At 35.3% G+C, this 72,089-nt stretch overlaps 5 protein-coding genes and 1 non-coding gene across 7 annotated transcripts; 3 read left to right on the top strand and 3 right to left on the bottom strand.

Annotated features, from left to right (window-relative positions):
• The first annotated feature begins 3,875 nt into the window (after positions 1–3,875).
• On the top strand, positions 3,876–4,924 carry LOC120126312 (E3 ubiquitin-protein ligase RZF1-like). Its single transcript, XM_039144534.1, has one exon. It carries the CDS (start codon positions 3,933–3,935, stop codon positions 4,911–4,913), a length of 981 nt encoding a protein of 326 aa, XP_039000465.1. The 5' UTR covers positions 3,876–3,932; the 3' UTR covers positions 4,914–4,924.
• Positions 4,925–7,350: 2,426 nt separating this feature from the next.
• Positions 7,351–8,013, bottom strand: LOC120126286 (ethylene-responsive transcription factor ERF014-like). The gene has a single exon (XM_039144509.1). The coding sequence runs from the start codon at positions 7,996–7,998 to the stop codon at positions 7,366–7,368; it is 633 nt and encodes a 210-aa protein (XP_039000440.1). The 5' UTR covers positions 7,999–8,013; the 3' UTR covers positions 7,351–7,365.
• Positions 8,014–22,024: 14,011 nt separating this feature from the next.
• On the bottom strand, positions 22,025–43,503 carry LOC120126330 (aminoacylase-1-like). The gene is made up of 6 exons (XM_039144546.1): positions 43,489–43,503; positions 28,216–29,088; positions 27,980–28,117; positions 22,836–23,075; positions 22,619–22,755; positions 22,025–22,122 (listed from the first exon to the last, which is right to left on the bottom strand). Exons 2-5 carry the CDS (start codon positions 29,044–29,046, stop codon positions 22,666–22,668), a joined length of 1,299 nt encoding a protein of 432 aa, XP_039000477.1. The 5' UTR covers positions 29,047–29,088; positions 43,489–43,503; the 3' UTR covers positions 22,025–22,122; positions 22,619–22,665.
• TRNAS-AGA lies at positions 29,906–29,987 on the top strand. The gene has a single exon. It is a non-coding gene; the product is annotated as a tRNA-Ser (tRNA).
• LOC120126270 lies at positions 32,807–39,380 on the top strand. The gene is made up of 7 exons (XM_039144498.1): positions 32,807–32,926; positions 37,103–37,283; positions 37,351–37,459; positions 37,791–38,002; positions 38,083–38,110; positions 38,563–38,670; positions 39,262–39,380. Exons 1-7 carry the CDS (start codon positions 32,841–32,843, stop codon positions 39,285–39,287), a joined length of 750 nt encoding a protein of 249 aa, XP_039000429.1. The 5' UTR covers positions 32,807–32,840; the 3' UTR covers positions 39,288–39,380.
• Positions 40,210–42,952, bottom strand: LOC120126331 (lysM domain-containing GPI-anchored protein 1-like). 2 transcript variants are annotated; one of them, XM_039144547.1, is made up of 5 exons: positions 41,920–42,952; positions 41,451–41,568; positions 41,163–41,324; positions 41,025–41,056; positions 40,210–40,560 (listed from the first exon to the last, which is right to left on the bottom strand). In XM_039144547.1, exons 1-5 carry the CDS (start codon positions 42,587–42,589, stop codon positions 40,280–40,282), a joined length of 1,263 nt encoding a protein of 420 aa, XP_039000478.1. In that variant the 5' UTR covers positions 42,590–42,952; the 3' UTR covers positions 40,210–40,279. The 2 variants fall into 2 exon arrangements, with proteins under 2 accessions (XP_039000478.1, XP_039000479.1); XM_039144548.1 differs by having other exon boundaries at positions 40,211–40,557; positions 41,920–42,951.
• Positions 43,504–72,089: the final 28,586 nt, after the last annotated feature.

Genomic DNA, 72,089 nt, shown 5'->3' with positions numbered 1-72,089 from the left:
TTTCATAGGTGTTTTGGTCGTTAGGTGGATGTGAGGTCGAGTGGAACTTCGTAAACGGCAAAGGGTGGCGACCGACGTGAATTTAATGGTTGAAATAAGGGTTTCAAAGTTTTATGGTTATGTCAAAATTTCTATGTGTTTTTAAAATAGTTTTATTTTTTAAAATTTTAAACAAAATTTTTAAATTTATTAGATTGTGACAAGCATCACTTAACGAAGTAAATTAACGCCATTGATGGTCCAAACACCTAGTGATAGCATTTATAACATTAGATATCAGAATGATTCAAAAAATAGATTAAACACCTATTCATAAAAATCGCTATAGTTTGGACAGTTATTTTATAATTAAGTCATATTCCTATCGTACATGTTTAAGATAACATGCTTGAAAGAACAGCTCAAAAGTTCTATTCATCGTGAATGCACACTTAACAGACACAGAATAAATGATTGAGACTTTGAAAGGAAAAGAAAGCAACTTAACATGAGAGAAAAAGAGAATAATGAGAGTGAACCACAGCATTATAAGTGTGGCAGAGAGTAGAGCTTGCAAAAACAAACAAGAGATGGTGGAAATTTGGGAAAGGAAGCTGTGGCGTTCACAAGCCTGAGCCTGTTAGAACTTGGGAGTTGGGAACCCACCCATGATGTGTTGTTAGAAGAGTGGGTCCATGGTTGGACCATCTCATCTTAATTAATGTGCTGTCCTCTCAGAGAAGGATATTTCCTCAAGTTCTGCATTTTCATACGGCATTTTAGTTTAGAGTAAACAGCATGCAAAGATGGTCAGTTTTCATTAAACTTGTCATAATGGCAAAAATGAAAGCTGCTCATTTGTTTCTTGTCTATATTCATATCACAAAGTATTGCAGGATTTTTTATTTTCATTGCCTTTCAATGGGAAATAAACAGCAGCAGCTCTCACAAGCCTCTTTTCCCACAATCTGACTGAATGGTCCACCAAACCCATTTCAAGTTCAATCTGGAGTAAAATAGTTTCCGCAAACATGTCATTGTTTAAAATAACAAAAATTACATTAATATTTATATTAAATTAAATTAAATTATTTTAATACATTAAACAAGAGTTAATTGCACCACTCATTTTCAAACTATGACTCTCATTCTAAATTGATACTCAAACTTTTAAACATTCTAATTTCATCCTTAAACTATGACTCTTCTTCTAAACTGGAACCCAAATTTTTTAACATTCCAATTTTATCTTCAAATTATGACCCTATTCTATATTGGTCCCCAAAATTTTGAATATTCTAATTGCATCTTCAAACTTTTGAATGATTTTGGGGAGGTTATTAGAATGTTTAAAAGTTTGAGGACCAATTTACAATGAGAGTCATAGTTTGGGGATGGATTTGAAATGTTCAAAATTTGATTTTCAATAGGAGTCATAGTTTAGAGATGAAATTAGAAAGTTCATAAGTTTGGGAACCAATTTAGAATAAGACTCATAGTTTTGGGGTGTATGGTACAATTAGCTCTTTAAACAATAATCCAAAACTCAAATCATCAAGAAAAAAAAATTACTAGATGCAAAAGCGTATATAAATCTATTGGCATATTGAAATCCTTGAGTCTCTTAGTTTCGACCTCTAAAAAGATAGATTTTTCTCTTGTCGTAAAACTCTCTTATGGGATTGAAAGAAATATAAATTAATATATTTCTTGAGAACCATTACATATATATAATTAATTAGGGTTAACTACACAAATAATCACTTACGTTTGTGTTTTGTCCACTTTTGGTCATTGATTTCAAAAAACATATTGTCACTTTCATTTTTATTTAATTAAGATATAGTCACCTCGAGTTAACTGTATTTAACAATAGTTAAATATTTTGATATAATCTCACATTTGGTCCCTATTTTCTACATATTATCTCAATTTAGTTATACTTTTAATAAATTAAAATAAATTTAATCTTCCAATCGAATGATGTCACATGTCATGCCATGTGACACCATTCGGTTGGAGGACTAACTTTATTTTAATTTAATATATTTGTTTTCACGAATCAAAGAGTGATATGTGTCACCCTCATGTTGAAAGAAAACAAAGGAAAGCAAATTGGGGCAAAAAATATTCAAACCTTGGTCACTTAGTCTAAAGTAGACAACATTGTGTATATATTATGTATATTCGTGTATAAATACTTAAATTCATAATATTTTATATATATTAACTTAAAAATATTTTTATATTAACGTATTAAATATATTTTATTATTAACTTAATATAATAATTTTTATTTTTATTTTTATTTAAAAATATGTACTTTATGTTAAAATTTATTTAAAATTATGACTAAATTGAGATAATATGTAAATAACATGGACCAAATGTGTGATTATACCAACTATCACATCACATATTATGTTACTTGTTAAGAGGAATTAACTTGTGATGATCACATCTTAATTAAATAGAAACGAAAATGATCATATCTTATGTTTTCTGAAATTAGTGACCAAAAGTGGACAAAACACAAACATAAGTGATTATTCGTGTAGTTAACCCATTAATTATTCAATTATTTTTTTAGTGTTTATAATTATGTCTCCCATTAAATTATAAGTACAACTTATGATATCTATATTTTATTTTCTTTACACTTTACCATCTATGACACGTTTAATAATTGAAGATTTAATTTTACATCATATTTTATAATAACATTATACATATATGCACATAATTATGAATTTTAAACCAACGTTATTTTCTCAAGTAAATTGGTTTAATTGTGTAGTTATTCTTCATGGTATTTTAGTTGTTATTGGTTATAGTTGTTTAGGTAGTGCTCTGATTTTTCATAATAATATCCTTAAGATTATGGTATTGCTTTCTATTATGAGTGTAGTTTTAAATTTAAAAAATACACATTAATAAATAAAACTTCTTTATGATTTTTTTTTGGAGAAAATACAAATTAATATTGACAATTAAAATATTAGCATGATGTTAAAAAATATCTCTAACATTTAACTAAACAGATATTTTTGTCTTTATTATTTTTTTGGAACATTTTGACTCACAATATTTCATTTTGAGGCTAAAATGCTCATTATGAATGAAAATTGTTAGTTAACAAACGATTAATGGTCTAAAATAAGGGTTTTCACCCTAAATTAAAATGTTAAAGGTCAAAATGCTCCAAGAAAATAAAAAGGACCAAAGTGAGTATTCGACTAAACGTTAGAGGTATTTTTCTCCAAAAATAAAATATTGGGACAAAATACTCTAAAAAATATGTTTCAATGTGACCGTTTTACTAAATGTTAGAGGCTAATTTTAACACTATGGATTAAATATTATAGCAATTACGTCCAAAATAAAAATTCGTAGAATTTAATCATGAAACCAAAAGATTCTTGGAGTGTCCATAGACCCAAAAACAATTGATTCCAAATTTATTTTTACCTGGGGGCTGCTGCAACCATGTTAGGCTTAATTAACCATGGTGATCCTCTTTGCTCCATTTATGATTCTTATGAAGCGACGCTATCCATGGCTAGTGCCGGAATAAAATGCATCACATTGAGAATGGTTACCGATGAAGCGTATGGGAATCAGATTAATATGATTTGATGGCAGCGTCTCTTTCCAACCGTTAGATTCCTTGGAAATTCAAAATATTCGCAACAACAAACATCCCTTTGCCAAAAACTTTTCTCATCCTTTCCTTTGCATGTACGATAACGGTGTGCACATAGCCAAACCTAACATTGATAAAAGAAAGCCGAATTCCCAAATACAGGATTGCTTCATGCACAACTACAAAGCCATGCTTTTCTGCTATCTCGGTACATGTACATGTATGATAATATATCTAGTTTCCAATTTCATAATTTCTTAAACCTCAACCAAATTGATCAAAAACACGAAAGAAAAACATCCGGAAGACCATGTCTCAAAGCCCACCAGCAGCAAGATTCAGTGGCATCAATGCTACCAATGGGGCCAATGGTGCAGTCCCTGTGAAGAACTACCGGCTTTACTGGTGTTACCACTGCCGTCAATCGGTCCGTATTGCCTCTACGGATCGTCATGAGATCATCTGCCCTCGATGTCACGGGCAGTTTGTTTGCGAGATGGAAATCCCCAGACCAAGGATGGTTGTTGATTTCTTGGCTTTCGATCCATCCCCTGAAGCGCGTTGGTTGGAAGCACTCTCTCTTTTTATGGATCCTCCCATCAGGCTATTCAATACTGGCGATTCAGATAACCAAGTACCTCGAGGCATGCCTCGGTTCAGACGTTCGAACAATTTACTTCACTCCGAAGGTCAAACTTTGCCCATGGAGCATCTTCGCAGGCGCAGGAGCCATAGTGCTGATGAAACTGATGAACCTGAATCTCTCCGTGTTCCTAGGGCTTGGGATATCATACAACTAGCAGGTTCATTTGGCCAAGATGAAGGTGCTGCACGCCCTGGTCTTGATCCTAGGAACTTCTTTTTCGGACTGGGACTGAATGAGTTGATAGAACAACTTACACAAAATGACAGGCCAGGACTACCCCCGGCTCCAGAGTCAACAATCGATGCAATCCCAACCGTGAAGGTTTCAGAATTACATCTACGCCATGATTTGCAGTGTCCAGTTTGTAAGGAGGAATTCAAGATCGGTGGGGAGGCAAGTGAGTTGCCTTGTAACCATATATACCACAGCGATTGCATCGTGCCTTGGTTAAGGCTTCACAATTCTTGCCCCGTTTGCCGCTACGAGTTGCCGGTAAGCAGCGCCAATGAACAATCTAGCTGTGACTATTTATCCGAACCGGAGGTTTCGTCCAGCAACGGAAGAAGATGTTGGAGGCTTAGGCAATTGGCTAGTAATTTGTGGCCCTGCCGCCGAAGGCGACATAGAATTATGCCCAGAGACTGATAGAATCTGTACATCCGCTGGAAATGAAAATTAATTCTCAGTGATTTCATTGTAATGCATCCAACACGTACTGTATTCCTATCAATAAGATGGCCTTCAACAAAGATAATCACAGTTTAATGCACAGCTAACAATACAAAAGCATAAAACTGAACATAAATAGAGTTTTGTCATGCAGCAATTCATGTAAATTGTAAAGCTCATAAAGGCCAGCAGCTGCTACAATGGCTTTTCACCATGAAACCGATTCCATTGTAAAGTTTAAAGACATGTAAAATCTCTAAATGCTGCCAAAAAAAAAAGAGTTTCATTTTCTAAAACCAATGACCGGTCTGGTCAAATATGTGTATGAAAGCAAGAAAGACCTTCAATCAATTTCATCTAATCCTAAAAACAGAGCATGTATTAGTAGTATCTATTAAGGGGTCTTGCAGAAGATTACAGTATAAGCAAGCAAATGTAAAGGGCAAAATTATACCTTTTGATTTTCGACAAGCATTGTTAAAGTTGTGTTGATTGATGTATTTACCGGCATGAGACCGTTTCTGCATGTTGTCTTCTGGAATATTGTCAGAGGTGTGTGATCTGAATTGCTGTTAATTTTATGTAATTTAGATTTTGAATTTTTTAATGATAATTTATTTTCACATATTAAAATTTTATAAATTTATCCTCTAAACATAAAATTTTGTGTCGTGTCTAGAAGATAAGAGAAGGGGTCCTTTCAACAAACAGTCAAAAGTGTGCAGATTAGAGATGAAAGCAATGAACCTGAAGGGAGTACCAAATACAATTTAGAAGGAACAATAGGGGATGGCAACCCATTCCGCACAGGACACGGCATATGCAATTTTGGCTTCCCCCACATGGTTCGATCATGTTTCTAAATAATTTGGCCCTCATAATTTACTTTCATTTCCGAAAAATGAATTCCGTAAAATTAACTATATTTTCTGAAAAATATTTTTTAGAAATCATTTTATGGTATTTAGATGATATTGTGTAATTCATTTTTCATAAACATCAAATACAAAAAATAATATTATTTACTAATAAATTAATCATAATATTTTTAAAATATTAGAATATTTATTTAATATTATTTATGTAAATATTATTATTAGTATATTATATCTATAATTTTATAAATAAAAAGTATTAAGGTTATTATATTTTATTAACATAAAATTCTTATAAATTATATTAATTATTTATTACAATGAGAATAATATATTACTAACTATATTAATTACTTATTAAAATTATAATATTAAAATAAAAATATTATATTACATTTTAAAGAGTATATTTTACATATTCAATAATTCTATAATATCATTTTATGAAATTAATAAATAAAATTAATTTTATTAAGAATTTATTATATATTATTAAAACAAAAGTATAATATATATATATATATTATAATAATATAATTATAACAATAAAAATATTATATTATATTATTAAAATTATTAATAAATATAATTTAATAATTAATATTCTTATTTAAATGATACTAAAATAATATATTAATGTTAAATATATAAAATAATAATGTTTTGAGTGTTTATACTTTCAAGTGAAAAATTCGTAAAATGACTTACGAAAAATCAAACCGTAATTCATTTTTCAAAAAAAGCAAAGGAAATTCAGTCGACTAGGAAAATGAATTACATTGACCATATATTTTCCGCCAACCAAACACTGAAAAATTAGAAAAATATTTTTCAAAAACTAATTACATGGAAACAAATAAACCCTAAATCTAGCAAAGATTTAGAAGTTGGAGTGCATTAATGAAAATTATTAAGGTTGTTTATGGGGAGGGTAAGTGGCGAATGCACTCATGGTTGAGGGTGGGTACTAAAATTCAGATTTTTTCGATTAGTCAATTATTTTATTGATGGTGTTCACTCTGAAATTTTATTGTGCCCACCCTGAAATTTCAATTTTCTTCTATTAGTGACTCATTTTCTTGATGGTTCCACCCTGAAATTTTATTTATTATTACCTCATTCAAAAATTTTATACTATTAACATATATGTATTTATCCTAAAAATATTTCTAGATCCGTCACCAGTGGAGTGGCGTAAGAAATTTTGATTAAGGAAAACAGCAACTACATATATGTCCCAGTTGACGGTCATTTTTAACAATGATAAACAGGGTACTCCCTCAAAGTTTCCAGAGTCCTGTTGAAAATAAATGGAAAGAACCCTAACATTGAACAAGTAAGGATTTAATAACAAAAAATACTTATTCCCCATTACAAAGGTAACATGCCCTTTAATTTATACATAAATTGAATACGTAGAAATCCCCATTTGAGATTCCAAAAAAATGTTTTCATCTCCATGTGGATTTCTTCTCCCTGACTAAAACGTAATCTTTAAATATGAATTTGATCATCAATGAATACAAGAAGACGAAAAAGAATGGTGCCGTGCCTTAGCAGAAACTCCATAGACGAATATCGCCTAGTTCCTCATAAAAATCATTATTCGACACTGCCGGTGGATCAAATGGGGCTAAGTTGAACATCTGATCAACGTACTTTTGAGATTGCAGGCTGTCAAAGGAGCTGTACCATGATGGTTCCATCATGGATACAGGCTCAAGCGGTGGATCAAACGGGGAAGAGGACATTGATGGGGGAGAAACTGATGATGATGATGATGATGATGATGATGGTGTTGGAGATATTGGTGGCGTGGTGGTGCTGCTGCTGCCATTGTCAACGAAACTATTAGCGGCGGCGGCGGCGGCAACTCTTTGGATTGACTTAGGAGACATAATGGTATCGGGGATGTAACGATGAGCGGATGTGAGTGGGAAGTTGAGATTTGCAGAGGAACCTTTGAGGCATAGCAGTGCAGCATCATAGGCTCTAGCGGCTGCTTCTGCTGTTGAATAAGACCCTAACCAAATCCTGGTTTTCTGATTGGGTGCCCTAATCTCGGACACCCAAGAACCCCAGCTCCTCATTCTCACACCCTTATACTTCTTGCATGACGATGATGATAACGGTGTTGGAGATGTCATTGGCTCTGCTTGTATCTCTTGCCGACCATTCTTCACCATTGGCAAGCTAAGCAATCAATGAACAATTTACAATGTGTAGTCGTTGAAGGATCAAACGGAGGAGTGCAATGAGGGAAAGAGGTGAAAGTGGGGAGTATTTGTAGATGTGGGGAAGGCTTCAAATTTTTAAAGTGGGAAGAAGAACCCATGGTCAAATCCGTATGGTTCCACATGAAAACAAAATACAGAGAAATGGCTGACTGACAGATATATCAATGGCTGGTGGTATATAGTAAATATTTTGCACCAAACATGTGGATGACACATGCAGTGGAGAAATGTCAATCTGAAAACCTCATGCGCTCTCATCCTACTTGTTCATGAGGGATCAAATAGTTTTGTTCATTGACAAATTTACAGCTATAAATCATTTTTGAATGGTTCATCCTATATCTGCTCTGGAAATGGCAGTTGAATATCATCTTGTTGCAGCACTAAATTTATTGAACGATATCAATAATGAAAGAGAGTATTATTTTTTTCTGCATATCTTTAAGTTTGAACAATTAAGCTTGCAGGGTGTGTTCGTTAACTATTAATTAATTAAAAAAAATTAAATAACTAAAAAAAGTTAGAATGGGCGTTTCTAGAGTCACCCCTGCAATTCACATTAGAAAGATGTAGACAATGGTAAACCACAAAACTTTCATATCGGTTTCTTTTTATCATTTTGTGTTTTCACTGTCCATGTAAGTTCAGATTATTAGATACCCTTTTGTCCATTTGATATGCTAAGGTGGAAAAATTATTTGTTAGATCCATTTTACTACTGCACATGTGGCCTCAACCAATAATAATTTTTCATTTCATTTTTTAAAGGTGAATCTTCTCATCTTTCTTTACTTTTTTTTTTAGCAATTATTTGAAAATTATTTTAAAATTAATGGATGTGATTCAGTAATAAAATAATTTCTCGCTAATGTGAGCTTGAAAAGAAAAAGAGAGAGAAACATAGGATTCTTCGTTGACAACTTGATTGAAAGATCTACATGCTTTTGTGGGTTTTGGAAGTATTGTGATCATGTTACTCCAAATGTGAGTGTTGAATCTATATATATAAATAAATTTTTAAAAGATCACATCACATATCTATATTTGCAAATAAATAGAATATAACTATCATATTAGAGTTTAATTTAGATTTGATTTAATTTAAATTGATCGAAGAAAATAGAAAATCTTAACTTGATTGAAAGCAAAAATTCTATTTCTTTTTATGTTGACTAATAGTAAAAAAAATTATTTGGACAGATTTATGTTAAATAAAATTCTTTTGTAATCAAATAATTATCTCTATAAATAGATATTAAATATTAAAATTAAGCATTAAGTTGTGAATGATAATTTTTCTTGTATTATTTTATTCTTGATAGTAAAAAAATTCTCATTTTTTCTATATGATTTTTTCATAAAAAAACGTCAAAATTAGTGTTTATCTTATGATGTATCTTAAAAAGGAAAAACATTACTTGAGAGAGCCAATGGCAATGAAAAAGAAACAATAAGAGGAAAAGGCCAGCTGTTGCTGCACCGTGGGGCAGGTCTAAAACCGCGTCTCTTGGGCATCCATCAGCCTCATGCACTCTTTTTATCTTTTAAAGTATATTAACATTAATAAATCACAAAAGCCTCAATGCACACATCATCCTTCCTCTGTTTCATCACTTTCATGCTATTTTGCTTGGCTGCTTTCGCATGCATGCCTTGACTTCCTCCCCAACTTCTCTTCACTCGCTCCTGCATAACCAAACTACAATGCCTGCGGATGGAATAGTCTTTAAAATTTTAAATTATTATATATTTTAAAAAATTTTATTTTTCATACTTTATAATATATTTTTCGTCTCTTAAAATTTTATAAAATCACGTCTACTAAAAAGTTTAAAAATAATTTCATCGATATAAAATTTTATGTTTGTCCCTACATGTAATCTTTCTACTCGGGGAAATGGGCTTTTGTATGCCTGGAAACGTGCAAAGACATTACAAGACAGCACCCCTTGCATATTCTTCAGCTATATTATCTGAACTCGAAAATAAATATTTCAAATATTCAAAAAAAATTATATATTTACATTTATGCTGGTGGTGTAAATGATTTAAACATACATCGGACACAAATACTTTTAACGAAATTAAAATACCGAGTCTGATAGGTCACAAAAGGCAGGCCTTTCGGCAGAAGATGATGTGGAAAAAGACATAATCTGTACATGCAATAATTTTTCACAATGGAAAAGAAAAGGGAAATGTTGAAAGTCAAATGCACTCTCGGTGCATTGTGAAAAAACAAATGGAAGCTTAAATTAGTCAAAAAAATGGAAGCTTAATGGGCGACAAAATTGATCAAATTTGGCCACCAAATTATTGAAAATTTTGGATGGTAAAACTATGCAATTAGTCATTAAACTTTAGGGTATTTATAAGATTAGTCCTTAAGCTTCAACTATAAATACCCTAATCCATTTAGCTTCAAAACCATCCCAAAGTATTCTAGCTTTCTCCCAATACTAGAGAATTTAGAGAGTTTCTTGAGAGTTGTTTTCTCCTTTTTATCAAGGGAGAATTATCATTGTTTTCTCCTTGGTAGATCGAGAGAAGTTGTAATTCTTATTTTCTCATAGTGAAATTCTTCTACCATTGCCCGTAGTTTTTTATCCTATATTATTTAGGGGTTTTCCACGTAAATTTTGTGTCTCTTTTATCTTCATTTTTATTTTCTCAAATTATTAGTTGCGATTTTGCTCTATGCGATAGCCGTCTTCCACAACAATTGATATCAGAGCCAGATTAGAGTGTGTAATATCTGCTTATTGTCTTTGTGGTTGCCACCAAAAGGTGGATCCTCCAACATAAGAAAGTAAGAAGTTATTACCCATTCTTTGAAAGTTCTAGAGAATTATTCACGATAGTGAAATAATGAGAGCTATCCGTAAAAGAAGCTATGACAACAAAATTTGATATTGAAAAATTCAATAGGAGAAATTTCTCATTGTGGAAATTGAAGATGAAGGTCATCCTGAGAAAAGACGGTTGTCTAGCATCTATTAGTGAAAGGTCGGTGGATTTCACAGATGACAACAAATGGATCGAAATGGACGGGAATGCTATGGCAAACTTTCATCTAGCATTAGCAGATGAAGTATTGTCAAGCATCGAGGAGAAGAAGACAACTAAGGAGATATGGGATCATCTCACCAAATTGTACGAGGCCACATCGCTGCACAATAAAATTTTCCTTAAGAGGAAATTGTACACTCTCCGTATGTCATAATCTACTTCAGTGACGGAGCACTTAAACACACTGAACACGTTATTTTCTCAGCTTACATCCTTAAGATGTACAATAGGAGAACAAGAACGTGCTAAACTTCTACTTCAAAGTTTACTTGATTCGTACGATCAACTCATCTTCAACTTAACAAACAGTAATGTCACCAGTCTAGTCTTCGATGACGTTGCAGCTGCTGTTCTCCAAGAAGAAAATCGGCGCAAGAACAAGGAAGACAGACAAGTAAATCTACAATGAACAGAAGCGTTGACAACGATGAGAGGGAGATCAACAGAACGTGGCCAAAGCAGCAGTCACAAAGATGGTAGATCGAAGTCGAGAAGCAAAAAGAATTTAAAGTGCTACAACTGTAGAAAGAAGGGTCACTTGAAGAATGATTGTTGGAGTATAAATAAAAACTCCAATCCACAAGGCAATACTGTAAACACTTCAGATGATGGAGATCCTCTATGCTGTGAAGCATCAACCACCGTGGAAGGTAGAAAAAGATTTGCAGATATATAGCTCATTGATTCGGGAACAACATATCACATGACCTCAAGAAGAGAATGGTTTCATCAGTCTGAACCTGTCTCAGGAGGATCTGTGTATAGTTGCAATGATCATGTCTTAGAGATCATTGGCATGGGAACCATCAAATTGAAGATGTATGATGGAACAATTAAAGTTGTTCGAGATGTGCGACATGTGAAAAGCCTGAAGAAAAATTTATTATCCTACGGATTGTTGAATAATAATGCAAGCAAGATTGAAACACGAAAAGGAATCATGAAGATGTTTCGTGGAGCGCTTGTGGTGTTGAAAGGCGAAAAGATTGCAGCAAACTTGTACATGTTGAAGGGAGAAACTTTAATAGAAGTAGAAGCCTCTGTTGCCTCATGTATTTCAGATTCTGCAATGCTATGGCATCAGAAACTTGGACATATGTCAGAACAAGGAATGAAAGTCCTTATAGAGCAAAAGCTACTTCCAGGCTTAACAAATGTATCACTTACTTTGTATGAGCATTGCATAACAAGTAAGCAGCACCGATTGAAATTCAACACATTAAATTCTAGAGGCAAGAGTGTTCTAGAATTGGTTCACTCTGACGTATGGCAAGCACCAGTTACATCCCTAGGCAGAGCAAAATACTTTGTCTCATTTATTGATGACTACTCCAAGAGATGTTGGGTGTACTTTATTAAAAGGAAGTTAGACTTGTTTTCAACTTTCAAAAACTTCAAAGCACGGATGAAACTTAATTCTGGAAATAAGATCAAGTGTTTCAGAACAGATAATGGAGGAGAATACATATGCGAAGAATTTGATGACTTTTGCAGGAAATAAGGCATCAAAAGGCAATTCACAGTGGCGAACACTCCTCAACAAAATGGAGTGGCAGAGCGGATGAACAAAACCTTGTTAGAAAGAACAAGAGCAATGTTGAGGGATACAGACCTAGAAAAATCATTCTGGGCAGAAGCAGTCAATACCGCCTATTATTTGGTGAATTGAGCTCCATTAACTGTAATAGAGCTAAAGACACCAATGGAGATGTGGACTGGAAAACCAGTTGATTATTCAAACCTCCATGTATTTGGAAGTATAGTGTACGTGATGTACAACTCCCAAGAAACTTCAAAGCTGGATCCAAAATCCAAGAAATGCAAATTCTTGGGGTATGCTGATGGAGTAAAGGGGTATCGCTTGTGGGATTCCACTGCCCACAAAGTGATCATTAGCAGAGATGTTATCTTTGTAGAAGATAAACTAAAAAGAAAAGAAGATGATGATAGCACTGAAAAGTCAGAGACTACACAGATACATATGAAAAATGAGCTTGAACAAAGAGATTCTTCTGAAGCAGAACCAACACATGATGAACAAGGACCAGAGAGTTCTGAAGCTCCAACAACTCGACAATCAGATCGTGTGAGAAGACGTCCCAATTGGCACTCAGATTATGTTATAGAAGGAAATGTTGCATACTGCCTTTTAACAGATGACGGTGAGCCATCAACATACTATGAGGCAATAAACAACTCAGATGCTTTATTGTGGATGATGGCGATGCAAGAAGAAATCGAAGCCCTTCATAAAAATAATACATGGGATCTTGTGCCACTACCACAAGGAATGAAGCCAATTGGTAACAAATGGGTCTTCAAAATCAAGCAAAATGGTGACGATCAAGTTGAGAGGTATCGTGCAAGACTGATGGTAAAGGGATATGCTCAAAGAGAAGGTATTGATTTCAATGAAATATTTTCTCCTATGGTTCGACTAACAACAGTTCGAGTAGTTTTGGCAATGTGTGCTACATTGAACTTACATCTAGAGCAGCTAGATGTTAAAACAACTTTTCTTTATGGAAATCTTGAAGAAGAGATTTATATGCTCCAGCTTGAAGGTTTTGAAGAAAAAGAAAAGAAGAACTTGGTTTGCAGGTTGAACAAATCTCTGTACGGTCTAAAGCAGGCGCCGAGGTGTTGGTATAAGAGATTTGATTCTTTCATTATGTGCCTTGGATACAATAGACTTAATGCATACCCTTGTGCTTATTTCAAAAGGTCTGGTGATAACGATTTTGTTATATTGTTGTTGTATGTGGATGACATGTTGGTTGCAGGACCCAACAAAGATCATATTGAAGAATTGAAGGCATAACTGGCTAGGGAATTTGAAATGAAGGACTTGGGATCAGCAAACAAGATTCTAGGGATGCAAATTCACCGAGACAGAAGTAATAGGAAGATTTGGCTTTCACAAAAGAATTACTTGAAGAAGATCTTATCAAGATTCAGCATGCAAGATTGTAAGCCAATTTCTACCCCTCTTCCTATTAACTTCAAAGTATCCTCTAGTATGAGTCCTAGCAGTGAAGAAGAGATGATGAAGATGTCTCGAGTACTGTATGCATCGGCAGTGGGAAGTTTAATGTTCGATATGATATGTACAAGACCAGACATTGCATAAGAAGTGGGAGTGGTTAGTCGATACATGGCGAATCCAGGCAAAGAGCATTGGAATACAGTAAAGAGGATCCTGAGATACATCAAATGGACCTCAAATGTTATATTGTGTTACGGAGGATCCAACTTACTAATAAATGGGTATGTAGATTCTGACTATGCAGGGGATTTGGATAAAAGCAAATCTACAACAGGATATGTGTTTAAAGTTGCTGGTGGAGCTGTAATCTGGGTTTCAAAATTACAGTCAATTGTGGCTACATCCACAACAGAGGCAGAATATGTAGCAGCTACACAAACCAGTAAAGAAGCAATTTGGTTGAAGATGCTATTGGAGGAGCTTGGGCACAATCAAGAGTATGTCTTTCTGTTTTGTAATAGTCAAAGTGCCTTTCATCTAGCAAGGAATCCAGCATTTCATTCAAGGACAAAGCACATACGAGTTCAGTACCATTTCATTCGTAAAAAGGTGGAAGAAGTGACGGTAGATATGCAGAAGATCCATACCAAAGACAACATAGCAGATTTCATGACGAAGGCAATCAATGCTGATAAATTTACCAGGTGTCGATCCTCTTGTGGCCTGTTAGAGACATAAGCAACATGATGGTACAAGGTAGAAAGAATGGTGTGAAGATATGATTGTTCTAATCAAATCTTCAAGTGAGAGATTGTTGAAAGTCAAATGCACTTTCGGTGCATTGTGGAAAACAAATGATAGCTTAAATTAGTCAAAAAAATGGAAGCTTAATGGGCGGCAAAATTGTTCAAATTTGGCCACCAAATTGTTGAAAATTTTGGATGGTAAAACTATACAATTAGTCATTAAACTTTAGGATATTTACAAGATTAGTCCTTAAGTTTCAACTATAAATACCCTAACCCATTTAGCTTCAAAACCATCCCAAAACATTCTAGCTTTCTCCTAATACTAGAGAATTTAGAGAGTTTCTTGAGAGTTGTTTTCTCCTTTTTATCAAGAGAGAATTATCATTATTTTCTCCTTGGTAGATCGAGAGAAGTTGTAATTCCTATTTTCTCATAGTGAAATTCTTCTACCGTTGCCCGTGGTTTTTACCCTATATTATTTAAGGGTTTTCCACATAAATTTTGTGTCTCTTTTATCTTTATTTTTATTTTCTCAAATTATTAATTACGATTTTGCTCTATCCAATAGCCGTCTTCCGCAACAGGAAATACTAAGTAATTTGCACATAGAAATGATCTTTCCAATGATAATTCATGTGTTGTTTGTTGTTTTGGGGGGAACAGTGTCGGCTACCTGGACAGATCTTGCTCTCCTTTTCCATTGAGAAAGCACTAAATAATGAAAAAGAGAGAATTAAGAAGGCATCTATTTCCTATAATTAGAGGGTATTGTCCTAAATCAATTGTGAAATGTTATTCAATAAAATACTGCTGTTGGTGCTGGCACGATCTGATTCTGCGATAGGAACATGGTTTTTAATATGATCTCTCTTCACATGTTCGGTCCATCTTTGCTCATTTAATTTTCTACATTTGGCAGCTGATCTGGATTCTTTATATATATATATATATATATAAAAAGAGATTATACGATAAAATTTGAGACGTCACTCTCAAAGCTTTATTCATAAGCATGTAATATCCCAATGTGACCAAATTATATTTATACAATGAGGAAGAAGGAACGTGTGCTGTTGAAGATACTAACAACCTCTAACGTCATCCTAACAGCACAACAACCATAACAACCTCATTACAGAAACGACTCCAGTGCAGTACAAGAACCTATCTGCACTTGGAGTGACCTATACTAACATTCACCCTACTTTCCTGACCTTAAGACCTCCAAACCTGCAAAACAAAGGAAAAAGCCACACAAAAAAATAGTACAATAACCTATCTGCACTTAAACACAACAGAAAATATCATACACCATCGATTAAACCTTCAACTTCCCTCGAAAGCGATTAAACAAGACAAAATATCAGCAATTTGCTCATAAGCAAAAACCTCATTAACCACCAGCTAACCTGAGGTAACTTTTTCTCTAACAAAATACAAATTCATTTCAACATGTTTAAATTTCGAATGCATGACCAGATTAGCAGAAACAACCACAGCACTAGTGTTATCAAACTACAAAACAGGCTTACCACTCACATCAACATGTAACTCAGTAAGAAAGGATTGTAACCATAACACCTCAATTGTAACACACGCTACACTTCTATATTCAGCCTCGGCTGTTAAACGAGACACCACCTGTTGTTTCTGTGATGATAGGATTATCTCCCAAGAAAATACAAAACCCAGCCGTTGAACGTCGATCATCAACATCAGATCCCCAATCAGCATCAGGAAAACATGAAATAGACAAACAATGAGAATAAGTAAACTTAAGCCCTCGATCCAAAGTGCCCTGAAGATACCTCAAGATGCACTTCGTAACATAAAAAACCTTATCCAAAGAAGATTGCATAAACTGACAGACCTTATTCACAGAAAAAGCAATATCAAGCCTCATAATAATCACATATTGGAAATCACCCATTATGCTTCTATAATCAATGGCATTATTAATAGATGTACCATGACGAACAAAAAACTTACAATTCGTCACCATTGGTGTTAGTAGATTTTTAGTTTTGTCTAAACCACACCGACAAAGCAGTTCTTTAATGTACTTACGCTAACTTGGAAACACTCCATCTGAATTATAGGATACCTGCACACCCAAAATATAATTTAGTTTACCTAATTCTTTCAACGAAAACACTTTATCAAGATCGGAAACAATCATCTGGATTTCAACATTATCATTCCCTGTAAGAATGATATCATCCACATAAACCAGAAGATAAACCAAAGTGTCATCATTCTTCTTTATAAATAACGAAGCATCTGACTTGGACAACACAAATCCTTTAGTCACCAAATGATCTCAAAGTTTCTCAAACCAGACCCTAGGAGCCTGTTTCAAACCATAAATGGCTTTCTTCAGCTTGCATTGTAACACCCTTAACCCATATACGTACTCATATACGAGTAAAAAATGTCACACCATTCGTATAAAACATTTGCTATTCAAAAATAGTGAAATCTTGTTATTTTAAAATTTCCAAATCACATTGCTTTAGTTTAAATCTAAGAATCCTGTAAATTCATAATTTAACATTTTGATGTTAAAATTTGGCTCTTTTTAGGCAACCAACTAGCAATTCAAAACTGTTTTATACCATAAATAATGTTGTCTAAAATTACCTAATTTAAAAATTCATTAATTAGTTTTTAAAACATGATTTTGTTAAAATACCATTTATTATTTCTACTGATTATACTTAAAATTTCTATATTTAAAATATTTGCAACCTAAATAAATTTCATATTAGAACAATTAAACAGTCTATATTATATATACCACTATATAATTAAAAAGAAAAATTGTATGAAGTCTGATGTCCTTACTGATTCAAGAGGTAGATTTGATTCCTCAAAAATGATGTTGATGTGCTACATACTTTTCCTTTTCGCTTGTTCCTACGCGTGAAACACTCACACGTTAAGTTTTCACTTAATGAGATATTTAGGTTAACTAAATAAACATTTCTATAATAATAACAATAAAACATCATATAAAAATAATTTATAAAATAAATAATGCAAATAAAATTTTACTATAAAATATAAAAATCAAACCTGTATTATTTCTTTTTATGTATTGTTTCTGTTTCATAGACTATTCATTTTTAGATTATTTTATAGTCCAATGTATAATCATTAGAATGTATGGTACGCGAGTCTACGATTGAGTGTTATATGCTATATGCAGTATAAACTGTTTGTATTTGTATGGCACATTTAGTGCCATGTAACTGTGATTGCATCATAGGTGCACTGTGAATGTACAGATACTATAGAACACAATAACACTGTATCTATGAATCTCGAATACATAAATGTACCTGGTAATTATGTTGTACACGAATGTACATTTGTGTGATAGATCAATAACACTCCACCTCATGACATGCCAATTTTACCACTAACTCTCAAGTCATATACACTGGGCTATCGTTTCATACTTATTCAAAACCATGTAATAAAATATACCATTTCTCCTATAAATTCATTCATATAGAAAATATCAAAATCTCATAAGTAAAATTTGTATTGGGCAATTCATATACAGAACATTCCAATATCATGTAATAAAATTCATATAAAATGAACATTCCAATATCATGTAATAAAATTCATATAAAATGTGTTGGATAAATTCATACCCAAAATCATTAAAAATTTATTTAATAAATCTATATAAAATATCATAAAATAATTCAAATTGTTTTCATTTGAAAACATTTAAGGTTGGCTCATAGCAAGCCATCCTCATATCGTATATAAAATAGAAAAAAATGTACTCGCGTGATGCCTCACTAATGTGCTTTATTTATACTATTGCTTTAACTCTCAAACTTTGTCCTTTCCTTTTTGCTCAGTTTGGTCTCGATATCAGTCAGATCTAATTAATTACCCGACATAAAAATTTCGGACATTGGTTAGTATCTAACTAACTTATTAAACAAATTCATATACAATCTAAAAAAATACGGTAAATAAATATTTGATACTAATTTCTATAACGAAACCAGTTCAACTCAACTCTTGTAAAAATAACCTTCATAGTCCTTCAAAATAATAATTCTCAACCTTAAATCACTTAACTTTTTACAATTTAACATTTAACCCACAATTACACATTTCTTCAAATTAAGCCCCCATATTTTAAAACTTGTCAAATCAGTCCTTATTATTCACTTTAATCCCTAACAATCATCATACTCAACCAATTTCATAATACTTCCAAATTAGTACATTAATATTGCACTTTTGTAATTTCACCACTAACTTTCCAAAAACTTGCAATTTAATCCATAGGAATTATCCAACTTCCAAATCAACGTTTCATCATTCTAACTATAATTTCCAGCATAATACCTTAATTTTTCAACATTTACTTAGCAATCCCTCAATTTCTCAAAACTAGCAAAAAGGTCCTCTAAGCTTAACATTGATCTAAATTGATCCAAAACTTAATTTAAACGTCATGAAATCATCATTCTATCTAATCTAAACCCATAAGGAATTTTTATACAAATTTTCCTAATTTTTTCTCCATGGCCGAAACTTTTGATATTCTCCCATAATGTTCTCCAACTTTGATCCAAGCTTAATTTAATCACCTACAACTCATTTCCATTCATTTCTATATAAAAAACAATCAAATTCAACAAATTTCCATAAGAATCCTGCATGGCCGAACATATTCAATAAAGTCTCGCTATGATTTTTACTCTACTTTTAAGTTTGTATATGATTCCATAACACTCATGAGATCAAAAGCTAACTTTATTTCATTGATTTGTCACTTCTCCTTCATCCACCTTAAAAACCCATTTCAGTGTTTATGCATTAAATCATGAAAAACTTGTACCAAAAGAAAGAGAATTTAGTGGAGAACAATTCCTTATTTCACTCTTTAGTTCTAATTCTAATTAAAAAGGCTAAAAATTGAAAACAAAGCTAAAAGAAAGAGAATTTAGTGGAGAACAATTCCTTATTTTACACTTTAGTCCTAATTCTAATTAAAAAGGCTCAAAAATTGAAAACAAAGCTTGCTCGCCTTTGGCTATGGAGTACACGGCTGATGGAGGAAGAAGAGGAGTTTTCTTGAAATTTCTCCCAAAATATCTCCAAATCATTAAAATGAATTTAAAATTCAATTTGGTTCAAAGGTCCAATTTGCCATTAATGAATCCTAGTGTTTACCCCCATGCCATCCTTATATACCCATTTTAATAACATTAAATAAATATAAAAATCACATTTACTAATTTCCATCTTAACATTTCCAATTTTCTAAAATTTCAACTTAGTCACTTAAATTCACTATTCCACTTAAAAAAATCCACTTAATTCCTCCTAATCATGTTAAATTATACTGATTAAAAATATCAAAATCATATTACTAACCTGCAGCCACTGATACCATGTTAAGAAAGGGAATAAGGAAAGAGAGATGACACTCTCAAAGCTTTATTCATAAGCTTGTAATATACCAAAGGAACCAGGTTCTATTTATACAACGAGGAAGAAGGAAGGTGTGCTGTTGAAGACACTAACAACCCTAACACCATCCTAACAGCACAACAACCATAACAGCCTTATAACAGAAACGACTCCAGTGCAGTACAAGAACCTATCTGCACTTGGAGTGACCTATACTCATAACAATCATGACTACTATATGAACCAAGAGAGCTGAATAATTCTTTTTTATTTTTTGATATTAGGTATATTTACTTAAATATCACTTTTCAAAACATTTTTTCAATTAATATTATTTTTATATTAACTTCTAAATTGACGTCTTCTAATGAAATATTTGACTAATTAATCAACTCATTTTATCTTTATTATTTCATATTTGATAACATACACACATTTTGTAGACACAATTGTTCGAACCCGAAATTTAAAAAAAAACAGCACTTCCTTTAACCACCGAGATTATATTTCCGTTGACATTCTCAAATTCATATTCAAGTTGTACATCTTTATTTATTATTAATTTTAAATTATACACTTAATAAAAATAACTTCACATTCGTTGGCTGAGCCAAAGGGCTGTCATGAGCCTCAACCAAAAAAATATAAAATTATAATTCAGTATAATAATTAAATTTTTTGACAATTAGTATAGTAGTTAAATTAAATTTTGTTCTCTAAAAAATTAATAATTTAATGGTGACGCTTAAATCTAATTTCGGCCATTACCCGTGCTCACATCATGCTTAATTTCAAATGCATTACATGCAACTTTTCCTCCTCGTTACCTAGTAATAAACAATAATATTTCAGATAAGGCTTAAACTAAAAAAAATCCTAAATTATATTCCTTTTTTTTAAGTCCCTAAATTATTATCTTGAGACTCTGGCCTCTCAGATGGTGCTGCCATGCAAGTAAATACGCAAAACCATGCTCTCATTTTCTTTTTGAATCGTCTGTTTATTGCATGTTTTTATTGGTTTTTTTTTTAAATCTTTTATTGGTTTTTTGAATAGTATGTTACAACAAATATACATATCTTGAGATAAGAAAAAACAGTTTAAACACTAAAAAAATGACATTCGGATGGATAATCAGATACCCAATTCGAAATTTTGAATATCTGAAAATTCGAATATTCGATTATTTCGTATCGGATTCGGATATTTATTTCGATGATCCAATATACGATTTTGCACACCCCTAGTATAGGATATTGTATTCGGATAGCTCACTTTTGTACTCAAGCATTCCGTACTGATTTTTATTATTCAATAAATTCTGAGATACTCTTTTCCTCCTCCCGTTTTTTTTTTCTTTCTAAAATATCTTTTAATGTTTTGGCAATTATAAAGGGTTTTTTTAATGGAACCTCCAATTCTTATCAAAAAGGGGAAAAAACTTTAAACTTAAAATGCTGCATATATTATAACAATTTAAATATCATCAACCTCTAAACCTTCAGAAAGATTTTGGAACTTTGTTTAAATGTATTCAGAAATATTTTGGAACAAGAAAAGAAAAAGAATCCACGCAAGAGACCACTTCATTCTATTCCAGATTAAAGTTGTTATGCAGCAATTCATGAAACATTTTAGAACGATCCCTCACTTATTGAAATATGAATACGGGGTTCAGTGTCTTTCTCATGAACGGCTATGGAGGAAATAAAAGCTTTTGGTAAAATTACATGTTGGGAATAACGCTCGACTTGTCCAGATTCCAAATCATTTCGATCTGAATTGATGCAGATGTCGATGATAACCTGAAGCACTCGAACCCTGAAATGATTCCGGTTTCAGATGTTTTTGAAGAAGAAAAAACCAACACAAGAAGTGGTATACAATGCTATCTGAACCTAAAGTGACTCGACTCAAAATTCAACATAATTCCCAGATAACTGACATGTTCAGATGTTAAGTTGTGACCACACTGTAATCTAAGCTTTCACTCAGAGAAAACTGATAAGACAAAGGACAACCACCAAACCCCTGACCTACAGCATTCCAACAACAAATACAATTAACTGGAAAGTAGCTCTATGTGCATCTTAGATTCTTTGGGTACATTGATGCTTACACTAAATTCCGATGGATTTCTTACCAATTGCTTTATATTTGTTAGATTATAGCTAGCCGGTTCATATTACGGGAACAAAACCATGAATTTATGCAAAGTACATAGCCACAAGCAAGACATGATATTTTTACTTACAAAAAGAACATACATTATGGAAAATATTGCACAAGCAGAACACAGAAGATGATTTGATCTTACCATGAGACACTGCAACCATGTTGATTTGTCAAACCAGTTGAAATCATCTAATGAGATTCTCCTTTAAAGGAACTCAGAGAACTTATTACGGATTCATACACTTCAATTCCCCTCAAGTACATGGTATCTTTCAGGAACTGCAAGACAGAACCGTTGCAAGAAACGAAATAAATCTTAACAGTAAGAAAAATTATGATCTGTTTGCAATTAGTCAAACCTCGTTATGATCATGCAACAGTATGGGAGTGTTTGTCATTGGGGAAAAACCAAGAGTAGGAATTCCTCTTTGTCTCATGAATCGTGCATCTGTTGTTGAAGCTAAAATTTCAGGCCTCGAAAGTTTTCCTCCAGCAGCCTCAATAGCTTGCTTGAAAACAGGCCACCATGGATTAGACTCGTTTGTCAGCGTCATTAGAGGGCGGCCCTTGTAATCTCTTATTGGCCCTTTCTCAATTAGCTACCAAAATAGAAAGCAATCAGCGCCACAGAAAAAATGAAAATATGAGATTACAAGTTATTACTAATCAAGAGTACTGTACGAGAATAAGAATAATGCAGATAGATGATCCAACTTGTTGACAAGTTTTATCTTTTTTGATCATTAACACTTCATGTTCTAAGAATTTTTTTGCTGGTGAATTGTCAACACCTCAATTAACTCTTTGCATAGACGACCCGTTGCACACTTCAAATGCACAGTGACTAATCAGCTAATAAGCATAAGTAGGACATGGCTTTATTGATTTGTCAAATTCAAGAAGCACATTACAGCACAGAAAACGGAACAGAACAGTTACCATGGGGTTTATCATCTTTCAACATGACGGTTCTCTAATCGTGGATATCGAAAATTATACATATTTAAAAGTCACCGAGAACAGAATTGCACATGACTATGTTGATACAAAACAGTTAAACCAGTTATTATCAGCACTCTAAAAATAACTCATTGCACACTTCCAATCCAAGTAAACGGTGACCAGGTAAGAATGCCAAAGCACATATTTAAACGATTAAATATTGTTTAAAACTCTCATTTTCTTTCTTTCATTTTTCAACTCTACCAAGCACATCAAATGGAAAAGAAAAATATATTTTGTCTTCTACTTTTCTCCTACTCTAAAATTTCATCTTTCCAAATTTTCTTTCAACCTTACCAACCAATTATTTTATAATTTTTTTCAGATCAAGAGTTCGGCTCTCCTAGGCTTTGCTTGGTAAAGTTGAAAGAAAACTGAAAAGTTGCAAAATTTAGGAGAAGAAAAATACAAAGATTGAAAATATATTTTTTTTTCTTTCCATTGGTGTGCTTCAAAGGAAAGTTAAAAAAAAGAAACAAAAGATAGTTTTCTTTCCGTCAATTGCTTAGCAGAGTTGAAAAATGAGAGGAAAGAAAATGAACATTTTAAAATGAACACTTAACTGCCACCTTTCACATTTTCTTTCCTCTCTATCATTCCAATTTGAAAGGATTTGTTTAATGCATTAGGATGGTAAATAGCCATCTTTCATGTTTCTTTCCTCTCATTTTCCTTCCTACCAAGTACATCCAAATCTATTTTCTTTCCACTTTCTGTTCTGTTCTTCCCATCCTTCAATTTTTCTACTCAAACAGGTGCACCCCTAGTGTCAAATAGGAGCATTCCTAGCAACTAATTCTATTCATCAAGATTCCACAGAACATTATCGAAGTCTAACTATTCCAGGATGAATTTGTGAGTAGAAAAATATTGAAACGTAATATATAAAAAGGTGGCCCAAGCATGAGACATTGTGTATGTTACTAGTTGACTACAGAAATGGCATTTGAGTAGCAGTAAAGAATACAATTGATCACATGATACAGAATATAAGAATACATGCTTTAACACTTAATATTGATCATTTTACATGTCAATCCAAAATAAGTTATGATTCAGAATCACAATTTTGCTTATGTTAACGAAGGTGAAGCCATTTCTATCACTTTTCAAAATATGCAGTCCTTCTAAATTACCAAATCACAGCCTGCCTTATATGGTTCGTTCTAAAAGATAGGTCATGTAATGTCCCGAATCCCGGGTTAGTAGTTCGGGTTAACCTGAGACATATAAAACAAGCCCAATAGACTTATAAGATAGCTTGGACCTAGTTGAGCTTGGAATTGGGCTTGAGTTAGGCTCAAATGATAGAGAATTGGATCATTTTAATATTAGGATAAAAGGAAGAGGACTAAATGAGTAATTTCCCCCTTGCTTGAACAAAAGCTGAAAACCATTAAAAAATAGATGATCACACGTTGGTACCTTCATCATTTTTCCCCACCAAACAGTCCTCTTTGTCTCCTCCTTTTCTTATTCTTCTTTCTCTCCAAATGCGAGCTAAAGGTGGAAACTTTGAGAGTTTCAAGCTTAGTTGAGTTTTCGGAAGGTAAGAATATTCATCTACACCCTTCAAGCTTTCATCCAAACCCCTTATTGCAAGTTTTAGTCATAGAATCCAAAAATGGGTTTTAGAGACCTTTAAGAAAACAAGTGATTTCCAACCCCTTTTTAGTTGATTCAAATTATAGGGAGTGTTCTTAACTTCAATCCAAGTACCTAGTTGAGTTAGTAATTCATTTTCTTTCCCTTGATTAGTGAAAGAAGTGGGAGAGAGCTCCAAAACTAGGGGAAGGAGAAATTGATCCTTGGGTGATTGGAGGATGTTTCTAGCAGCTAAGAAACCGATGTAACACGTTCACAACTTCTTCATACCATTTGTGAGTCATTAGGAATGCATTTTAGCTAAAGAGTTGGGTTTGAAACATGTTGAGCATTTCATGATAGATTTCATGTTTTGGTGTTTTAATATGTTCTAAAGCCCTTTTCATGACCTTTGTATATCACATAAAACTTTAATAACGTTTGGGGACCTCAATAGAGTTTTTGGGGTGGTTTAGAGGGTGATTTCCGTGCCTAAACAGGGCATTTTCGGGCGTAAGTATCGGTAATGGAAGAATAATACCGATATTGTTCTAACGAGGGGCAAAAAGAAGGGAGATTTTGTGTAAGGGGTATCGATACTCATTATAAGAGTATTGATACTGAGGGCCCGGTTTCGAGACCCACAGATCTGGCATTAAGACCAATATTTCAGTGTACATTTTTGGTATCGGTACTCACGAGAAGTATCAATACCAATGGTAGAGTATCGATATTCCCCATAAGGGTACCGATACCGAGGTATTTTTCTAAACATCGAACCTAAATTTATCGATACCCTAGCCAGGGAGTATCGATACTACCCCTTTTTCCTAGTTGAAATTTGTTGTAGTGTATCGAGACCGAGTATCGATACTACCCCTTTTTCCTAGTTGAAATTTGTTGTAGTGTATCGAGACCGAGTATCGATACTCAAGGGTTGGTATCGAAACTGAGAGGCCTAGTATCGGTACCAATGTACTTTTTGGGGCATTAATTTCAAAGGATTTTAAGAGGTAATGAGGTTTCCCAAGAACTCTATAATTACTCTCAATAAAATTACAAGTGAGAACAAAATTAATAATCGAATAAAGCTAGAAACAAGATCAATCAATTAGGGTGACATAAAACTAGCCTTGATTAATGCTCGGAAAACGATTAGGACACTCGAATTACTTTAGTAAATGATATTGGTGTTGAGAAATAGAATTGTCTGGATATCCTTATCCACTCGCGAGGGGTGGGTTAGTCGAGGGTGTTGTGTCCGATGTAGAGATTCTGGACCTCATCCTAGATCGACTAGAGGTGTGTGAGCTCCGAGATGCAGAACCCTCAGTCGCACCATGATGTCTACCCTAGAGTAGAGAGTGAAGTATACGAGTAACTCACTATTTGCATTGCACTCGATAGCATGAGCATTTGATGAACACTTATAGTATGGTTTAGTTGTTAGTGTGACAGTGGACTAGTGAGCTCAGCGTTCGGAATTTGTTTCCGTGCACAAGTATTTAGGAGGAGCGATCGAGGAGCTTATCGCACAACTAACATCCCAGACCGAGTGTGAAGCTGAGTACATCTCGAGTTATATTCTTTAGAGGGCATGTATCACTTGTAGACCTTCTGTTTATTCGAGTCGTAACTTTATTTTAAAATGTTAGGTTGTATTATTTTGATATACTTATTTTGGGAGCTCCCCGTTGTAAACTTATCTTATACAATTATGGTTGAATCATTTTATTTGAAATGGTTTTTTTAGTCGTTTTAAATGAGAAATTAAAGAAAAAATTTTGGGTTAGCCACTCCGGTGGTTTTGTGCGGCATTCTAATCCGTCTACTTTGTGTCATATCGGACTAGGATGTTACAGGCCTTGAATCTAAGATGATGGGTGTGAGGGGAGGATGTTATTTTCCATTGTTTGTTGGACCTTGTGGATGCATAAGAATGTTGTGGTATTTAATCAGGAAGAGTGGAGCACTGATAGAGTAATTGTGCAATGCTTATCGTGGTGCAAGAACATAGTGCAGTCTAATCTAGAGTGACCCTCAGCTGCTTCGAGGTGTGTGGCAGATCTAAGCTGAAAGTTACCCAGTAAAGAATGGGTCAAGGTTAATAAGGATGCATCTATCAATTAGCAATCTGCAGAAGCTCTAGTTGGCAGGGTGCTCGGTGATGAAAATGGAACTTGGCTTGTTGGTTTTTCCAGCAACATCGGTCTGAGTACGGTGCTGATGGCGGAGCTCTGGACTATGCTTGATGGTATTTCAATTGCATGGCAGAAAGGTTTCAAAAAGGTGATTCTTGAGTCGGATAATCTACTGGTGGTGGATCTAATCAACAATAGGAGGCTGTTGGGTAATCAACATTCAACAAACCATTGTCCATGATATTCAAGACAGACTGTTAGAATAAGTTAGCACTAGTGGTTAGCAGGGTTTTAAATAGCGGTCCGTAACTGCGATAGCGCCCGCGAAATAGCGGTAGCGCTGCCTTCCAATATATCCGTTATGGCCGCAATCGCGGTAAACGCGGCACGACCGAAAACGCGATCGCGACCAAATCCCTGATGGTTAGTTTGTTAATTAGTTATGCCATTATGTTGGGCCATTACTGATTACTTTGGGTATGAAATATAAATACCCATCAATGTAATAGGTTTGAGAACTCAGGATCCCCATTTTCATTCTATCAATAATAAAATTCCTTTTATGTTGGGCCAAGAGATGCACATGAAAATAACCACCAATTGCAAAAGAAATCATGTAAATAGTCTAGAAACAAATCAATGCCAAGAGATTCACATGAAACTGGTTCCAATCAAAGCAATCAACTTAATTGCTTAAAAACAACAATATGTATGCATTCTGCAAACCATCTATAATCAAAAGCATCAAAAAACATGTATCGAAAAGTATGCTTTACCTTATAAGTCAAATTCCTTCTAGCAGGTGCCCATTCTTCAACAATTCTTTTCTTAATAAGATCCGGATCAGCAGTGGGTGGCAACCTAAGATCAAATCCAGCCTCCGCCTCAGAAGGTTGCATATTCATCACAAATCCCTGCATACAAACAAATTGGTCCCCATCATCAAACACCATAGAAAACCTCCATTTTAGCATCAATTACAGTATAGAACACACAAATATCAGACACTCACAGTTGGGGAAGGAATCCCAGCCTTCAGATAAACAGGATTAACCGAAATGACCTCAGAGTTCATAGCTTCCCCAGATTTAACAACATCAAACTGACTCTCCCTAAATTTAGTAATAACTTCCACACTCTTCATCAAATTCTCCATCGCTCCATTATCGTACATTCTTGAACCATGCCCTGGAGCTCCACTGGCCTTTATTATAAGTCCCCACGGTGACCTATCAGCATAAAACACTCTAAACTCATCAGCTGTGGAAGCCTGGCCTTCATCCAGAACGAACCCAACACTCAAATCCTCAAACTCCTTGGAGTTGACGAATTTGTCACTCCCATCAATCCCTCCGATTTCTTCATCAGGAACGTAAGAAATATGAACGGTTCGCATAGGAGTAAACCCTTTAGCCTTGAGGTTGCGGATGGCTTCCAAGTATTGCATAGCGATGCACTTGTCATCTTGAGCACCGCGCGCGTAGATTCGACCGTCAGGGGTGAGGGTGGCGGAGAAAGGGGGGTGGATCCATTTGGAAGGTTCGGCTGGGACAGAGTCGAGGTGGGAATTGAAGAGAACCGAAGGAAGAGAAGGGTGGGAGCCAGGCCATGTAAGAAGAAGAACTGGTTTGGATGGGACGAATTCAAAGGTTCGGGCTTGGAGGCCGATGGCGTTTGCTTGGGATACGAGGAAAGAGACAGGGTCGGCGTAGTTAGGATCGGGATGAGCGGTTTTGAACTGAAGGTAACGGCGGAATCGAGCGATGGGAGTGTCTTCTTGGGAATGAACTGAGAATAAGAAGAAGAGGAAGAAAGAGATGAAAAGGAGGCGAAGATTCGGCATGATTGGGGCAATCTAAGAGTGGAGACTAACAAGGAAGTGAAGCGAAATACTCTTTCTTTATTTTAACATTCAAGTGAAGACTTGGAAGTACCCTTCAAGTGGCAAAGAGTTGTACTTAGTTAAAAGAAAATTTTCTTCCTACCTAGACTTGTCCATTTTATTACTGCTCCATCATACTTGGAGCCATTATCGTAGTCTCAGGTCTTCACACTGTGGTGTGGGGTAAAAGTAAAGATGGGAAAATCTCGGAAACCTATGGGAAAAGCAATGGCCTGCAAGATTTGCCAGTCACAAACACTGTTAGATCAATCAGTGTTGATGATAAAATAGCTAATATTGCAGCTTTAAAGAGCCCTTTATGTTTTAGCACTCAAGGAACATAAAAACAATATTCACTGATTCTAGCAGGAGTTGTTCATCCCCCAAGGGATAAAATATACTACGTAAAACCATCCCATCTTCCCCATCTCTCTCTCTCTCTCTCACCTGCTACGCAGACAGTAAATTTGTAGTTTACTTGCCATCTTTTGACTCTACTCCGAGGCCTTCAATTTGGTGAAGTGAAAACCATGAACTATTGCAGTTTGCCTAAAATATTCCATTTCCAAAAACTGTTACAGCTTGATTGAAATGACTTCAAATTCTTACTTGCAACTTAGCACAAGAAGCTAAAAAAATGTTAATTGCCTACATCCTTGATTTTTTATTTGTTTTTAAACATGAACGTTCCATGATAATTAATCAATTGGGTTCCGTTTCAATAGCAGAAATTCAAAATAGAAAATTGAAAGTGAAACATATGCTATTATAATATAATTTATAAAAGTAAAATAAATAGAAATAAGCCAGCAACAACGATGTGGGCATGCCGGAGTGGTTATCGGGCATGACTAGAAATCATGTGGGCCCTGCCCGCGCAGGTTCGAATCCTGCTGCTCACGTTTCGTGTTATTGTATACTCATTTGCTCTGCTTATTCAGACTATTACTTGAGAATAAGTTTAACCGTTTAGACATCTTTTATTTAAAAGAATTACGATGTAATTTTAAATTTGTATGTTATGGGATTTTCTCGGATTTTTTCAGTGCAGTTCAATACGGTATTGTCTATAATAAAAAGAGAAAATCGCCTCAGTGATCAAAAAAAAGTTATAATATACGATTTTAACCAACTTTTTTTGGATTTGCGAAAATGACCAACAAAATCGCAACGCGAAATAAAAATCGCAACGCGATTTAGAAAATCGCAACGTGATTTAGAAAATCGCAACGTTGAAAAGAAAATCGCAACGGTCAAAAGAAAATCGCAACGCGATATTCCAAGAATCGCAATGCGATTAAGAGAATCGCAACGCGATCTTCCAAGAATCGCAATGCGATTCAGAAAATCGCAACGCGATTCCAAGAATCGCAACGCGATTAAGAAAATCGCAACGCGATTCCAAGAATCGCAACGCGATTAAGAAAATCGCAACGCGATTCCAAGAATCGCAACGCGATTAAGAAAATGAGTAAATTCTTTCAAAAGCTATTGTATTTGTTTCTTTCTTAAGAATTTTCTCTAAAAAGATAGTATCCGCGCGGACGTGTCGAAGACACGTATTACCACGACCACGACCACGACCACGACCACGACCACGACCACGACCCGAGACGAGACGGCGGCGGCGGCGCGCGAGAGTCCCCCTTGTTCTCTTTCACTCAACAAGGAAATGGGAAATCCAAGCCTTAAATACTCTTCCCAATAGTGTTTCCAATACTATGTGGGATTGAGCATTACTCAACACTTCAAAGAAAATATAGCAATTTTTGTAGCATGTTTCCCGCTTAATCCATATTTAAAAATATTAAAACATTTTATCATATTAAAACTATATATATAAGTTTGAATTGAAATGTAGATATCTACAACTCTTTTAATTCTCTTGATAAAATGTTTTAATATTTTTAGATATGGATTAAGTGGGAAAATACTACAAAAATTGCTATATTTTCTTTGAAGTGTTGAGTAATGCTCAATCCCACATAGTATTGGAAACACTCTTGGGAAGTGTATTTAAGGCTTGGATTTCCCATTTCCTTGTTGAGTGAAAGAGAACAAGGGGGACTCTCGCGCGCCGCCGCCGCCGTCTCGTCTCGTCTCGGGTCGTGGTCGTGGTCGTGGTCGTGGTCGTGGTCGTGGTCGTGGTCGTGGTCGTGGTCGTGGTCGTGGTCGTGGTCGTGGTCGTGGTCGTGGTCGTGGTCGTGGTCGTGGTAATACGTGTCTTCGACACGTCCGCGCGGATACTATCTTTTTAGAGAAAATTCTTAAGAAAGAAACAAATACAATAGCTTTTGAAAAAATTTACTCATTTTCTTAATCGCGTTGCGATTTTCTTAATCGCGTTGCGATTTTCTTAATCGCGTTGCGATTTTCTGAATCGCGTTGCGATTCTTGGAAGATCGCGTTGCGATTCTCTTAATCGCATTGCGATTCTTGGAATATCGCGTTGCGATTTTCTTTTGACCGTTGCGATTTTCTTTTCAACGTTGCGATTTTCTAAATCGCGTTGCGATTTTTATTTCGCGTTGCGATTTTGTTGGTCATTTTCGCAAATCCAAAAAATGTTGGTTAAAATCGTATATTATAACTTTTTTTTGGTCACTGAGGCGATTTTCTCTAATAAAAATATGAGTCCAAACATAGAGTATTGAGACCCTTATGAATTATTAAGGGTAAATTACGTATTTAGTACCTAAAGTTTCATTTTTTTTATATTTTAGTATTTGAATTTTTAATTTTTACTAAATCATACTTAACGTTTAGTTTTTATTTCATTTTAGTACCCGCCTTTAAACGTCAGAGATGATGCGACATGTGATAATTTTTTAATAATTTATAAACTTCCATGTCAATAATCAAATGTTATTTATTATTATTATTTTCAACCAATAGGGTGATGACATGTGTCACCCCTATGAAATAAAATTGAGGTAATTGTGCTTAGCATGGGAATTAAACCACGCCCTCTTGGGGAAGAGGAAAAGGGTTGATCATTAGGCTAAGCAAGGTAATTATTACCAATTCACCATAAAAGTAAAAAGAAAATAGTTATGAAATAAGTGCGATAATCGAAGAATTAATAGTTAATCTAATTGTTTAATGCACTATTTAATAGGATCATGTTTTAAGGGTTTTTTCTTTTTGAATAATTTAAAGTGATTATAAGTTAAAATTTATTTAGAATTTTCTTAGCTTATTGATAATACACACATCTTGTAAATACAATTGTTTGAATTCAGATCTTCTAGAGAAAACAACACATCTTAATAATATTCAATGGATTCCATCAAATTCCAAGTTATCTATGAATATACACACAATATTTATAATTTATCCATGTATTTTACGTACACTTTACATTATATATCAACTGACATTTAATGTCTAAGCTGATGACTAAATCGACTAAAGGACTTGATTAAAATAATATTGATCGTTTAAAAGTTCAATTTAGAATTTTTTGAAGGATGAAGACCAATTTAGAATCTAAGCAATAGTTTGAGAGCTTCAGTGCAATTAACTCAGAAAATAAGCGTTTGTTATCTCTCAAAGAGTAAGCATTTAGTAACAACATAAAACAAAACCGGTTCACGACGGTTTTACAGTCTTACGGAAATCCGCTCATTTGGACACGTAAACGCGAAACGACTCCATCCTAAGTTCCCAAACCATCTCGGATCGTCGAAATTCATCACCCCCTACCACCCAAATCTCAAGAACCCTAATGAAAAGTTCCGGTTTTACGTTCGAGAATGGGCGGTCATGAAGCGGTGGAGGTTGCCAAGACCGTCCTCGAAGTCGCCGACGTCGCATGGACCGCCTTGGAATGTTGCCACCTGTCATACCCCAATTTAGGGGCTAAATATTAATAAATTATAAAGTATTGATTTTAATTGGAATTTGGAAGAAATTGAGGATTAAATTGTAAAATTTCAAAGTTTATAGACTATTTTAAGAAGTGTATAAAATTCAGTGACTAAACTCATAATTTAACTATTTTTATTTTAGAGAGAATTATAAACATCTTCCCGTATGTTTTCTGCATAAATGCTCCATTTTCCTCCTCTAGTCAACCTAGTTTGAACTCCGATCTATTCATCGTTCGACCACCGTTTGACGAATCGAAACCATCATCGTGTTCGTTGTCGACCGAAGAACAAAATCCCTCAAATCTCTAATCGTGAATCGGCATTGTTTGTCGGAAATTTCAACCGGAAGTATCGTCAGTTTTAACTCAATCTTCGTTGTTTTTTTGTCGATTCACGTCGATCCGACCACCTGTTTTCGACACCTCCCGCACCATCGTGTTCTTTGCATCATTCTGAGTCCACCGGTGCCCTTCTCGTCTCCGTCGTCGCCGGTGCGTGGAGGGGTGAGAAGTCAAAGTTTCTGACGTTTCGGAATCGAGCTCTCCACCGTTTGAAATTGTGAACCGAGCTTTGTAAGTGTCTTAAAATGCCATAAAATATTTTTTAGAAATTTTTCGGACACCATAGCACTGTTCACGAGCCCCCACGCGCCACCCTTGTGAGTATGAGAGCTTCGAAAACTGTTAGGGCAGTTTGACCCAGTTTTGACCCGACCTGACCCATTTGATTCGGTTTGACCCGACTCGACCCGTTGATCGTTGACTTTGACCGTTGACTTTGACCAAAAAGTCAAATTTTTTGAAAAGTTATATTTTATGTTTTTTGACGTCCTGAGTCCGATTCCGAAGTCCGTTTTTCAAAATTCGAACTCGAAAGCCTCGAAATTTTCAGTCAAACATGTTGACTTTGACCAAAAAGTCAAAATTTTCGAAAAGTCATATTTTATGTTTTTCGACGTCTTGAATTCGAATCTGATGTATGTTTCGCCAAATTCGAACCCAATAAGCTATTTTTCACTGATTTATCACCCGATTCGATCCGTTTTTCGCAATTAAGCTCTAATTTTTTATGAAATTTCTGTATATTTGTATCTGAGGAATTATTGGAACTTGAATTAAAGATCGAGGGCATTCAAATGGAATTTATATGGTCGACCAGTATTACACGAAAATCGAGGTAATACATTATTATCTCTTTTTGCTTTATGGAACATGTTGATAATGGATAAATGCATGAATGTATATGATTGGTCTATTATGCCTGTTTGATTATGGATGGATTCGAACCGAATACGGTTTAAGTGATAAATTAATTAAGATTCCATGGAATTACAAGTCCTGTGATTAAGTGATAAAGGAATAAGTCCTGAATATGTAAATTATAATTTATCTCATTAAAGGTACTTGGATGATAAATTATGAGAATAATTCGATTAGGTAAAATTACGAAAATACCCTTATGTTGTAATAAGACAAGAATTGACCATGGAAGTTGGATAAGAAGTTTGTAAAGACATATTGATATGATGAAACTACTGATGTGTATGGAAAATACTAGTTTTGCTTAGGAAATCTAGATAACCGATTTCTAAACCCAAGATGGCTTGTTCAAGATACTAGAAGTTGATAAGGAATAATTTAAAGTTTAGAGATTATCCGGGAAAACGATTAACCCTAGAATCTCTAAATTATAATTATCTTTGTTAAGAGTTTTAATACCAAAATTATCTTTGTTAAGAGTTTTAATACCGAAATTATATGGTTAAGAAATTACGAGATTACCTTTGAGAGGGAAAAATAGCCCAAATTGATCCTGAATGGAAAAATACTCAAGAAGTCATGCCTAAATCGATGAATTACTAGTTTCATCATTAAGTTCACACGATTACACAGAAAAATCCTGATAATCAGTAAATCTCCGAGTTATGAGTAAATACTTGAAGAATAATTTATCGATGGTGCTCTTTTGATAGAATTGTTCAAAAGGACTGAGGTAGATGATAAATTTGAATTAAATAATAAGATCGGACGAAAGGAAATGATTGTAATACACTGAATCTTTGAAATGACCAAAATACCCCTGGAATGGAAATGACCAAGAATATCACCAAACTCATGAATGATTGGATATCCCCGAGTTCTAAAATTAATGGAATAAAACTGAGCACCAGAATAACCAAAATACCCTTATGACCTAGACTAAATAGAGGTGTTGGACTAATTAAGGAATCCAAGTAAATATGAGTGTTGTACTACCCTTAAAAGTTACGGAAAACAACTTAAGTGAGCCGATCAACCCTAATGATATATCAGTACCTGAACGACATAGATATAACTTGAATGAGCGTTCGTCTTCTCAAGTTTGGCTCGATGATAATTTTGGAAGTATTCAGCTCAGCACAATTCTAGATCACATTTTGTACTAAGAAGGGGATATTTGTTAGACAAATCAACCATAAAGACCAAATTGATCTGAACAGAAATACAATATGTATCCAAAATTCAGAAACGTCTAAATTACTCTGGAAAACTCTGAAGTAACCGGGATAGACTTGACTATTAAATGAAATAATTAACCTCAATGACTAAGGATTAAATAAGTGATTTGGATGAGTCTGGAAACGTTAATGAACATACATGATGTAATATTCTTAGGGGTCAAGAATTACAAATCAAACATGTCAGCATTTCATGATATCGTGGAAGCGTGGAAATAAAATAAAGAGCATTGAAATATCTGTTAGTTTCTTTAAGATCTATTCAGTGATGATTTCAAAGATGATCTATTGAGTGATGATTCCGAAGATGATATATAAATAAGAATTTTTGGTATTAAAAAGTAAATACCCTGGAAGGACAATGAATTGACCAGTCGACAAGCATTAGTTCTGAGAGTTATTCATTTGTTCGATAATCCAATCAATCGACATAGATTGTAAAGGTTCTGAATCTTCGTTCTCCCTTATCAGCTCAAACCACTATGGGCATATCTGAAAACATAAGTAACTCATATGTAAAGGATTATAAATACCTTCTGATTATGTAGAGCTTCCGAAAAATGTATAAATAAGATATGATCCCGATAAATCACATTCTGAATAACAGATGATTCTGTCAGCTAATAAACTCTTCCAACAGTGATTCTAACTTCAGACATTCTATCGGTAAACTGAAGATCTGTGTTTCTCTGCCAGATAAGATTATCCAGTATCTCTGAATAATATTTGTAAACACTAGTGTGTTCCTTAATTACATGAATGTTTTATCTAATTTTCGATTTGAATTTTTTATGATTTCTGATCTGAATTCTGTTCAAATTTCTAATATAGATTATGTTCTGATATCTGATCTGATTCTGTTTTGATTTCTAATCTGGATTCTGTTCTGATATCTGATCTGATTCTGTTTTGATTTCTGATATCTCTGTTTACTGACGGAAAAATGTTTTAATTGGGGGTATTGTTGAAGGAAGTATTTCTGCAGGTTCTTCGGCTTTGTGCTCAAGGCCTTACAGGTTGTGTGGGTTGGGTGTATGGTTCTGGGGAACCTACACAAACAGATTGTGAAAGGATGGTTGTAGTGTTCATGTTTTAAAAATATATATATGTTTTAAAAGATCTGTATCTTTTTACTGATTTTACGGGAACACACTAGATAACATATTCTGATCTCCTGAACCTAGTTATTTTAAATATTTCCATCTGAACTGAACATATCTGTTACTACCTGAGATATCAATGAGACTTCAGCTCAGCCTAAAATTTTGTAGACATCTGAACCACTAAGAAAATATATATTTATCTGAATATGCACATTTTTCAGCATTATCTGGTAGTTCTGTATCCTTAAGCTTTTCAAAGTTCACTCTATTACTCACCATTGCAGGTTAAAAGAATTGTACTAGTGCAACTATCGACTTCAGTAAGAGAGTTCTTCTGACGTTGTTTGCAGAGTATGGTACATGTGATTAGAGGGCTTGTAATTGTATTTTGTTTTATATATAAGTCTGAAAATATGTTTTATTTTTTACTACTGATAAATGATTTTATGAGTTTATATATTCAGATAAAATTTTTTAAATTTTTCGTTATTTTTACGATAGGTCGTTCCGGTGACCCTAATGTGACAACCCAAATCGGATCGAAGGTGTCACCACCACCACCATCACGGCGATGCTCCCAGAAATAATGAGAACTGCGATCTTGAAAAAGAACTGGAAATTCTAAAATCGGAAAATCAACGTTTAAGAATTCAGCTTGAACAGAACCCTAAACTTCTCGATAATCTATCTGAATCTCCTGCTCTATTAAACGATTGTCCTCCTGACGTACGTAATTTTCCTTTTTTGTTCCGTTTAGTTTTTTTTTCTTTCTAATTTCTGGAATTAATTGCAGCTTCATGCTAGGTTGATGTCTACCGTAGATTCTAAAGACTTCTTGACCCGGCGCAAATCAGTTGACGAATCCAATACTAATATTGAGTTTCCATTCAAGGAAGCTACAGGTTCTTAGATACCAAATCTCATCAATGATTTTTTATTTTTTTGTTTATTAATTTATGGCAGAGTAATGCTACTTTACTGATTTCTTTATATTAAACTCACGGATTCTGTATAATTATAACAGGTAAACGAAGATTTCTCTCCATTTTTAAATCAGCTATTTTCTCATATCAATGTATAGAAATTCATTATTAGACTGGTAAATTTTTACCGCATAGGTGGGTAAATAACTGGCTTAGCGATTGCTTTGCTCCTTTAATATTAGGAATGTATAAATATTGATTGATTAGCTAGCATGGTGTTTTTTTTACTCGTAATTTGTTTTTAAATTAGGAGACGATATACATTCAGCTGAAGTTCTGATTAATGTTGACCAAAAAGAACCAAGTTGGTGGGTATGGGTAACTGATGAAATGTTTCCAAGCAATGTTGAAGAGTGGAGTGGAATTGATGATGAGAATTACATTGTTGTTAGTGAAGAGCATGTTGTGGATGGGGTTGCTAACTTTATGGAAAAATGCATATTGTCGAACCCTAAAGCTCAGGTTTTTAGCTACTTAATCTGACTTTCCTTTTCTACTTCATATACTATGTTCTTATGTTTTTTTTAATCCTGGTATCGCAGACTTTGACCCCAGAAGAACTGCAGAAAAGTAAGTTTCCTACTAAATAGACTTATCTTCACCCATTTCTTTTTCTTGGTATATTACCTGCTAGTATAAATGTCTAATGATAATTGATGGTAAATATCGAGGTCCCATTCTTTAGATAAATAGGAAGCTGCATTGCGATTCACTCCTTCAAAACTATATAGTGGAAGATGGGCAACAGTGCTGTAATAATTACTAATAGATCCCATGCATTTGGCCCTTGACTTGTCTTTTGTTTTCCATGTTTGGTAACCTAAATCTTTAGACACTTAAAAAGGAGTTTTCTGTTTTATGAGTTTATTAAGAAGTTGTCTGACATTTCCAAACTTGCTGGTGAATTTCAGCCTTTATTGTTTTCCTTTGATTTTGTTACTAATTATCATGCCTGTGCCCCCATTCTTTTAATTAAGTGTGGATAACATAGTGTTTACTTACTGTGATGAGATTATGAGCAGCTCTTCTGAAAGCATTAGAAGGTGTCAGCAAATTGGAGAAGGTTTTGAGCATTTGGCATGCTGGAAAGTTGTTCTATACGTTGCCAACATGGGGACTTACACTGGCTGGTTAAGTTTCTCTATTCCTTTTACCAATGTTATTCTGGTTTTTTTGTATTTGTCAATTTGCTTTACATGCTCTTAAGGCCAAAAAAATGGCATGCTTGTCCCTTTTGATCGAGAGGACTGGCTTGCTAATTTATATAGGTTTTGCATGGATGATTAAATCAGTAGCCTCCATAGAAATTTAGCAGTTGAACTATATAAATGGCACCCCACACCTCTGCAATATCATTTTGTATTTTATACCTTAATATGGATTGTTACTCATTAAAACAAGCATGCCTTTCTTATATATACGATGTAAACTTCTCAAGTCCTGCAAAATCATTGTTTGAGCAAACTTATCACCCATTACACTATGGCATTGAACTGGGAACAAGTCCTTCAGTACCAAAGCATCAATAGATTGAAAATTATGTCTTCTTACTGCAAACTTGTAGGTATCCAAATTTAAGGAAGATTGGTACTGAAAGATATTCTCGGATACATACTCCCGAATTCAAACATGTTGTGCTAGGTTTTTGTCCATGCTCTTATGTAATTTCTAACCTAATGAATTGAATTTGACAATATCATTATTTATCTGACTTTGGACAGGTTATATAAGAGCCGTACCATATTGAAACTTGCTGGAATGGATGAAGGCTCTATGAATGAATTTAACTGATGTACCTGTATAGCAGAGAAAAAGTCTCTGAAGTGTTGTGACGTTTGGTTTTCCATGTCAATGTTGGTGTGAACTGTAAATGTTGTAAATACATACGGTTCAATTTGTTCTATTTAATGGATAAATTGTATTTACGAATCTTATTTACTCCAGCTATATTGACCGTCGGTGATGGTCAGAATTTCACAAGAATTTACATTTTGACTTATTTTTTTTGGACCCAGCTCCAAAAATATTTTTAAAAATCTAACCAAATAGCTGATATATATAAGAAAAACATTTCGAATTTTTCTAATAGTTGATCTTCTACTGTCCGATCGTGTTCAACCCAGAATTAATATTGAATTTTCTTTATTATCTATATGCTGTTATAACTTCCAACTTTTCTTTATAGTACTCTGTGATCATTAATCCCATTTACCTTTACATATCATGAATGAAATGTTGTTTTTCGCTTGCAGGTTCTTGGAGACGAGGATAAGATAGCAAGGTATGCCAGAGAAGAAATTGAAGACACGAGTATGTGCCGTGGCAGTTTCAACCAATTTGGCAGTGGTGGTGGCATTGTGAAATTCCAACGACCGACGACAATAGCTGACACGGCGGTCAATGACGGTGAACACTGATCGATCAATGCAACTAGAGACCAACAGTGATCGATGTCATCACATTGACGGAATTATCATCCACATCATCACAACATTTTCGAGTAAACCAAAATCTTTAAGCATGGAGAAACAAGGCAATAAAAATATTAGCAGTCCTCGGACATCTTAATGAAGGGAAAAAGGCAACTTAATTGCACTTAAATGATCAGAAACCAAAGTAAAAATCAATAGTGCAATTTGAAAGCTAACAGCACGAATGTAAATGCAATCATAGATAAAACTACAGACAACCCTGGACAGATCAAAAAGCAACAAACCTTCGAAACAGAGACATCCAAAATTACAACGAGACCGGTGAGATTAGTTTGATAAGCAAGCATGTCAAAAGTGCTGCAGGAAGGGTAGAGACCGAATTCACCAATGTGGAGGCATCAGACATACTTCCCAGTGGGGCACCTGCTGGGCCAAAACCTGGAAGTGACCCAGTAGATGGCACTTTCGAAGTCTTAGGCACAGTTGTTGTTGTGGAACCATCCGAATGAGGTGAAGGTGCTGGGGCAAAAGCCGAATCAGGTACATAAGTAGGTGGGGCTATGAGGATAGGAAATTGCTGCGGTCCTGCTTTAAAAAAAAAGAATAGAAATTTAAAACAGCCGAGAAGCCTTCTATGACCATCTGGAAATATATGTGAATTCGAAAAGTAAATGGCTCGTGTTTGACCCCTAGAGATTTGAAGTCATGTAGTGTCAGAGAAGCTTAAACTTTCACTTATTTTAACAATACAGAGCATTAGAATAGCCAAGAATTATGTATCAGTGAAGGGTAAAAAATGAATTCAGTATGTTGATGACTAAATAATTATTATTTTATTTTTTATACTACTATGAAAAAGATCACATAAATAACATCAGATAAGAATTATCCCTACAACTCGGTCGTTTTTAATCTGTGTGAATGCAAAAGGAAATAAATATATTCACATCATTGGATTAGAGACATCCAAAACATGCTAAAACTAAATGATTTCCTGTCTTCGTGCATTTTGGAATCACAAGAATTGAGAAAGGTATTTTATTAACTTGTACCTGGACATCGAGGTTGAAGAGAGGACGAAAACCTGCAGAACAAAGGCAAGGATTGGAAGGGTTCAGTCATTGTAAAATTAGAACACAGATCATTTTTCACATAAATATCAATCAAAGTAAGTAAAAGGAGCAGCATACGAATTGATAATGGTGCCATTCGCATAACCACCGTAAGCACAAGAAGTAACGTTGCATCCAGCACTACTTTGCTGCACTGTAACATTCCCCAGCTTAAGATTGCTGCCTTTACATTGCATGCTTGAACATGAAACAGCCAATGAAGAAGGCATACAGTACAAACTGCTCGACAGAATCAATAAAGGTACTACACACTGTTAGATTTAAGGAAAAGAATAACAAGCAGTAAAAACTAAAAACTATCATACAACTAATGTAAACCAATAAGCTACGAGATGGCTCAATTACTTGCGACTCCCAGGCCCACAGCTGCACTGGACACAGTGGCTAGCAGTAATAGCATAGCTCCCATTAGGAACAATCAATCCATAATCTGAGGCATATTTGGGAAAATTTGAAGCACAAGCTGCATGAACAGAAAGAACCAATACTTAACTTTCACTGTCCATGGAAACCGACATAATCAAAGCAAAAGCATGAAAAAGAAAACAAATCTTGATTCCAAGGCTGAGTATAGAAATTCACAATCATTCCATCAACTTGAACTAATCAACATGGAAAATATCAAAGGGATAAAATGTGCAGCAAATATATAAAAAGTTAAACCTAGTTTCCTAACTTCATAAGCAAGTATAAAACTCAACTCTACAGCTGAAAATTCAAGAGAATGGCATTGGCTTTAAATGATTAAATCATTGCAATTTTCAATTTCAGCGTCAACCAAAAAATCTGCCAAAACAAGGCAACTGAAAACTACCTGATAAAGGAACAGCAATGATATCACCATCCTTAATAGAAGTAGTCCCCATAGCATTAACATCCATTAAATCCGTGATCGTAGTGGAATAACTAGCTGCAATTCCAGCCAAAGTATCCACTGGCTTCACCACATACGACAGATAAATGGCGGGCAGTCCATTATCAGTACCATTAAAACAAGTACAGGGCAAAGGAACCACAAGGTTCTCCCCCACATCAAGAACAGAAGGATCAGCAATGGAGTTGGCCTCCCTAATCTGATCAGCCGATACCAAACCTGCATAAATCGAATCGGCAATCGACGAAAGCGTGTCCTGCGGGCGAGTTTTGTACTTGGTGGAAACAGATTTTCGAATCCCATCGACACAGGAACACTGGATGGGGATCTTGAGGAAAAGCCGGGAAGGAAGGATGTGGTTTTCGACGTCGGGGTAAGAGATATCGACGGCGTTGGCCGTGAGGACCGCAATGGGGTCAACCTGGAAGAGGGAAGCAACCTCGGCCACTTTCAAATCTGTGTAGAGAGTGTACCCCAACAAGGCGTTGCAGGAATCGGAGTTCGAACAAGGCTCGATTGTTGATTTTGAAGCTACCAAAGCTACATTCGAGAAAACTATGAAGCAAAAGGAAACAGAGAAGGAGAAAAAAGTGGGTCTTCGGTTTGGCATAGTAAATAACCGAGCTTTACTTTGCTACTCAATGATGGGGTTCTTCCTTTAGTAATGGTTTTGGGTTTTGGAGACAAATTAAAAAAAATAAAAAACCAAGATTTAAAATCAATTAAAGATGGATATTTTAGCTTCTTTTGAAGGTTCCGCTGGGTTTTACCCTCCACTCTAAAGAAAAACAGCACTCTTTAAGCTTATGGAAGAGACCATACAATGTAGAAAGTAAGACTAAAAAAATGGGTGAGTGAATCTCAGTGTGTTAGGGTTTGGGTTTCTTGCTTTTCTGCAAAATGGTTTACAGCAAGGAGGAGGAAGAAGAAGTGAGAGAAAAGAAAAGGAGCGAAGGTGATGAAGAAAGGGACAAATGTGGAGTTAAGTGGACAGATACAAATCAGATTCTCGATCTTTGAGTTTTCAAGCTTTGTTATTACCTTTTTACTCTTAAAGACAAACTTGTCCCTGGTACTTTTTTAACTTTACAAAATACTTAATTATATTAAAAAAAAAAAACACTAAGTTATATTTTCAAAAAATAATAACAGATGCTAAATTATATTTAAAGCAGTAATATAAAATTAATTTTATATTATTAAGACTTATAATAACAAATTGATTTAATTAAATTAGACTATAATAAAAATAAGTCTTTGAATAAAACATTATTTTAATTAAATATTTATTTAATATTTATGGTTAAATAATTTTTTTTACATTTATATAATATTTAAATAATAATTCAGATGTTCTTAAAAAATCAGATGAAATGTCTTTTTGAATTAAAAATTTATTCATTCAACAATTTTATAAATTTATTTAATTATCTCTTAATTCCGTGGAGCAAATTTATTGTTCATGTAATTTTTTAATAATATGATAAGATCAATGTTTTTAAAATCGGATCAGATCTTAAATCGGTGAAGATATTGGTTCACTAGTTCAACCGTGGTTAAACCGCGGTTGAACCGGTTTATATAAAATATATTTTTTAAAATTTTATATAATATTAAAAGATATAAAAATATCACAAGTCATAACAACATATACAAGTTAAAAACCATAAAATCAAGTGAAACAAAATGATTCAAATCAACTACAACATAATATTTAAGGTCAATACCTAATGAAATTCATCAACAACTAAATAAAAAAAGTACATAATTAATACAAGTATCAATCATCATAATATTAATTGAAATTGATTCCCTCAAATTCCAAAATATTAGGAAAAACTTCTTCATTAGTTGAACTACCATCGCCATCACCACTTTGAACTTGAAACTCCATAACATAACTTTAAACTTGAAAGTCCACAACATCAAGATCTTCATCACCTAGCAATATGATAAATAAATACAAAGTTAAATTTAAATTCTCAAATAATACTTAACAATTAAAAGTAAAAGTGTAAAACATATTAAATAATAAATATAATTATATAACTAAAATAAACAAGTAAAGATTAACCCTTCATTGTTTTTTGATAATTGACCAACTGGAATTGCATTCTCATGATAAAGAAAATTATCAATCTCATCAATATCAAACTCATGAGGTGTTTCTTCTTTAGTTACTCAAAAATCAACATGATCAATAGATTCATAATCAATAGGATCATAACATGGCTTCTTGAGCAACCTAAAATTAAACATCACAATATCAAGAAAGAAGTTGATTAATGATTAATTGATTATGCTTAAAAGGATAAGGAATTGAAATAATATTTTGACATTATACCTATTCTTTAAACACAAGTTATAAGTAACATAAACTAGATCATTTAGTCTTTGATGTTCTAGTCTATTTCTTCTCTTTATATGAATGCGTTCAAAGACACTCCAATTTCTCTCACATCCAGAAGATGAAGAAGTTTGACTAAGAAGACGGATTGCCAACTTTTGTAAAATTCGAGCACTACCCCCAACCAACGGCCACCATTGATCTACAAGAAATAAATTTAATGATAAAAAATAGAAGTATAGAACACAAGTTATACTTAACTATTTAACCATAAAATATAAATTATAAACTAGAAAATATAAAGTAATATTTACCGGGTCGAATTGTCTTTGTTACGATAAGAGCGCTTTCTCGACCAAAACTTCCTTGTCGTTCTCGGTACATATTCATCTCACTAATGCCTTTAGTTAAGTCATTACAAAATGCCTTTTTTTAAGTAAAGAAATGGTTGCACTCATGACTCTGTTCTTGCAACAAAATTTCTCATCATAGAAGAATGCATGATTTAAAAAGTAAGTTATTGCATGAAGATTGAGTTTTAAATGTTTATCCCATCGAGCCTTAATAATATCTGTGTAAGGCTTATACAAAGCTCTTATACTTCTAAACATCTCCTTCATAGCATTTTTTGCCCTTTGCATGCCTTCATAAACATAACCAAGAGAAGGCTTTTCATCCCCATCTACAATTCTTAGTAATCGAATAATAGGAGCCACAAGTTTCGCTATCGAAAACAGTCATTCAAAAACTTTTGATCCAAAACAATAGCACTAACATTTTTTCCTATTGTAGTCTTTGATAATTTATGGCTAGTGAAATGCTTGTCTACAACTAAAGCTTGCAAATCATGTTTGTGATCAAAAATATTTTTCAATGTAATAAAAGTAGTAGCAAAACGAGTCACTCCTGGACGTACAATTTCTTTCCAGCCTTCTCTTTTTCTCATCCAATATAAGAATACCATGTGATTATAGACAAATACTGTAATCTTGGAAGCCTTTGAGGCAAGGTCTGCAACATGAGGCATACTAGCAATGTCCTTTAAAAGGAGATTCAAACAATGAGTGGCACAAGGAGACCAAAAAATGGTATCATATTTCTCTTGTATTAATTTACCAACTGCTACATAATTAGTTGCATTATCAGTCACTATATGGAAAACATGTTCAGCTCCAACCCATTCAACCACTTCAGAAAACAAGCCTCATAATGTCTTAGCATCTTTTATGACATCTGATGCATCAACAAATTTCACAAATACTACTCATATAGTATAATAAATTAAAAAGTTTATCAAACATATATTAAGTATTCTTCATATGATAGTTAACAACAAACTAAAAAAATAGTGAACTAATAAGTAATAATTATAATAAAGACTATTAAAATTTCACATAAATGACACCTGCAGGACAATAAACTAGAAAGTTGATCAAAGTTCTTTGTCGTTGATCAGTCCATCCATCTGTCATAATTGTATATCCACTCTTAGCCCAATTTACTCGATAACCTTCTACAAGTAAGCAACACTCTGTCTTGCAATCTCCCAACAAGTTAACCCTCAATTCATGATAAGATATGCCTTTAAAACCGGGACCAACATTGATTGCATCTAAAGCAGGTTGAAAGTATGGTGATAATGTTGCATGAAATGGAATGCATGCATCGTAAAACCAATGAGCAATTGCCATCTTAGCTTTGTGAATTGCTTGCGTGCTTGATAATACACTTTTCAAACTTGGTTGCGATCCTGGAGTAGTCCTTGGAGCAAAATTAGTAATGTGGCTTGCATCTTACTCTTCTTATCCATATTTGAGCTAGGTTGAACTTCTTGTGCTTCCTCTTCAATATTTTGATCACCATATGCTTCATTTAGGTTACTATTACCACTTTTACTATTTTCTTTGATTTCATCCAATAACTTAAGCATTTGGTTACAAACATCATGAGGCACTTTTTTGCAAGAACTTATATTACCTAGAACCCTGCAAGATGTTGCTTCATTCTATTTATGCCCCTCCTTTACAAGGCTTACTACAATAAAGGCAAGTGTATACACAACTTTTTCCCTCTTTTTTAAATGAAACATGATCCCACGGGATCACTTTTCCCACGAGCTGTACTTGAGGATTCTGTGGATTGTTTCTCAGATGGAATACTATTACTATCTTGAGAAGCATTATCTTGTAGAGCATTCACACTTGGTAATTCCTACATGTTATAAACATAAATTGATTAGTGATTAATAATACATAATTGAATAATTGAGATATTCATATGCAATTATAAATATAACGAGCAACAAAATTTCTCATAGAGGAACAATCTCACTAGCACCAATTTCAATACATCAAACAATTAACCAAAGAATGAATATTTTTGATCAAAGGGATCGCATTGAAACTGTAAATTCCTGTTTCAAGTTTGAACATCTTTTTTTTTTCCTTACAAAAGAATTGCCATAAAAACAAAAAAATCGAAAACCTTGCTACATACATTGAACGAACAATATCACAAATTTCAAGTGTGCCTATGTTCAAAATGGAGGCTATTCTGCCATTTTATCTTTTATATTGTGGGTGGAAATGGGGCCAGAATCTAGAGGGTAGAAGATCATTTGCCAGATTCAATGTCCACCGCTGCCGGCATTGCCTGAATTTATATCAACCACATCTTCCTACAAAAGCCCCTAATATGTCGTTCACAGAACCTGCTCACCGATCAAGTCGAGACCGACCAGAAAGAAGGATATCCCTTGAAACAACAAGAAATAAAAATGGATACCCTGTGCAGACAGAAGGCTCCTAGCTGAAGCCGTTAGAAGAAAGAATGCCAGAGCAAGCTCCTGGAAATGGAAAGACTTCAGGGCTGGAAGGATGTTGAGAAATGACATTGTAGCAGGGATGTAACAGATAACCCATGCTGGAAGCTCAACCTCTGGAACAAACATGGTCATCGGGAGAATTATGCAGAATAGAGTGAACGAATAAAATGGTAGCACCAGTTTTCGAAGCAGAAAGAACATAAAGATCAATATGAATTTCTACCAAAGAATGAATATCAAAACGTACTATATTTAAAATCAAATCCAGCAGAATCAAGATGCAAATCACACTAGAATCAAGATCGACTATAATTCATCAAATTCCATAGATATAAAATCGGGCCATAAAAATCCACATCATCAAAACACAAACTACAGATTTGAAACCCTAGGATTTAGAAACCCGAAAAACAAAAAACTAATCAGTCAATGGATGCAAATTTTCATTCCACGCATTTCAAGTGAGAAAGCTTGAAAAAGGAGACCATCAATCAACCGATACGAACACACAACGAGTGAAGATCCGCAAGGATTTATAATAAACAACAAACTCAAAGATTTAAATTCAATTAAAAGATGAATTAAAAATATAAAGAAATGGAAAACTTAAACATTACCATCTTACGAGAATAAGGAACTCAATAAAACGCCGGTGATGGAGTATGATGTCGGTGATGGAACGGTGATGAAGGAAACAAAAGTGGAAAAGGGGCAAACGTTCGTGAAAAATTGAAAATGGCTTAACCCATATGCAAAATCAGAAAATAGCTTAAAAAAACATAATAAAATGATGTCGTTTTGTTTAATTAAAAAAATAGAACCGTGTGAACTGCTTGAACCGCCGGTTCATATCGGTTCTGTCAGTTCTATCGATTCTTTAGCGATTCATTGCAAAACTAGTTTTGGAGGCTGATCGGATCGGACAGGCAACCGGTTCCCGGTTCAACCGGTCGAACCGGTCGATTAGGTCCGGTTTTGATAACATTGGATAAGATAGTATTTATCTAGAAAAAAATTCATTATTAATACATACACATATCTTGTAAACATTATTTGAGTTTAAATTCTTTAGAGAGAATAATATTTTATTTTAAAATAAACTACGTGTCGATCATTTTCGTTTAATTTTTCACAATTTTCATTACTAAATTTAAGAAAATATAATATTTGATCATTTTCTTTTTTATTTCATTAAAATATGATCATGTTCGTTTTTATTTAAGTAAGATGTGATTACTTATTTTATCGATTTTTAAATGTTTAGTAATTGAAATTGTAATTGTCGTTAGTGAGAAAACTAAGGAAATTAAATAAAAGTGACTACGTCTTCATGAGGGATGAGAATGAGTCGAGTTTCTGTTCAACTTAATCTAACTCAAAAAATATATGCTCTGCACCTAAAATCCAACCCTGTTGGACACGTGTTTAAGATGATTTCAACTTACCGGATACTCGACAAGTCTTTTTCAGATAAAATCTTAACTCGACTTAAAATAAATATATTTATAAAAGATATTACTTTTATTCAGTAAAAGTATAGATATGGGGAAGCAACATGTGGAGGCATAATTAGAAACCACAAAGGAGATTGGCTTTTTGGATTTGCCAAAAAGATAGGAATTTGTTCAATAACTGAAGTCGAACTTTGGGGATTTTATGAAGGTTTCCTGAAAAGGGGGAAATCCAAAGGTACAAATTGAAACTAACAGTCAAAAGGTATTTAACTTGATTGAATCAAACCGACGGAGAAAGGAGGACACGAGTCTCATCTTAAGAATGTCTCAGGTACGACATCTTTAATATACGACTAAGAAAATACGCTACTAGAATTATTATTTTTTAAACATTTTCAGTAAACCGTTATCGAAACATTATTATTTTTTACTAAATATGTTAATATTGGATGTTATCTAAAATGTTTAACATTTCTGGTAAAACGTTATCTGAAACATTTTTTTACCAAAAATATTAATATTTAATTCAACTGAAAATTAGTTAACGAAAATATCATTTTCAGTAAAGATTGGCAGATTAAAATCATAAAAATAAACAGAAATTGCAATAAAGTTGCAGACGGACTTGCGAAGCACGCTTGGAGACTTCCCAGGGGCTTTGCATGAATTCTAAACGGCAGCCGATGGAGTAGAAAAGGAATTTAGTGAAATAGCTGTTTAGGCCTTTGCCTACCCTTGCAACACCAAAAAAAAATAGAGATATAATCGAAAAAATAATATTGGGTTAGGTCGAGTCGGATCAAGTGTTTTTCCCTAAACTTAAATCCAACTTGAACATATCTTCTGAAAGAAATTGAGTAGACCCGAAAAATCCAAATTTTTTATTTAAAAAATTGACCCAATAAAATCGAGTCAGATCGGAATCATCGAGTCTAGATTCGTGCCTATTTCTAATCTTAATTAAATAAAAATAGCATTGGCCAAATATTATATATATATATATATATTTAATTTAATGAGGAAAGATGTGAACAACTCAAGTAAAAGTGATCGATTATATAATTTATTCTTTTTTTTTCGTCGTTGATGTCATTTCAAATAATTACTTTTGATGATTATATGACTTTAAGCGGTGAAAACTTAGGAATAAATAAGTGTTGAAAATTGGCACATCAAATTGCATCAATTGTCAACATTATGGGTGGCAATTTGGTGGCATTAATGGGATGGTAAAATTGGTCAAATTTTGTCACCAAATTGTTGAAAATTTTGGATGGTAAAACTATGCAATTAGTCATTGTAATTTAGGGTATTTACAAATTAGTCCTTAAAGCTTCAACTATAAATACCCAGCTCATTTAGCTTCAAAATCATCCCAAAGCATTCTAGCTTTCTTCCAATACTAGAGAGATTTTAGAGAGTTTCTTGAGAGTTGTTTTCTCCTTTTTATCTAGAGAGAATTATCATTATTTTCTCCTTGGTAGATCGAGAGAGGTTGTAATTCCTATTTTCTCATAGTGAAATTCTTCTACCGTTGCCCGTGGTTTTTACCCTAATTTTTTAGGGGTTTTCCACGTAAATTATGTGTCTCTTTTATCTTCATTTTTATTTTCTCAAATTATCAGTTGCAATTTTGCTCTATCCGATAGTCGTCTTCCGTAACAATAAGTAGGTGTGGGTTGAATCATAGATTTAGGAGAATTGTTATATAATTGAAGATTCCCTACTCTGAACAGATTCCACATTCTCTTTCAACTTGTAAAATTCCATCAGCTCACTCTATACAGCTCAAACTCATGAAATTCGATTCACTCATTTCTGTTGATAAAGTTATTTTTTTAATGTTGAATACGTTCATAATATAAAATAAATGATTAATATAAATGTAACTTTGATTTTATGTTAACTTTGTTGATTAATTATTTTGTTGTTTTGAAGTTAAAATACTATTTTTTTTTATCTGGGCAGATGAGATTGGCATTCATCTCAAGGTTGAAGACGAAGTGGAGTGTGATTTCATAGAAAAGAAGAGATTTTTAGTTTTCTTTGGGTTTTTGATATTGTCATCGACTGCTTCATCGGAGATTTAAGAACCGCTGTCATTGATCAGAAGTTGGGTTTTTCGATGTTACCGTAGGATTCGATGTCGATGGAATCTTCACTTCCATGCTTTTCGCCACCAAAGATGGCAGTCACCAGAAAGGTGAACTCCAAATGGAACGTGTTAATTGTTTTCATTAAAATAAAATATATATATTAAATGATTTTTATTTCACTATCCAACACAACAAATACCTTGGCTTGATGGTAGGACCATTGCTTTTCCAAGCTTATAACTTGGGTTTGATTCCCCCTTACATGCCACTCTTTGTGGTAATAAATAATTTAATAAAAATATTAATAATAATATTTTTATTTTTATTTTTTTAAAAATTTGATGTGTGGCATTGCCACATCATCATCTACCATGACCTGAGCATGTCATGTCAGCATCTCCCTCCACATGTACGGGCTTGGTCAGCACCAGCCGTTTACTGTAGGTTGACTAATGGTTTTCATCCACCGAAGATGTTTTTTGACCCAACATGAAACGTTGAATGATCAAATGTTCTAAAAAAACAATACGGGTAAATTTGACAATAATGTCAAACGTTAGGGGTTTTTTTGTTACATTATGTCTTTCATGAATAAGTGTTCAAACTTTTTTTTTGAATAATCTAGGTGTCTATCATTACAGATGTTACCACTTTAGGTATCAGGGCCATATATACTGCCATTTTTTCATGTTAAGTGACACGTGTCATGCGTTAAATCGACTTGTAGGCAATGTTTTTTTATTGTTTTTTGGATTGATATAGTGGTTACAACCAAATTGCTATAGCTCTGGAAGATCAGGAGAAAACAACTTTTACATGTCCGTATGGAACCTTTGTTTTTCACAGAATGTCATTTAGGTTGTGTAATGCTCCAGCGATATTCCAGCGTTGTATGATGGTTATTTTCTCCGATATGATTGAGGATTATCTTGAAGTTTTTATATATGATTTTCAGTCTTTGGGCAGGATTTTGAGAAGTGTTTGAGCAATTTGGCTGCAGTTTTAAGAAGATGCAAGGAGACCAACTTAGTTTTGAATTGGGAAAAATGCCATTTTATGGTCACGAAAGGTATAGTGTTAGGGCACCGGATTTGAAGTCCTGGCATTGAAGTGGATAAAACAAAAGTAGAGGTTATTGAAAAATTATCGCTACCTACTAATGTTAAGACAATTCGAAGCTTCCTTGGTCATATTGGTTTTTATATAAGGTTTAGTAAATATTTATCTCAAATTGCTAAGCTATTATGCTCATTGCTAGAGCATACCAAGAAGTTTGTTGTTGATGATGAAGTGCTTCAATCTTTTGAGACAATTAAATTGAAGCTAGTAAATGCCCCTATTATTATAGCACCATATTGAATTTACCCTTTGAATTAATATGTAATGCTAGTGATTTCACTGTAGGAGCAATGTTGGGGCAATAGAAGGATAAAATGTTTTGTGCAATACATTATGAAAGTAGAACATTGAATGAAGCTCAGATTAACTACACCACAACTGAAAAGGAGTTTCTTGTTGTGATGTTCGCTTTTGATAAATTTCGTTCTTACTTGGTGGGTACAAAAGTGATTATCTATACCGATCACTCAGTGCTAAAGCATTTATTTGCTAAGAATGATACAAAACCTCGTTTGATTCTTTTAAAAACATTTTGATGTTTCGATATAATAAACTAAGTATAAATGAATTTTAAGATTTTAAAAATGATTTTCTAAGTATATTCGATTTAATTAATCGAATATCAAATTATTACTCCAAGTATTTCAAGATCAATTTCAAACCTTACTAAATGTGTAAAATTTTGTTTTATACTTAATATATTTTTGAAACAATTTTCACAAAGTATTTTGAACCAAAATCAAGCTAAAATAAATTTTTCAAAGGGATGCACCGATGCACCAATCCATACATCGATGCACCATGGAATAAATTGAACATCGAATGCATTTTATGCATCGATGCACATACAATGCATCGATGCACTCAGGGTTTTATGAAAACATCGAATGCATTTGATACATCGATGCACTCAGGCTATTTTGAAACATCGAATGCATTTTATGCACACTTAGTGCACCGATGCACTAAGTGTTCCAACGGTCAAAATATTTAAATTTTACACTTGATGCACCGATGCACTGACGCTCCCAACTGATTTTATTAATTGTTTTCACACTCAAACGGCTTTAGTATCTCCACTAATCATCCCTAATGTTCAGAATCAATTGAAGAAGTATTTAAACAAGCTTAGAAACCATTGATCAATAAGAAGAAATAAGAAGAAACAACAAGAAACAAGAATCAAGTGAGAATCAAAGAGAAAGCATCAAACTCATTGTTTGAGCACTTCAAGCCTATTTTTTCATTAAATATTCATTTTGCTTTCAAGAACACCATTTGTGCTCTATTGTATTTATCATTGAGTGTTCTTTCTTTGTTCTAGAATTGTGAAAACAATCTACCTTGTGAGGTTTTCCTTGTAAGTTTGCAAATTTGTGTATTTCTCTTTGAAAAAGAGTGTGCTCAAGAATTTGGGGTATAATTCAAGTGGGTGATTTTAGGATAAGAATATATCTAAAAATCAAGTGGCTGATCACTTGTCTAGGTTAGAATGAGGCAGAAAAGATGGCACCATTGCAATAATTCTAGACGAATTCTCCGATGAGCATTTGTTAGCTGCTACAGCATTACCAAGGTATGTTGATTTTGCCAACTATATAGTTAGTGGGATGATGCCACCATACCTAAATTACCAAGGTAAAAGGAAATTTATATGGGATATAAATCAATATCATTGGAATGAGACGTATTTATTTAAGCAACACAATGATCAACTTATGTGGTGATGTATCCCTCAATATGAGCAACAAAATATTTTCAACATTGTCATAGTGCCCTATATGGTGGACATTTAGTGGTATGCACACAACAGCAAAAGTGCTTCAATGTGGATATTATTAGCCATCATTTTTTAAAGATGCTAATGACTTTGTAAAGCGTTGTGATCGCTGTCAACTGGGAATATTTCTCGATGAAATGAAATGCCAATGCAACCTATCTTAGAGATCGATCTACTTGATGTGTGGGGATTAGACTGTATGGATTCATATCTGTCTTTATATGGCAACCTCTTCATTTTAGATGTTGTAGACTACGTATCCAAATGAGCGGAAGCTGTAGCCTTACCAAACAACAATGTTAAAGCACTGTTGTGATTCTTGCATAAAAATATTTTCACTCACTTTGGAATACCTCGTGCATTTATTAGTGATGAAGGATCTCAATTTATTGGTCATTAATTTTCTAGAGCATTGAATAGATATGGAGTGAAGCATAAGATTGCTAAAACATATCATCCACAGTTTAATGGCTAAGCCGAGGTGTCTAACCGTGAAATCAAGTAAATCCTTGATAAAGTTGTGAACCCTTCTCGAAATGATTGATCCCAGCACCTTGAAGAAGCACTATTGGCTTATAGAATTGCTTATAGGACTCCATTGGGAATGTCCCCTTATCAACTTGTTTATGGTAAATCTTGTCACTTACCGGTGGAGTTGGAGCATAAAGCTATATGGGCACTAAAAAGGTTAAATTTTGATTTAGATGTTGCGGGCGAAAAACGAATGCTGGAGCTCAATGAGTTGGAGGAACTCTGAAATAATGCCTATGATAGTTCGTGTATTTATAAAGGTAAGAGAAAGAAATGACATGATCAAAATATTTTGCCAAGGGAATTCATTGTTGGACAACAAGTGTTGTTATTTAATTCGAGACTAAAATTATTCCCTGGGAAATTGCGTTCTCGTTGGTCAGGTCCTTTGGAAGTTCTTGAAGTTTTCCCTCATGGAGTATTATTATTGAAAAACTTGGTGGATGGAAGGACGTTTATAGTTAATATGCAACATTTAAAGCATTATTGCCAGCAACAAAGCCCTAGCATAGCTTCGATCACACTAAGCGATCCTCATTCTTTTTAATATTTTGTTCTCTTGAATAAGTCAATTATTTTGACATTTATTTATAAGTACTTATTTTCTTTATTTTTTACAGGTGTTTTCGTTTGATCACTCTTGATCTGTTCTTCCATGCTGCATAGCTATTCACATTGTTGCTTGTATTCCTCGTTATATGGAAGCCACAATATTACAAGGTTACCCAAATATTTTTTATGGTAAAAATTAGTGTGAGCTGTCTCTCATTTACCCTTTTCCATTTTTAATCGTCCACTTAACCCAATCATAACTGCTCATTCCAATTTATCCTTATCCCTCCAGGTTAGAATTTTAAATTTTGAAATTCTTTTATCCATTCTTTCACGTTACCCAATTACCTCTATTTACTCCACTTTCATCTTCTTCATGACCCTAAAACCCTTGGTAACCTCTATTCTTTTTTTCTTCCTTGATCTACAAACTGTCATGGCACCTAAAAAGAAATCAAGTTCAAAGCATTCAGGTCGTATGCCCACTCCACCTCCTACTGTAGCTACGCTGTTGGCAATGTCACCGTTGGAAGAAGTCACATCATTCATGGATGACAAGAACAAACAACCGAGATTTCTATTATGAGTAGGAATTTGATTTATCTACAGATGAGGAGCCCCAAATATTTGATTATATCTCTCATTTGATCACTCAACGAGGTTGGGGGAAATTTTATGAACACCCCGATGACATAAACCAGTAAATTATTTGAGAATTTTACAGCAATCTCATCGACCAATCTATACGTCTAGTTTTTGTTTGAGAGAGGATGATTCATTGGTCGGCAAAACCAATAAACAATTTATTGGGTATCGTCGAAGAGCCTTGCAAGCATACGACATTTGTGGAAAATTTAACCGAGGAGGAGTTGGAGCAAGTAGAGCAATATGTTTGCTTACCCGGTCGATCTTAGACAAGATCGACTACTAGCTTTCGAACCATCAGACGCTTAGACCTTCATTGAGATGCACATGTATGGTTTATTTTATTTGGAACTCGATTAATGCCAACCATACATTGTTCCATTATTACTAAGGATTGAATCTTTTTGCTTCATTACATTTTTTTTGGAAGAAAAATTGATGTTGGTAAAATAGTTTCTGTTGAAATATTTGATTATGATTAGAAAACTTCTGGGTATCTATATTTTCCATCGTTAATTACTGCACTGTGCTCTCAAGCACAAGTAATTATTTTATCTTCTGATAATCTTATAGAGAATCGAAACCCAATCACATCTACTACTGTAAGGCGAACATTGTTAAAGGAAATATTAGACCCTAATTAAATTCTTGGGGAACCATCTATTTTTATGGCTACATAACAACTCCCGCCTATTAATGACTGGACTTTGGAGGGCCTTAAAATTGCAATAGCATCGATTGGTGTTAAATTGGATCAGGCTATGGCGTTGTTGAGCCACTCTCTTCAAAATCAGTCCCAGATGCATAGCGCCCAGATTCAATATTGGAAGTATGCATAGAAAATGGATTTGGCGACCAAGACGATGTTTTCAAAGCTTTTCACAGAGGTTGAAGCGCTATTTCTATTCTTTCCAGCAAATGTATTGAAAGATCTGATGCAACCAGCAATGCCTGATGCTGGTTATAGCTGAACTAGTATGGAGACTCCTAACACCACGTATCCATGAGGGGAAGAAGAAACTATGCTACCGATACCAAGTCAATGGAGGGTGAAAATGAGATCAACAATGATGATGAAGAAGAAGATGTTGATAGTGAAAAGGAAGATGAATCCGAGAAATATACTGAAGTTTTACCTTTAGATGAGGAAAATTCAAGGGAGGCAGAACAAGTGAGCAACGTTCAGTTGCAAGTGACAGCTATGGATAGAGCTGATGCTCTAATAGAACAAATAACAGATCAATTGCTTAATTTAAAAGCCACCACAACTGAAGAAGCAACCATTGTTGTTGATAAACCAAAGTTGGATGCAACGATGGTAATTCGTAATGTTATCGCCACTGTTGGTCAATCAATTGGTGCGAGTCGGCCTAAGAGCACTCTCATAACACATGCCACCGGCATTGAGAGATTAGAACTAAAAGCGAAGAAAAAACTGGTTATTGTAGCATCCACAAATCTAGTCTCTAATGCTGCTATGGCAGAAGCCACGTCAACTTCGACTAGTCAAAAGCGAAAGAGCTCGGTGAAGGCAAAAACAACAGCAAAACGTCTCCGTCCGAATGTTCTGAGCCCACGCAAAAAACCAAAGGAAACCCACTAAAGGGAATTTTGATTCCCTTTCTTCTAGTTTAGTTTGTTATTTTATTTGTTACATGCATTAGTGACAATGCATCCCTTAGGTTTGGGGGCGTGTTGTTAGGTTTAAGTGTTGCATTTAGGTAAGTAGTTACATATAGAATTGCATTGGTAATGCTTTAGGATAATTTTGAAAGAAAATTAAAGAATTAGTTTAGGCAATTTTGATGATAACCGATGATGAATATTAATTGAAATGAATTGTTATAGGAAATGTTGTAGAAACCCTTTGAATTAAGGATCCTTGGAATATTTTTTTAATACAGAGGTGTATGTTTTCAATACTTAGAGAATTTAGAAGCCTTTAAGCTTTAAACCTATTATCTTTATTAGATGCCATAACAATTATTTTACAATTTGAAAAAAATGAGAGAATTAGGAAATAAGTTGAGTGATGCTGGTAATAGCCACAACATAGTCCTAGGAAATAAGTTGGGTAATGCTGGTAATAACTCCAACATAATGAGAAAAATAAGTTGAAATTCCAACATTGGTGAGGAAATATTGTTGTAGCATTGAATACCTTTTACAGAGTAGGTGCGAATTTTTCTAACTTGGCTAAGTATTGATTGGATACACCTATATTTCACACACTGCACACTGAGGATTATGATTTTTAGGGGATGACATGGTATTTTCTTATTTGAGATTACATATATGCTTTACAATATTCTTTGAGGGCTAAAAAAAGAAACTTTGCTACTTGGTTACTTTTTCTTGGTTATTCTATGGAATTGCTATTAGTTTAGGTGTTTCATGTATGTTTTATTTGGTAGCCTTAATTACGTAGGTTTAGTTTGAACTTAAGCATATTTAGAAGCATTTTAGGATTAAATTTACTTATTTTTTCTCATTTTGCATAATATTAGTGTCGTGGCTTGTTAAAGGTTAAAATTGATTTTTGTTACTGCAAACTGTTGCACTGATGTTGTAGCACTGCAGGAAATGCTGATCGGATGTTTTAGCAGTCGTCTAAGCTTCAGACGATTGGAAGAACCTTCTGGATTGTGATAGTTGGCTCGAGTAGTTGTCATGTGGATGGTTAATACCTGAAATGTTGACCTTTCTTATTAGGCGATAGAATTCTCATTCAACCTATAAAAGGGGGAGTACTTTGGTTCAAAAAGTGTGACGATTGGGAGAAATCCAAAGTACCATTTTCCACGTTATTTCTTATAAAGCCATTGACGTATAAATCCTCTACCAGGGATTGCTGCAGCATAAAGGAAGCTTGCTGAGGAGCTTCAGCGGTCAGCAAATCACGTTCAATGCCTTCTATTGATAAAAGGAGTGATTGGAATGATTAAACTTTTATTGGATGTTTATTATGAACTTCATATTTTATGTTTACTTGGGTATTTAGTTTATGAGCTTTGAATTTTATGATTGTGAGTAGAAATATTTTGCAATTAAATATAGTGTTTTTGTTTGAATATGTAAATATTTTCATTCAAATGGCTATATACACTTGTGCTTTAGTGTTGCTGAGTAGCATATGTACACTGAAAAGTGTGCAACCATTAGATTATCATTGTTAATAGTTTGAATCTTTAATTAATGAAAGTTATTAAAGTAGTTCAAATAGTTTTAATCAACGCTGATCACATCGACTAATTATATCGTGTTTGCATAAAATTTGGAAGTCATAATATTATATCCTTCTATTTGATAGCTGACCAATTGCTTTCTGGAATGTAGTAGCATGAAATGGTACTTCTTGTGATTGATTTCATTACTTTATATCTAGCATCTCCTTTCCTTGATAAATTTTACTACTAAAAACTCTAATGAAAACAATATAATCTCTATAGGTTCGACATCCAAAACTCTCATAGTTTCTACTTTATTACTTGATTTGCAATGCGTGCACTTGCGTTGTATGCTATAGCATTTTTGTAGCATCAGATATCGAAGCCCTAGAAAACCCTGTTTTCACCCCGAACACAAACAATATCGATACTATTCATACAATATCGATACTATAACAACCCAGAATAAAATTTGGAAAAAAATTATTAATTTAGTAATTTGGCAAAATTTGAGGATTTAATCGGAAGTTTTCAAAATTTTATGCCATTTTAGAAGTTAAAGGAAATTCAGGGACTAAGCTCTGAATTTAGCCAAAGAGTGTCGGCAGGTTATGTGGTTTTATACATGCACTGCGTTTCTGATTCTAAAATCAGAAACTTTTGTAAACAAAATTCCTCCTCTCGCACCCTTCTTGCAAGTCTGATCCCGACGCCGTTCGACATCCGATCGTCAAATTGAAACCACCATCGTGTTCATCTTCGACTCGTGAACAAAGCCCAATAAACCAATTTTAGTGAAACGCTGCCAAACGCCGTGAATTTCAAGTCAAAGTATCGACGTTTTTTTTAGCACCACCGCCGGGAAAATCTTAAATTCATCTCCGATCGTTGATCGGTTTTCGACACCTCCTGCACCATCGTGTTCCTTGTGTCATTTCGAGTCCGCCGGTGTCAACCTTGTTCGCCGTCGACAGTGGCGCGTGAGGAGGTGGAGCAGTCAAAGATTCGGCCGAGTTGAAATCGAGGTCGCCGCCGTTCAAAAATTTGAACCGATCTTTGTAAGTATCTCGAAATAGCTTAAAATAATTTTTAGAAAATTTTATGGAATTTTTAGACCCCCGGAGGAGGCCTCACGCGCCGCACGCGCCGCCGCAGGGAGAGTGGACGGCTGGAAACCGGTTTGACCTGACTGACCCGACCCGACCCGACTGACCCAACCCGATCGTTGATCGTTAACCGTGACCGTTGACCGTGACCGTTGATCGTTGACTTCCTTTGACCAAAACTTAAAATGACTTTGACCGATCCTTAAACGACCGTAAATCTTTTCCGAGTATACCTATTCTGATAGTTTTCGACGTCCCGGATCCGTTTCTGAAGTCCGTTTTTTCAAATTCAAACCCGAAGGCATCCAAATTGACGGTCAAAGTGGTTGACTTTGACTTTGACCAAGAATCTGAATTTTTGAAAATTCATACTTTATGTTTTTCAACGTCCTGATTCCGATTCCGTAATTCGTTTGGCAAAATTCAGACTCGAAATACCCCAAAATAATAGTCAAACCCAAAAAATGCTTATATACTTAAGAATTTTAGCTTTGAACAATTAAGTAAGCTTTGGGGTTGATTAATTATTATTGTTTGAAGGTACAAGAGACTCTCCAGATCGTTTGACAGCTCGACCCAGCTCTTCTAGATCAGTTAAACCACGTATACCAGTATTCACCCATTCGAAAACTGTAACAGAGCGTGGTGAAACCAGCAATCAGTAGATCTACTATCTGAACCCATTATCGAGGTGTGTTCCTGTTTACTACATAATGGTTTTATATATGTTTTGAAATATGGTACATTGAAATCTATGGTTTATTATTGTTGGTACACCGATTTATTGTTGATGATTTATGGACTTTGATGACTGGTATATGGATATTGATTTTGGGATGATTGAACTACAATTGTATAGCTCTGATCAAGCTAATAAACGGGCCTAATGTGACTCTTGAGGGCCCCAAGATGTTTCATTAGGTCGGCTTTCCTTTGCTGTGTGCTTAGGGTAAGCTATATGGACTTATTGACTTAGGCTTAAGGATACAGGCTTCATAGCTTATCCTTAAGTCGACTTTCTTTTTGCTATGTGCATAAAGTAAGCTATATGGAAAATAATTTTGGGAACTACTGATGGTGTACCAGAAAAGAGCTTAAACTATGATTTTCAAAAGTTAAACTCTTTTACGAATTTGTGAGATTTACTGGACTGTGATTTGTTTAATGTACCTATTGTGATTTTATGATAATGTTGGGACACACTGAGCCTAGCTCACCTTTCGAAAATGTTTTTCCCCTTTCAGATATTGTTGGCTAGATACCTCGGTTCGAGCACTTGGAGGATCAACATATCTCTTGAAGTATATCTGATTGTAATATTTTAAAATTGCAAGTTGACTTTATTCTGGTGACATGGACCTATTTTAAGTATTGGATGTTATAATGATGATACTTTTACTATTACTATTCAGTTTATTGTGGTTTTGATTTTTTTAAATATGTTTTAAATTAATTCATTACTGATTGGTTTTATATTTAAGAGTTGAGTTTTAAATAGTATAATTTATTATAATTTCATGTCATGAATAATGTGGTTTTACATTGATTGGATAACGGTTTTGGAAAATGTCTTTGTGATCCACTAGACTTAGTCGAAACGCATAGGCCGGGTCTAGGGGGTTGTATTTATTGGTATCAGAGCTTTTGGTTTTTAAACCTCGGACTGTGTATGAGTCCACATTGAAAATACGATTTTGAAATATTTTACAAAATAAGTTACTAAGGCCATGTCACAAAGTTATTAAGATTTTAACTGTGTTCGAGACTCCAAATGATTATCTAACCCTAAGTTTTATCTTCTGTAGTAAACTTGAGATCCATCAAAATGAGTGCTAGACATAGTCGTCGAACTAGTCGTGGACGAGGTCGAGTGGCTAGATTTGTAGATCCGATTGATGAGATACGGGTAGATCCCCCACCTCCGATAGGTGATCCTGCTCCTACGACCCCAACGAATCTGCCTCATTCCGCTAGTATTGGCATGACTACAGCGATCATAGGAGCGACCAATATTGAGTCAGAGTCTATCGGAGTTACTTTGGATGAGAATTTTGGTAGACAATTTCTGCAGTTGATACAGGGAGCAGTCAGAGCTACTGGTGTTGTATCGGAGGTTCCTATTTCGCAGACCTTGATTGCCAATGGAGTTAGAACTTTTGGGGGACCGATTGGTGGAGCTCCTACTGAAGCTGAGGATTGGCTCCAGGATACAGAGAGACACATGGATCAGTTGGGTTTAGACTCAACTAAGAGATATCAGGGTGCTGTGGCGATGTTAGATGGCAATGCCTACACTTGGTGGGAGTCAGTGACCAGTAGTGTTCCTACCGATCGTTTGACCTGGAATTTCTTTAAGGATCGATTTCGGAGTCATTTTCTGGGAGAGCGCTACTTAGCTCAGAGACTTCAGCAGTTTCAAGACCTGGTTCAGGGAGACATGACTGTTTCTGAGTATGAGATCGAGTTCTTGAAGTTGCTGAAGTATGGATTTAGTATGGTACCTACTGAGAGAGATCGATGTCGTAAATTTGCCATTGGACTCAGATACGAGCTGCGTAGGCAAGTTGTAACCCATCAGGATGAGATATTTGATGTGCTGGTGGGCAGAGCCAAAGATGCTGAAGAGGTGGAGGTTTTAGCTTCTGGTAGAGAGTGTGTTGAACAGGAATGATCTAAGAAATTTTCAGGCCCGATGGAGTCATCAGCACAGTCCGGGAAAAGGACTCGTACTTCAGTCCCTCAGAGAAGCAATACACGTTTCAGGCCTTCAGCATCCTCACCGTTAGTTGGCAGTCGAGGCGGTTCCTCGTCGTATTATCATGGGTTCCTCTGTGAGTTTTGTGGTAAACAACACACAGGAGAGTGTCGTAAGAATATGTGTCTTTGCTATCAGTGTGGATCTAGTGGTCATTTTCGGAGGGATTGTCCTCAGCTAGCTTCGTTTGAGCAGACCGCTACTCAGACTCCTGTGCGTTCTCAGACTACAGTACAGACTCCAATTAGAGATCGTAGCCAAGTAAAGGCTCGTGGTTTAGCGTCCAGGACTGACAGTAGAGCCCGACCTCAGCAAAATAGAGGGTCAATAGTTTCTGAGGCTAGACAACCAGCTTTGGTTTATGCCACTAGACGTCGGGATGACAGAGATAAGCCTGAGGTTATTGCAGGTACATTTACTATTTATTCTATCCCATACTTTGCATTACTGGACAATGGCTCCACTCACTCCTATGTATCGAGCTCGGTATCTCGAAACCTTCAGATTCTGATCGAGAACACTGAAAATACTGTTACAGTTACGAGTCCAGTAAGACAAGCGGTATTAGTGAATAAAGTATTTCGGCGTTGTCCTCTCGAGGTTCAGGGAGAAATTTTTCTCGCTGATCTTATGGAACTTCCTTTAGAGGAGTTCGATCTAATTCTTGGGATGGATTGGTTGAATAAACATAAGGTAAATCTGGATTGCAAATACAAGCGGGCTACTCTAAAGACTTCAGATGGTCGGACCGTTGTGTTAATTGGTGAACAGCGTGGCTATCTCTCCAATATAGTTTCAGCGATGGAAATTGATCGTATGATACGGAAGGGGTATGAGACTTTCATTGCTTGTATTTTGAACACTAAAGGATCATTGTCCACGATCGAAGAGATCCGTACAGTTAGCGAGTTTCCTGATGTCTTTCCAAAGGAGTTGTCTGGTTTACCTCCTGATAGAGAGGTAGAGTTCGAGATAGAGACTTATCCGGGATCTACACCTATTTCTAGGCACCTTATCGCATGGCTCCAAAACAACTTAAGGAGTTGAAGTTCCAATTGCAAGAATTATTCGATCGAGGATTTATTCGGCATAGTACTTCACCATGGGGAGCTCCAGTTCTGTTCGTGAAAAAGAAGGATGGGTCGCTAAGATTATGTATTGACTATAGGAAGTTGAATCAGATGAGGGTCAAGAATAAATATCCACTACCCAAAATTTATGACTTATTTGATCAGTTGCGAGGAGCTACTGTATTCTCTAAGATTGATCTTCGTTCGGGTTATTATCAATTGAAAGTTAAAGGATCTGATGTTGCCAAGACCGCCATTCGCACTAGATATGGTCATTATGAATTCTTAGTGATGCCTTTTGGTTTGATGAATGCTCTTGCAGCTTTTATGGATTTGATGAATCGAGTGTTCCGACCATATTTGGATCAATTTGTGGTGGTCTTTATTGATGATATTTTGATCTATTCTCATACTGAGGCAGAGCATGACGAGCATTTGAAAATCGTTCTGCGGACTTTGAGAGAGCATCATCAATATGCCAAACTAAGCAAGTGTGAATTTTGGCTTCAAGAAGTGTCGTTTCTGGGGCATATTAGGTATTCAGGTCGATCCAAGCAAGATCGAGGCGATTGTGAATTGGAAACGACCCAAGAATATCTATGAAATCCGCAGTTTCTTGGGCTTGGCTGGTTATTATCGACGTTTTGTTGAGGGCTTCTCGATCATTGCTTCTCCTTTGACAAAGTTGTTAAGGAAGAATGTGCCGTTTGACTAGGGTGAGGCACAACAGGAGAGCTTTGAGAAATTAAAGGAAGTATTGACTCAAGCACCAGTGTTGATGCAACCAGAGTCCAGGAAGGATTTTACAGTGTATAGTGATGCGTCACACTCAGGACTCGGCTGTGTTCTAATACAGAAAGGTAAGGTAGTGGCTTATGCATCCCGTCAGCTGCGACCGCATGAGTGTAATTATCCTACTCATGATTTGGAGTTAGCAACAGTGATTTTTGCCTTGAAGATTTTGAGACACTATCTTTATGTAGAGAAGTGTTACATTTTCACGGATCATAAGAGTTTAAAGTATCTTCTGATCTAGAAGGAGCTTAATTTGAGACAGCGACGCTGGCTAGAGCTTCTAAAGGATTATGATTGCATGATTGATTATCACCCTGGTAAAGCTAATATTGTAGCGGATGCTTTGAGTTGAAAGACGGTAATAGAGTTGAGATCTTTAATGGCCAGGATGAATTTATATGACGATGGCACTCTGTTAGCAGAATTACAAGTTAAGCCGACCTTGGTTGATGAGATCAAAGCTAAGCAGTCCCTTGATAGCTCATTGTTTTCCATCTTTAAGCAAGTAAAGCAAGGGACAAGCTCAAATTATACCCTTGATCAGGATGAAGTTTTATGCTTCAAAGGTCGGTATTGTGTGCCGGATGATGCTGAGTTGAGGCAGACTATCCTCACGGAGGCTCATAGTAGTCCATATGCTATGCACCCCGGTGGAGATAAGATGTATCAGAATTTGAGAGAGAGGTATCATTGGGTCGGCATGAAGAAGGACATCTCGAATTTAGTGGCGAGGTGTTTGACTTGTCAGCAAGTTAAGGAGGAACATCAACATCCATCAGGTTTGTTACAACCTATCAAGATTCCTGAATGGAAATGGGAGCGTATTACTATGGATTTTGTTACTGGTTTACATATGACTCCTTCAAAAAAGGACTCAATTTGGGTGATTGTTGACAGACTTACAAAGTCAGCTCACTTCATTCCTGTACGGGTAAATTATACATTGGACAAGTTGGCGAGGTTGTATATTTCAGAGATTGTTAGATTGCATGGTGTTCCATTATATATCATTTCAGATCGAGATCCGAGATTTACTTCGAGATTTTAGAAGGCGCTACATACGGCTTTGGGTACGAGATTGGATTATAGTACCTCCTTCCACCCACAAACTGATGGTCAATCTGAGAGAGTAATTCAAATTCTAGAGGATATGTTACGGGGTTGTGTAATTGATTTTCATGGTAGTTGTGAGAACGTTTTGCCTTTGGCTGAATTCGCTTATAATAACAGTTACCAGACCAACATTCGTATGGCACCCTATGAAGCACTCTATGGGCGTAGGTGTCGCACCCCGATTTATTGGACTGAGTTACGTGATAGGAAGACTTTGGGACCTGAGTTAGTGCGGGAGACAGAGGACACAGTCAGATTGATCTGTGACCGTCTGAAAGAGGCATTTGATAGGCAGAAATCTTATGCAGATCAAAGGATAAAGGATAAAGGATATACAGTTTGACGTTCAAGATCAGTTTTTTCTCAAGGTATCTCCATGTAAGAAAGTATTGAGATTCGGGCGTAAGGGTAAATTGAGTCCAAGATTTATTGGACCATTTAGTATCTTGAAGAGGGTAGGACCTGTTACATATCAGCTTGAGTTACCTTCCCAGCTCAATCGTATTCATGATGTCTTTCATGTATCAATGTTGAGGCGATACCGTCCAGATCCAGATCACATCATTCAGGTTGAGGATGTAGAGCTAAGACCTGATTTGTCATATGAGGAGGAGCCTATTCAGATCTTAGAAAGAGATGAGCGAGTTCTTCGAAATAGGCGCATTCTAATGGTAAAAGTTCAATGAAGTAACCGAGGCCCCTCTGAAGCTACTTGGGAGACATTGGAGTCAATGGAGGCTCAGTTTCCTCAACTATTCTCATAAGGTAAATTTCGAGGACGAAATTGCTCGTAGAGGGGGAGAATTGTAACAACCCGGAATAAAATTTGAAAAAAAAAATTATTAATTTAGTAATTTGGCAAAATTTGAGGATTTAATCGGAAGTTTTCAAAATTTTAGGCCATTTTAGAAGTTAAAGGAAATTTAGGGACTAAACCTTGAATTTATCCAAAGAGTGTCGGCAGGTTATGTGGTTTTATACATGCATTGCGTTTCTGATTTTAAAATCAGAAACTTTTGTAAACAAAATTCCTCCTCTCGCACCCTTCTTGCAAGTCTGATCCCGACGCCGTTCGACATCCGATCGTCAAATTGAAACCACCATCGTGTTCATCTTCGACTCGTGAACAAAGCCCAATAAACCAATTTTAGTGAAACGCTGCCAAACGCCGTGAATTTCGAGTCAAAGTATCGACTTTTTTTTAGCACCACCGCCGAGAAAATCTTAAATTCATCTCCGATCGTTGATCGGTTTTCGACACCTCCTGCACCATCGTGTTTCTTGTGTCGTTTCGAGTCCGCCGGTGTCAACCTTGTTCGCCGTCGACGACGGCACGTGAGGAGGTGGAGCAGTCAAAGATTCGGCTGAGTTGAAATCGAGCTCTCCACCGTTCAAAAGTTTGAACCGATCTTTGTAAGTATCTCGAAATCGCTTAAAATAATTTTTAGAAATTTTTCCGGAATTTTTAGACCCCCGGAGGAGGCCTCACGCGCCGCCGTAGAGAGAGTAGACGGCTGGAAACCGGTTTGACTGGTTTCGACCGGTTCGAACCGGTTTGACCGGTCTGAACCGGTTTGACCCGACTGACCCGACCCGACCCGACCCGACTGACCCGACTCGACCGTTGACCGTTGACTTCCTTTGACCAAAACTTAAAATGGCTTTGACCGACCCTTAAACGACCGTAAATATTTTCCGAGTATACATATTCTGATAGTTTTCGACGTCCCAAATCCGTTTCCGAAGTCCGTTTTGTCAAATTCGAACCCGAAGGCCTCCAAATTGACGGTCAAAGTGGTTGACTTTGACTTTGACCAAGAATCTGAATTTTTGAAAATTCATACTTTATGTTTTTCGACGTCTTGATTCCGATTCCGTAATCCGTTTGGCCAAATTCAGATTCGAAATACCCCAAAATGATAGTCAAACCCGAAAAATGCTTTTATACTTAAGAATTTTAGCTTTGAACAATTAAGTAAGCTTTGGGGTTGATTAATTATTATTGTTTGAAGGTACAAGAGACTCTCTGGATCGTTCGAAAGCTCAACCCAGCTCTTCTAGATCAGTTAAACCACGTATACAAGTATTCACCTGTTCAAAAACTGTAACAGAGCATGGTGAAACAACAATCAGTAGATCTACTATCTGAACCCATTATCGATGTGTGTTCCTGTTTACTACATAATGGTTTTATATATGTTTTGAAATATGGTACATTGAAATCTATGGTTTATTATTGTTGGTACACCGATTTATTATTGATGATTTATGGACTTTGATGACTGGTATATGGATATTGATTTTGGGATGATTGAACTACAATTGTATAGCTCTGATCAAGCTAATAAACGGGCCTAATGTGACTCTTGAGAGCCCCAAGATGTTTCATTAGGTTGGCTTTCCTTTGCTGTATGCTTAGGGTAAGCTATATGGACTTATTGACTTGGGCTTAAGGATACATGCTTCATAGCTTATCCTTAAGTCGGCTTTCTTTTTGCTATGTGCATAAAGTAAGCTATATGGAAAATAATTTTGGGAACTACTGATGGTGTACCAGAAAAGGGTTTAAACTATGATTTTCAAAAGTTAAACTCTTTTACGAATTTGTGAGATTTACTAGACTATGATTTGTTTAATGTACCTATTGTGATTTTATGGTAATGTTGGGACACACTGAGCCTAGCTCACATTTCGAAAATGTTTTTCCCCTTTCAGATACTGTTGGTTAGATACCTCGGTTCGAGCACTTGGAGGATCAACATATCTCTTGAAGTATATCTGATTGTAATATTTTAAAATTGCAAGTTGACTTTATTCTGGTGACATGGACCTATTTTAAGTATTGGATGTTATAATGATGATACTTTTGCTATTACTATTCAGTTTATCGTGGTTTTGATTTTTTTAAATATGTTTTAAATTAATTCATTACTGATTGGTTTTATATTTAAGAGTTGAGTTTTAAATAGTATAATTTATTATAATTTCATGTCATGAATAATGTGGTTTTACATTGATTGGATAACGGTTTTGGAAAATGTCTTTGTGATCCACTAGACTTAGTCGAAACGCATAGGCCGGGTCTAGGGGGTTGCATTTATTGGTATCAGAGCTTTTGGTTTTTAAACCTCGGACTGTGTATGAGTCCACATTGAAAATACGATTTTGAAATATTTTACAAAATAAGTTACTAAGGCCATGTCACAAAGTTATTAAGATTTTAACTGTGTTCGAGACTCCAAATGATTATCTAACCCTAAGTTTTATCTTCTGTAGTAAACTTGAGATCCATCAAAATGAGTGCTAGACGTAGTCGTCGAACTAGTCGTGGACGAGGTCGAGTGGCTAGATTTGCAGATCCGATTGATGAGATACGGGTAGATCCCCCACCTCCGATAGGTGATCCTGCTCCTACGAACCCAACGAATCTGCCTCATGCCGCTGGTATTGGCATGACTACACCGATCATAGGAGCGACCAATATTGAGTCAGAGTCTACCGGAGTTGCTCTGGATGATATTTTTGGTAGACAATTTCTGCAGTTGATACAGGGAGCAGTCAGAGCTACTGGTGTTGTATCGGAGGTTCCTATTTCGCAGACTTTGATTGCCAATGGAGTTAGAACTTTTGGGGGACCGATTGGTGGAGCTCCTACTGAAGCTGAGGATTGGCTCCAGGATACAAAGAGACGCATGGATCAGTTGGGTTTAGACTCAACTAAGAGATATCAGGGTGCTGTGGCGATGTTAGATGGCAATGCCTACACTTGGTGGGAGTCAGTGACCAGTAGTGTTCCTACCAATCGTTTGACCTGGAATTTCTTTAAGGATCGCTTTCGGAGTCATTTTCTGGGAGAGCGCTACTTAGCTCAGAGATGTCAGCAGTTTCAAGACCTGGTTTAGGGAGACATGACTGTTTCTGAGTATGAGATCGAGTTCTTGAAGTTGCTGAAGTATGGATTCAGTATGGTACCTACTGAGAGAGATCGATGTCGTAAATTTGCCATTTGACTCAGATACGAGCTGCGTAGGCAAGTTGTAACCCATCAGGATGAGATATTTGATGTGCTGGTGGGTAGAGCCAAAGATTTCTAAGAGGTGGAGGTTTTAGCTTCTGGTAGAGAGTGTGTTGAACAGGAACGATCTAAGAAATTTTCAGGCCCGATGGAGTCATCAACACAGTCCGGGAAAAGGACTCGTACTTCAGTCCCTCAGAGAAGCAATACACGTTTCAGGCCTACAGCATCCTCACCGTTAGTTGGCAGTCGAGGCTGTTCCTCGTCGTATTATCATGGGTTCCTCTGTGAGTTTTGTGGTAAACAACACACAAGAGAGTGTCGTAAGAATATGGGTCTTTGCTATCAGTGTGGATCTAGTGGTCATTTTCGGAGGGATTGTCCTCAGCTAGCTTCGTTTGAACAGACCGCTACTCAGACTCCTGTGCGTTCTCAGACTACAATACAAACTCCAATTAGAGACCGTAGCCAAGTAAAGGCTTGTTGTTCAGCGTCCAGGACTGACAGTAGAGCCCGACCTCAGCAAAATAGAGGGTCAACAGTTTCTGAGGCTAGACAACCAGCTTTGGTTTATGCCAATAGACGTCGGGATGACAGAGATGAGCCTGAGGTTATTGTAGGTACATTTACTATTTATTCTATCCCATACTTTGCATTACTGGACAATGGATCCACTCACTCTTATGTATCGAGCTCGGTATCTCGAAACCTTCAGATTCCGATTGAGAACAATGAAAATACTGTTACAATTACGAGTCCAGTAGGACAAGCGGTATTAGTGAATAAAGTATTTCGGTGTTGTCCTCTCGAGGTTCAGGGAGAAGTTTTTCTCACTGATCTTATGGAACTTCCTTTAGAGGAGTTCGATCTAATTCTTGGGATGGATTGGTTGAATAAACACAAGGTAAATCTGGATTGCGAATACAAGCGGGCTACTCTAAAGACTTCAGATGGTCGGACCATTGTGTTAATTGGTGAACGGCGTGGCTATCTCTCCAATATAGTTTTAGCGATGGAAATTGATCTTATGATACGGAAGAGGTATGAGACTTTCGTTGCTTGTATTTTGAACATTAAAGGTTCATTTTTCACGATCGAAGAGATCCGTACAGTTAGCGAGTTTCCTGATGTCTTTTCAAAGGAGTTGGCTGGTTTACCTCTTGATAGAGAGGTAGAGTTCGAGATAGAGACTTATCCGGGATCTGCACCTATTTCTATGGCACCTTATCGCATGGCTCAAAAACAACTTAAGGAGTTGAAGGTCCAATTGCAAGAATTATTCGATCGAGGATTTATTCGGCATAGTACTTCACCATGGGGAGCTCCAGTTCTGTTCGTGAAAAAGAAGGACGGGTCGCTAAGATTATGTATTGACTATAGGAAGTTGAATCAGATGACGGTTAAGAATAAATATCCACTACCCAGAATTTATGACTTATTTGATCAGTTGCGAGGAGCTACTGTATTCTCTAAGATTGATCTTCGTTCGGGTTATTATCAATTGAAAGTTAAAGGATCTGATGTTGCCAAGATGGCCATTTGCACTAGATATGGTCATTATGAATTCTTAGTGATGCCTTTTGGTTTGATGAATGCTCATGCAGCTTTTATGGATTTGATGAATCGGGTGTTCCGACCATATTTGGATCAATTTGTGGTGGTCTTTATTGATGATATTTTGATCTATTCTCATACTGAGGCAGAGCATGACGAGCATTTGAAAATCGTTCTGCGGACTTTGAGAGAGCATCGTCTATATGCCAAACTAAGCAAGTGTGAATTTTGGCTTCAAGAAGTGTCGTTTCTGGGGCATATTATTTTTGCGCGAGGTATTCAGGTCGATCCCAGCAAGATCGAGGCGATTGTGAATTGGAAACGACCCAAGAATATCTCTGAAATCCGCAGTTTCTTGGGCTTGGCTGGTTATTATCGACGTTTTGTTGAGGGCTTCTCGATCATTGCTTCTCATTTGACAAAGTTGTTAAGGAAGAATGTGCCGTTTGACTGGGGTGAGGCACAACATGAGAGCTTTGAGAAATTAAAGGAAGTATTGACTCAAGCACCAGTGTTGATGTAACCAGAGTCCGGGAAGGATTTTACAGTGTATAGTGATGCGTCACACTCAGGACTCGGCTGTGTTCTAATACAGGAAGGTAAGGTAGTGGCTTATGCATCCCGTCAGCTGCAACCTCATGAGTGTAATTATCCTACTCATGATTTGGAGTTAGCAACAATGACTTTTGCCTTGAAGATTTGGAGACACTATCTTTATGGAGAGAAGTGTTACATTTTCACGGATCATAAGAGTTTAAAGTATCTTCTGACCCAGAAGGAGCTTAATTTGAGACAGCGATGCTGGCTAGAGCTTCTAAAGGATTATGATTGCATGATTGATTATCACCCTGGTAAAGCTAATATTGTAGCGGATGCTTTGAGTCGAAAGATGGTAACAGAGTTGAGATCTTTAATGGCCAGGATGAATTTATAAGACGATGGCACTCTGTTAGCAGAATTACAAGTTAAGCCGACCTTGGTTGATGAGATCAAAGCTAAGCAACCCCTTGATAGCTCCTTGCTTTCCATCTTTGAGCAAGTAAAGCAAGGGACAAGCTCAGATTATGCCCTTGATCAGGATGAAGTTTTATGCTTCAAAGGTCGGTATTGTGTGCCGGATGATGCTGAGTTGAGGCAGACTATCCTCACGGAGGCTCATAGTAGTCCATATGCTATGCACCCCGGTG

The sequence above is a fragment of the Hibiscus syriacus genome, unplaced genomic scaffold (assembly GCF_006381635.1).
Source record: "Hibiscus syriacus cultivar Baekdansim isolate YM2019G1 unplaced genomic scaffold, ASM638163v2 tig00110457_pilon, whole genome shotgun sequence".
NCBI classification, from domain to species: domain Eukaryota; kingdom Viridiplantae; phylum Streptophyta; class Magnoliopsida; order Malvales; family Malvaceae; genus Hibiscus; species Hibiscus syriacus.
Note: the sequence above shows the minus strand (reverse complement) of the source record. Positions and strands in the feature narration are given on the sequence as shown.

Bases quoted from the DNA above. Each gene is read 5' to 3' on its own strand.
- LOC120126312 (XM_039144534.1), top strand. From the start codon at position 3,933: ATGTCTCAAAGCCCACCAGCAGCAAGATTCAGTGGCATCAATGCTACC.
- LOC120126286 (XM_039144509.1), bottom strand. From the start codon at position 7,998: ATGGTGAAGAATGGTCGGCAAGAGATACAAGCAGAGCCAATGACATCT.
- LOC120126330 (XM_039144546.1), bottom strand. From the start codon at position 29,046: ATGCCGAATCTTCGCCTCCTTTTCATCTCTTTCTTCCTCTTCTTCTTA. The intron at 28,118-28,215 runs GTGAGTGTCTGA...GTTTGTATGCAG, and splicing joins CTGGGATTCCTTCCCCAACT to GGATTTGTGATGAATATGCA. The intron at 22,756-22,835 runs GTTTGACTAATT...TCTGTCTTGCAG, and splicing joins TGTTGCATGATCATAACGAG to TTCCTGAAAGATACCATGTA.
- LOC120126270 (XM_039144498.1), top strand. From the start codon at position 32,841: ATGGGCGGTCATGAAGCGGTGGAGGTTGCCAAGACCGTCCTCGAAGTC. The intron at 37,460-37,790 runs GTTCTTAGATAC...TTTTTAAATTAG, and splicing joins TCCATTCAAGGAAGCTACAG to GAGACGATATACATTCAGCT. The intron at 38,671-39,261 runs GTTAAGTTTCTC...GACTTTGGACAG, and splicing joins ATGGGGACTTACACTGGCTG to GTTATATAAGAGCCGTACCA.
- LOC120126331 (XM_039144547.1), bottom strand. From the start codon at position 42,589: ATGCCAAACCGAAGACCCACTTTTTTCTCCTTCTCTGTTTCCTTTTGC. The intron at 41,569-41,919 runs GTAGTTTTCAGT...CTGTTCATGCAG, and splicing joins CATTGCTGTTCCTTTATCAG to CTTGTGCTTCAAATTTTCCC. The intron at 41,325-41,450 runs GTAATTGAGCCA...TCTGTCGAGCAG, and splicing joins TGTGGGCCTGGGAGTCGCAA to TTTGTACTGTATGCCTTCTT.